The 68,196-nt window shown below is 57.8% G+C and overlaps 3 protein-coding genes across 6 annotated transcripts in view; 1 reads left to right on the forward strand and 2 right to left on the reverse strand.

Annotated features, from left to right (window-relative positions):
* The first annotated feature begins 6,084 nt into the window (after window positions 1-6,084).
* On the forward strand, window positions 6,085-39,078 carry LOC121169893 (dehydrogenase/reductase SDR family member 7B-like). The gene is made up of 7 exons (XM_041000708.1): window positions 6,085-6,126; window positions 26,252-26,430; window positions 30,299-30,408; window positions 35,335-35,551; window positions 35,889-35,981; window positions 37,739-37,891; window positions 38,561-39,078. Exons 1-7 carry the CDS (start codon window positions 6,107-6,109, stop codon window positions 38,764-38,766), a joined length of 978 nt encoding a protein of 325 aa, XP_040856642.1. The 5' UTR covers window positions 6,085-6,106; the 3' UTR covers window positions 38,767-39,078.
* Window positions 39,079-40,639: 1,561 nt separating this feature from the next.
* LOC121169726 (transmembrane protein 11, mitochondrial) lies at window positions 40,640-50,438 on the reverse strand. Of its 3 annotated transcripts, none has more exons than XM_041000380.1 (2): window positions 50,312-50,438; window positions 40,640-41,285 (listed from the first exon to the last, which is right to left on the reverse strand). In XM_041000380.1, the coding sequence occupies exons 1-2, from the start codon at window positions 50,374-50,376 to the stop codon at window positions 40,769-40,771; spliced, it is 582 nt and encodes a 193-aa protein (XP_040856314.1). In that variant the 5' UTR covers window positions 50,377-50,438; the 3' UTR covers window positions 40,640-40,768. The 3 variants fall into 3 exon arrangements, with proteins under 3 accessions (XP_040856314.1, XP_040856315.1, XP_040856316.1); XM_041000381.1 differs by lacking the exon at window positions 50,312-50,438 and adding an exon at window positions 46,852-46,900; XM_041000382.1 differs by lacking the exon at window positions 50,312-50,438 and adding an exon at window positions 45,076-45,119.
* A 13,272-nt stretch (window positions 50,439-63,710) lies between these two features.
* The window catches only part of LOC121169727 (protein NATD1), a 5,247-nt gene continuing 761 nt past the window's right edge, over window positions 63,711-68,196 (reverse strand). Inside the window, exons 2-3 of one of the 2 annotated variants that reach the window (XM_041000383.1) lie at window positions 64,766-64,884; window positions 63,711-64,120 (exon numbers count right to left, since the gene is read on the reverse strand). In XM_041000383.1, coding sequence (XP_040856317.1) covers window positions 64,004-64,120; window positions 64,766-64,884 — 236 coding nt within the window. In that variant the 3' untranslated portion in view covers window positions 63,711-64,003. Of the gene's footprint in view, window positions 64,159-64,765; window positions 64,885-68,196 lie in introns of both variants that reach the window. The other variant, XM_041000384.1, reaches the window with a different exon arrangement.

Below are 68,196 nucleotides of genomic sequence, written 5' to 3' on the forward strand. Positions count from 1 at the left end.
ACCAGGAGAAAAAACACTGCAACATATGTCTCACCCACCTGCTCTGGTCCCTGACCTTTCCCACCCTAATCAGAGGACCACATGGGCATGCATCCCTCTCAGCTAAACAATATTAAAAATAAAATTAATAAATGTTTGAAAATACATGGAAAGAATTCCAGATGAAAGAAAGAAAAGGCTGCATCGCATGCTTGTGCACATGTGTTGTCAGTGTCCTGGGGGAGGAGACTAGGAATGGGGCACGGGAAGAACAGCACCCCAAAATCAGCCACTTTTCACACGGCACGGGGAACTCAGCAGAACACATGTAAATGGAGAGAAAAAGTGAGATAGTGACCCTGCAGGTGGACGTTGTAGCTGAGGACCTGCTAGAGCCAGACTCTGCGGCCTTTCCACACACTGAGTCTGGGCACAGGTTAGACTGCAGGCACTGCTTTGAGCGTTTTTTTTTTTTTAATTTTGTTTGAAAAATATATCTTACAGAGAAAGGAGAGACTGAAATGAAGAGAGAGGGTCTTCCATCCTCTGGTTCAATTTCAAATTAGCGGCATTGAACAATGCTGAGCTGATTCGTGCTGGTGTCACCAGGAACTGCTTCTGGGTCTCCATGTTCTCCTATAAAAACATGCAGAGAAAGAACTAGGGAACAGACAGGGTTGGGGATTAGCCCAGTGCTTCAGGCATTGGGTGAGGGACCATGTCCCATAGCAGAGGCATAGGGTGGGGGTTAGCCAAGTGCTTCGGGGATTGGACTGTGTCCCTTAGCAGAGGTGTAGATCCAATTCCCGGTGGTGACTTTTCAGTTCTGCTTCCTGCTGTTGCACACTCTGGCTGACAGCCTGACGGCTTGAGTGGCTGGGGTTCTGCCATCCACATGGAAGACCTGGGTTGAGTTCCAGGCTCCTGGCCTTGTTGGGTCACAGCCAGCTGTTAGAGTAAAATAACAGCCATGCACCCAGCCCAAATGAGGCATTGCCTAATCCCTTACTAGCCCAGGATCCCACATGCCACCAGCGCTGCAGGTGATGGCTCAAGATCCAGGCTTTCTAGCTTTCTCCTAGCTCTGTCCCAACAGATATCGCCATTTGGGGGGAAAAAAAACAGCAGATGGGAGATACCTCGCTCTGAGTCTCTCCACGGATGTTGCACATCCTGAAAGTGGGAGGCCTTGTTCTCATGTGGGTGGGGGATGGAAGCATAGACCAGAACGCTCCTCCTTGAGCACTCAGAACTCAGTCACCTCTCCAAGGCTGCACCTGCTAAGGATGCTGCCCAGGGGATCACCTTGCAACAGGAGCCGCAGCACCTCTACCCCCAGCATGCCCTCGGGGAACAATGAAAACTGCCTAGGTAGGGGGGGAAGGAAGCCTTTCTACGGGAAAGTGAAAGCACCCCCTGAGTTCACAACACAGCTGTCAAAAGCTGGGAAATCCATGAAAGCAAGATTGAGGCGAAGGAATCATATTAAATGGGACAGAACTGAAGGGTATGTGGTCTGGCATTGGGGCACCGTGAGTTAAGCCACCGCTTGGGATTCTGGAATCGCCTATGCTTGCTGGTTTGAGTCCTGGCCTTGGGCCCCTGCACCCACGTGGGGGACCCAGATGGAATTCTGGGCTCCTAATTTTGGCTTTGCCCAGTTCCAACTGTTGTACCCATCTGGGGAATAAAGCAGTAGATGGAAGATCTTTGTCTCTCTTTGCAACTCTCTCACAAACATATAAACAGATGGTTAAAAGAAAAAGAGAGCTGAATGCTTCTCATTGTCTGCTGGGGGCTCCTCTTTCAGACTGAAGGGATAAATCTTTAAAGTATGGAGATACTAAGATGTCAGTTACCAGGCTAGTCCCAGGGCTACAAAACATCAACCAAGATAATTAGGCACAATGTCCTCTCCCTTCCTCCCTCCCTTCCTGCCTTGATCTCTTTTTTCGGACGGCAGTGGAGGGTGGCAGGGCAGGACACAACCACGCTGTCTGACTTTCTCTGTGCTCGCACAGCCACAGCTGGTGGCCATGACAGGCCACATGGAGGAGAGGATTCCTAGGACCGCTTCTGTTTTATTACTTACCCCCATCAACTTCCTTCCTTCCTAAATAAAGCATTTATTTATTTATTTGAGACTCAGAGAAATAAAACAGACACCAATCTGCTGCTTTACTCCCCCAGGAACCCCCTAGAACACACAATGTCAAGCCAGGCTGAAGCTGGGAACTCAACCCAGGTCTCCCACAGGACTGGAGCCTTCCTTCACTGCTTCCCATCGGCAACAGGAGGAAGCTACAGCAGAAAGCTGGTGTAGCCAGGACCCTAGCCAGGGATGCTCCCAGGCAGCAGCTTGCCTGTCAGTTCACAGGAGCCATCTGCCCCAAGCTGCATCATTTTACGGAGTTGAGGCTTCAGCGCAGGGCCCCTTGTAGGGCAGGGGTAAAGAAGAGGACGGGTTCAGATTTGACTTTAAAGAGTTGTGGGCTTAAGTAAGCGCAAGAAGCATGGAAGGAAATAGCCCAGAAGAGGTCATGGAAAGTTTCCCACTGGCATACATTTGGCATGGGTCAGGGGCGGACCAGGCTGAATCAGTTCACATCATCCACTGGCAAATCCGAATGCCAGAGCAGAGTGTGGGTCGAGGCAGGTTCGGTCGCAACAAAAGCATTACACAACACGGAATGCCAAGGTGAGGTTGCCTGTGCCAGATGTGACTGCAGCACCCAACCAGCACACGTGAGACTCAGGAAGTGGGGGCAGAGCCGCCAGGGGAATAAGGGGTGGTTCCTTTGCTGGACAGATACCCCACTGGAGGGCATGTGCCAGGATGGGGACAGACCAGACTAGGCAGGGCTACAACACCTGTTCGCCTCATGTGGACCAGATCAGGGAAAGCCAGGATGGGCTGATTATTCCTACTGGTGCAAACAAAATTAAAGTGGGTGAGGGTTATTGGGGCTTAGCCACAGCAGAAGCTGGCACTGGGGGCTGATACTGTCAAGTCTAACCATAGAACCACAAGGAGAGTGCATAATCTGGGAATGAGAGAGACCTGGGAGAGAAATAGTGGGCTCCTCCCTCTTGGGTTACCACTCCCATGGGAGGGGAAAAAACCTAGGACAGGGGCTGGGGTGGCTAGACAAAGAGGCACCCAGCAACATCTGTGAGGGCTGGGTAGTTGAGCTGGTTAGATGGAACTAGGCTTCAATACCCATTGACATGTATGAGAGCTGAATGGGACATGGGACAGACTGGCCTAGTCTGCTACACATACCAGCAAACCAGGGTAGGGGGCAGACCTGGTGAGGGTTATTGTGGGTCGCTCCAACTAGGCTGCAGCTCTCACTTGTTTATGTGAGAGCCAATTGTGTGCTGGGCAGAACCAGGCTGGACTGCAACACCTATTGGTTCCAGTGGAAGTCGGGGCTGAAAACAGAACCAACCCAGCAATTGCAACCACCAGCTGATCAGGGTGATGGACTGTGATGGGCCCTGTACTTGCTAGTACATACAAGAATCTGGACTGGGAACACCTCAGAGTTTCTTTTGGGGATCTCCCCAATCGAAATGGCGGACTCAGAACCCTAACCAAGAAAAGACAGAAGATAGAACAGGTCAATCCACCACCTCAGCTATGTGTTGGCAGCGAAACACAGGGCAAATGCAGACTCTATGATGGACTATGTCAATCAGTGGATTCTTCAACGACCTCATCGTGCCTGGAGTGGCGAGATTGGCAGTGATTCATGACCGGTGAACTATCAAAACCACTTGAGCAAGGATCTCAGAGCATGCCCCACACCTGGGACCGGGGGTGGGTGGGAGACTGGGTAGGGCTTCTCCCTCAATATTCCCTTTACCTCAGATATATGAACAAAATTAAAAAAAAAAAAGAGTGTGGGCTTGAACCATGGGGCACCTGGAGGCCTGCTCTGTCTTTGGCTGTCTTCAGGAAAGCCTTCCAGCTTGCACTACTTGAGAGAGCCCCTCCCCCTTGGTCATTGCTGCCTCTCCTCTACAGCCAGGGAGGAACTATCAACTTTTTCTTTAAAGATGTATTTATTTTTATTGGGAAGGCAAATATACAGAGAAAAGGACACGGAGAGAAAGATCTTCCATCCACTGGTTCACTCCCCAAGCAGCTGAAAAGGCTGGAGCTGGGCTGATCTGAAGCCAGGAGCCAGGAGATTTTCCGGGTCTCCCATGCAGGTGCAGGGTCCCAAGGCTTTAGACTGTCCTTGCTGCTTTCCCAGGCCACAAGCAGGGAGCTGGATGGGGAGCAGAGCCGTCGGGATTAGAACCTGTGCCATTATGGGATCCTGGCTCACGCAAGGCAAGGACTTCAGGTGCTACATATCATTGCGCTGGGCCCCTTTTCTTTCTTGAGCCCCCAAACCTGCTCTCTTAACTGTACTTTCTGACACGACCAAGGCCCTTGCGTGTCAGCCTGAAGTTAACAGAAAAGGATTTATTAGTAGGTGAAGCTTGCTGGGGCCAGGTTGTGGTGTTACCTTTCCCATAGGAGCATGGGTTCAAGGCCCGACAGCTCCCCTTCCAATCCAGCTCCCTGCTGATGCACCTGGAAAAGCAGCCGAGGACGATCCAAGTGCTTGCACCCCTGCACCCACGTGGGAGACCTGGAGGAGATTCCCGGCCTTTGGCCCCAACTGCTGTAGTCATTCAGGGAGTGAACTAGTAGACGGAAGCTCTCTCCCTTCCCCTGCCTTACAGAAAAAAAAAAAAAATTTTTTTTCAAAATAAATACGTATTAAAAATATATATACAGTATTTTTGTACCAAAGCCTCCGGCCTGGTTTTTTATCCTGTGGGGGGAAAATACGGGCTCAAGAATGGATACAACAACTCCCATTCTTCGTGGTCTCAAGCCCACACACGCATCCAGTAAATAGAACACAGCCATTTAGGTGCACAGATCTGTGTGTTTTATCTGAGTGTGCACGCACGGAATCATCACGCTATGAAGACGAAGATGCAGGCCCAGCATCCCGGCCTCCCCTCGGCCACGCACAGCTCGGAGATCCTGCACTGTCCAGCCCGGCACGCCAAACCGAGGACAGCGCCGCGTCAGGATTGCCTAACACGCGGGAGGGATCATCCTGCCAGCCAGTCTCAGCATCTGGACGCCAAACGGTTGCCATGGCTCCGCCGCCAGAACTTCCGGCCCTTGCTGTCTGCATGGGACGCTGGGAAATGTAGTCTTTTCTTAGGAGGCAGCGGGACCAAGGGATTTTCTAGCAAGGAAAGATGAAGGGCAAGTACACAAGAAGGAATCTTTCCACGACTTACATAAATACTCCACTTCCTTTTTGCTTCTGTGGGCCTCACGCCCCTTTCGCACACACCCTAGAGACAAAGTCTGATTGGCCCAGCCGCGATAAGTGCTCACCCATTGGTGGAGACTTCATGATTGACGACCCTGCCGACTTCCGGTCCCATGGCCGTGTGCACACTTGACAGAAGAGCCATGGAGAGAGCGTGCCTCCTGCCAGGGCCTGGCCCGGGGCGTGTGGAAGGAGCGGACCGTGGAAGGAGGCGGCTTTCCTTCCTCATTGCTAGAGAGCGAGGAGAGAAGCGAGAAACTGGACGCCGTCTGGGCCTCCAGCAGTACATGGAGGCTTCGGTGCAGGCTTAGACTGAAGTGGGGCTTAGGTTTAGGCTAAGGCTTAGGCCTTGGCATAGGTTTAGGTTTTGGGTTAGGGTTACGGTCAGAAACATGGTGAAAGGGGAGATGTCATGAATGGTGGAGTTCACGCAGCAGTGCGCACGGCTCCATCCCCCTCCACCTCCTCTCACCACACCCACCGAAGTGCTGCACGGGAAGTGGAGCTGCCGGGATTAGAACCGGCGACCGTGGCGCTTGCAAGGGGAGGCGATAGCCACTGAGCCATGCGCCGGGCCCTGCGCCCTGGTGTTCCAGCAGCGTGGGTCCCCGCAGCGCGTTGTCCATCTCCTGGAAGCCGGCGGGTCGTCAGGGACACCTCGGCGTCCTGCGCCTCTCCCCCAGGCCGCCAGGGGGCGCACGCTGCACGGCGGCGCACGCTGCACGGCGGCCTGGCCGACGTCACTTCCGAGGCGGAAGTCGCCGAGCGGACGGAGGATGGTCTCCCCGGCCGGCAGGTAGGAGGCCGAGGCGGCGGGGCTGGCGTCCGGCCCGGACACCCTGCGGACTCGGCCGAGGGAGCGGGAGGCCGCGGGGAAGGCTGAGCGAGCGCCGTGGGCCCCGAGCGGGCTGGCGGGCGGGCGCTGCTCGGGGTCCCGGCCGGGCTCCGGGGTCGCGGGCGTCCGGCGTGCGCGGTGTCCGGGTCGTGTCCACGCGGGGTCCGGGTCGTGTCCACGCGGGGCCCGGGTCATGTCCACGCGGGGCCTGCGCACTCAGGTCGTGTCCACGCGGGTCCGGGTCATGTCCACGCGGGGTCCGGGTCGTGTCCACGCCGGGCCTGCGCACTCAGGTCCTGTCCATGTCTGTCCAACGAGCCCAGGTCCATGCCTGTCCCACACACCTGGGTCGTGTCCACGCCGGGCCTGCGCACTCAGGTCCTGTCCTCGCGGGGTCTGGGTCGTGTCCACGCCGGGCCTGCGCACTCAGCTCCTGTTCACGCGGGGTCCGGGTCCTGTCCACGCGGGGTCCGGGTCGTGTCCACGCCGGGCCTGCGCACTCAGGTCCTGTCCGTCCACACGGGGCCCGCACTCCCCTGTCATGTCCATGCCTGGCCCGCCAGCTGGGTCATGTCCATTCCTTTCTCGCGCGCTTGGGTTGTGTCCACGTCTGTCCCACAGGCCTGGGTCGTGTCCACGCAGAGCCTGCAGCCCCTGTCATGTCCAGGCAGGGTCTTGAGGTGTGTGCCAGGGTATGGACATGGCCGCAGCCTCTCAGCCAGGGGATGGCCAGGAGCAAGTGGCCACTCCCCCAGGCACTCAGCACGGGTCAGGCACAGGAGGCATCTTGGGTCAGCAGCTGCCTGCCACCCCAGTGTACCCTGCACCAGCAAGGGAGACCTGGAGGAAGCTCCTGGCTCCTGGCTTGGGAGAGAACCAGTGGATAGAGGGGCGATCCCTAATTTGTTCATGATCCTTAGGAATGTCTCTGAGATTCTACATCATTTTTTCAGACTTGTTTATTTTTATTGAAAAGTCAGATTTACAGAGTGAAGGAGACAGAGAGGAAGATCTTCCATCTGCTGGTTCACTGCCCAAGTGGCCGCAACAGCCGGAACTGAGCCGTTCCAAATCCAGGAGCCAGGAGCCTCTTCCAGGTCTCCCATGCGGGTGCAGGGTCCCAAGGCTTTGGGCTGTTCTCGCTGCTTTCCCAGGACACAGGCAGGGAGCTGGATGGGAACTGGAACAGCCGGGACACAAACTGGCGTGAGGGGTGCTGACTCTGAAGACCACCAGGGAAAGAATGCTTGCTCATCGGGCCGCGCCTGGAGTGTCCTCTCCTGGAGGGAGGCCAGTGTCCTCCGCTGCCTGCCCTGGCCTGGCAAGCCTGGCAGACAGAGGTCCTGTGGCCTTTGCTGTGGCTGGGCGTGACAGCATAGGCAAAGGGGTTCATGACTGGGGCCTTCACCCACACACAGGAGATAAAGCCCTTGGCCCCACATTAGCTGCAAGAGTAGCAAGAAAACCACTAAACCATTAAAAGCAGGTGATGGCTGGCATTATGGCATAGTGCGTTAAGCCACCACTTACAGTGCTGGCTGACATCCCATTGCAGAGGACTGGTGGGAATTCCTGCTACCCTGCTTCCCATCCAGCTCCCTGCTTATGGCCTGGGAAGGTAGCGTGTGATGGCCCCTGCAGCCACATGGGAGACCCAGAGGAAGCTCCTGACTCCTGGCTTTGGCCTGTCATAGGCTCAGACCAATTAGGGAGTTAGGCAGTGCATGGAAGCTGCCTCTTTCTCTGTCATTTCTGTCTTTCAAATAAATCAATCTTAAAATGTATGTTATGGTTGTGCTACCTGCTGTGCAGGACAGTAGAGGGCGCTGTGGGCCTATACAATGGGATCACTCGCAGAGGAAGCTAGTGGGGAAGGCTGGGGAAGGCTGTGGGGTCAGAGACCTTCGCAGGTCTGGGGCTCAAACTAAGAGCTCCTTGCTTCTCAGAGTGGCGTATTTCCCCTACAAACCAGCCGTTTTCCAGCTCTCTCCTTGGAGCCTGACCTCCATCTTGCGACGGGTTAAGGAGAGAGGAGCGTGTGAATGTGTGACAGAATCCGTGTTTGGCATGCATTGTGGCATGCTGTGTGGTCTCGCCTCTGGTTGGCAGGTGGATTCCAGAGCCTGTGACCCCAGCCCCGTGGTGGTGCTCGGGTTACAGGGCATTTTCTCCTGCCACCAGCCGCCCCATGAGGATTCGAGGTGCTGAGGCCACGATGGTCCTCAGGGCACAGCTGGATCTGGCTTGGCATTTGGTTGGGTGTCCCCTGGCAGTCACCTGGTCTTCCCCTGGACCGGTGGTGCAGAACAAGCCTGCTACCCCTTTCCCCTTTGCCTTCAACAGCCAGGGTTGGGCCGGACCAAAGCCAGGGACCTGGGTCTCCCGCTGGCTCTCCCATGTGGCTGGGCAGGGAGTCTTGAGCATTCATCTGCTGCCTTGTCGGGTGCAGTGGGAGACTGGGTTGGAAGGCGAGTGGCCTTCTGTGAGGACTAGGGCCATCGCCTGCTGCGCCTGTCATATGCGTTTTTGACTCGAGGTCTTTGCAGTTTCTGATGAGTCTGTCGGGATGTGGCCGCAGTCATAAGGAGCATCCCGTGCTGGAGACCCGGCGATGGCTGAGTAGGAGTGGGTTCCGGCGTCAGGTGGCTCCTGCTGCTGGTTGGGGTTGGAGGACAGAGGGAGGGAGGGTGGTGAGGTTGGAGGCGGGCCAAGCACTGACCGCCCGCACCTCCCAGGCCGTGCCAAGGGCTAGGGGTCATCGGGAACCCTGAGGACTGTGGGCAGGCCGAGTGGTACGGCCAGGGCTGTGCAGGTCAGGAGCAGTGTGGCCCTTGGGTGCTGGAGAAGGAGGCTGGCTCGGGCTGAGCAGGGAGGCAGCCCTGCAGGGAGCCCAGGATCCTGTTTGGAGTGTGACTTCTCTGAGGTGAGCCACGCAGAGGTGCCCCAGAAGCAGCTGTGGGCAGAGGTCCCGCAAAAGCGGCTGTGGGCAGAGGTGCCCCAGAGGCGGCCGTGGGCAGAGATACCCCAGAGGCGGCCGTGGGCAGGGCTTGGAGCCCAGGTAACCCAGGTGACAACAAGGGACCTCATTCCTGCCAAGGTGCCCTCTCCCGGGGTCCACGTTTTTCCCATGCAAGTAGGGAAACAAGTAGCAGCATGGACTGTTCCCTCACATCCATGTCGGGGAAGCACAGTGAAGGCTGCTTCCTGCCAGCCTAGAAAACGCTGCTGCCAAATGTGGAGAAGAAAGAGAGTGGCTGGGCTGCAGCTCAGACAGCCGCCCCTGTCCCTGTGGATGGCCAGCAGGTGCAGCCCATCACTTCCACAGTCTCTAGATGGCGCTGCTGTCTTGAGGTAGCGGGCTTCCTTGTGGGTCAGTGCCAAGGCAAAGTAGGCTAAGCCTCTGATTGCAGCATTGGTTTCCAACATGGATACTAGCTCAAGTCCCAGCTGCTCCCCTTCCCATCCAGCTCCCTGCCTGTGGCCTGGGAAAGCAGCAGAGGACGGTTCAAAGCCTTGGGACCCTGCACCCCCATGGGAGACCTGGAGGAAGCTCCTAGGTTTGGCTTGAAGCAAGCTCAGATCCAGCTGCTGCAGCCATCTGGGGAGTGAACCATCAGGTGGAAGATATCTCTCTCCCTCTCTCTCTGTAACTCTGCCTTTCAAATGAAAGTAAATCTTTTTTTTTCTTTTTTTAAGAAAAGGTTTCATTTTTGGTAACAGGAAAAATTAAACTTTTAAATTTTTGTACACTTCTGGTGCTGTTGGAGCAACATCCAAAGTTGGACAGTATGAGAATTATTTTAGAAATAGTTTTTTATTATTATTATTATGTTTTAAAAAAATTACATGTGTGCTTATTTGAAAGCGCTTCCATCGTCTGGTTTACTTTCCAGATGCCTCCGACAGCTGGGGCTGGGTCAGGTCAAAGCCATCCAGGCCCCCCTGGGTGCAGGGACCATGCACTTGAGTCAGCCTCTGCCTCCCTGTGGCATTAGCAAGAAGCTTGGTTAGGAGCGCGGGGTGGCTGGGGCTCGAACCAGGCACTCTGTTGTGGAGTGTGGATGTCCCAAGCTGCAGTTTAACCCGCTGTGCCGCAGTCCCTGTCCCTAGTGAGAGACTGGCTGGTTATGGTGAGGATTGAGGATGCCCCGAGCGGTCGGGTCTAGCCCATCGTTTGTTGTCTGTCGTTTTTGTTTGTTTTGTTTTGTTTTTTCCTTAAAGATTATTTATCGAAAGGCAGAGTGCAAAGAGAGAGTTCGCTCCCCAGATGGTCGCCAACAGCCGAGGCTGGGCCGGCCTGGAGCTGGGAGCCCAGACATCCATTCAGGTCTCCCACGGGGTGCTGCTTTTCCGGGTGCAGTTGCAGGAGGCCGGATCCAGAGGGCCAGCGCCAGGACTCAAACTGGCATTGTGAAATGAGGCGCTGGCGTCTCCAGCAGCAGCGTAAAGTGCTGTGCCACATTGCCTGCTCCAGTAATTTCTTTAAAAAAAATTTCCAGGGCCCGGCGCGGTGGCGCAAGTGGTTAAGTCCTCGCCTTGCAACCCCGGGATCCCATATGGGCGCCGGTTCTAATCCCGGCAGCCCTGCTTCCCTTCCAGCTCCCTGCTTGTGGCCTGGGAAAGCAGTGGAGGACGGCCCAAAGCTTTGGGACCCTGCACCCGCGTGGGAGACCCGGAAGAGGCTCCTGGCTTCGGATCGGCATAGTATCGGCCCGTTGCGCTCACTTGGGGAGTGAATCATCGGACGGAAGATCTTCCTCTCTCTCTCTCCTCTCTCTGTACATCCGCCTTTCCAATGAAAAAAAAAAAAAAAAAAAAAAAAAATTTCCAAGAGAAATGTTAGCAGTAGCTTAAGTATTTTGGGTTCCCATGCAAACTTCTGCTCCCGGGTGGTTAACCCGGCGGGGCCCACCGCATGGCAGTAAGTCATTCATGCCATCTCTCACTGCCCGCCCCCTCAGTCCTCCCCCTGGGTCCTGGTTTCTGTAGATGATCCTAGCACTGCGAGTTCGTGAGGCAGTGGAGCACCATGTACACTGAGGTAGGGGCTCCTTGGCACCCCTGCGGCGGGGCAGGGCCTGTGGTCCTTCCTGTTGTCCCTGCGCAGCCTGAGCGGTCAGTGGAAGGTCTGAGGGCAGGGCACTGGGTGTTGGCCGGGGAGTCTTTGAGCTCTCCGGCGGCCCAGCTGCTGGCAGTAGGGTCATGCTTGCTCTGGGAGCCCGCAGCTTGAAAAGGGAGGAGTCTTGGGGTGGTCCAGCGAGATGCCATCTTAGGACCCTGTGGCGCAGTTCTCACAGCGTGCGTGCTGTGTGGTTCTCCATGAGTGTGGTGCGGGAGTCAGGTGGGCAGGGTGTTTGTGAAACTGCAACCGCGGGGGCTCTTTCTCCCCCAGGGCCCTGGTACAGCCCTTCCTGTGTGAGGCTGCAGCTGGGGGGTTGTGGTTGTCGTCGTTCCAGTTGGTTCTCTTTTCATCTGGTCCCTGCTCGGCCTGTGGCTTCAGCCTGAGTCCGGGCTGGGAGCTCGCCGAGGCCCAGCTCTGTGAGTCCAGGCCCTCTTCCTCCTTGCTGAGCAGATGCAAACAGCTCGCGCTCCTGCCTCGCAGGGTTGCTCTGAGCATGGGGTGACATCACGGGGCAGAGGGCCTGGCCCGGTGTCGGGGACTTAGCAAGTACTAAAAAAAGGTAGCGATTGTCAGGAATATTTTCCTTCCTTCCATAACCATACATGGTAACGACTACAGCTTAGCTTCTGAAGGATGGTTTGGACATTGTGTCAGGTTCTGTTTTGCTCAATTAAAGTTGTCCTGCATATGAGAACGAATTCACGGAAGAGGCAAAAAGACCAATTAAGTTAGAAATAAAGCAAAGCCCTTGTGCTCTGGAGAGTTGACATACAGTGGGTCGGGCAAAAAGGCTCGTCACCTGGGGCTGCACGGTGCCCTGTAAATTAAAGCAGACCTCCCAAGGAGCATACGCCCTGCCTGCTGTCAGGTGCCAGGCTGCACGCTGCACGCACCTCGGGGGCCACCCCGCAGCTCTCGCCAGATGGGGTGCTGCGGTCCAGCTGGCCGCTGGCTCTGGCTCCTTCCCAACATGGTTTCTGTTCCTTCAGCAGCCACCCAGCAAACGCTCGTTAGCACCCACCAGGGGCCCTGAGCAGGAGAGGGGGTCCAGCAGCCCTTCTGGCCGCCAGGCAGCTTGTAATCTCATGTTCCAGGGACGCTGCAGGCACACACACTCCAGGGCTTCCTGTGAGGCCGGAGACTGGGAGGGTGCCAGCAGACCCCTTCAGCGTGAGCCGCGCGAGGTGCCTGGGACTGCCTTGCTGACACAGTGAAGGGCGTTTGGCCAGCGGTGCTGGGCAGCTGGGAGGTCCAGGTACACCGACACACTGGGCTTCCATGTACGTATCTGCAGCAGCAGAGGGTTTGCTAACAAACACCGGGCCGTGTTAGCACTTGGGGTGCACACACGTGCTGCTGGGGTTTATGGAGCGCCTGAAGTTTCCCCAATTCCCGTTCTTACTGCACTATTTCACATGGTGACCTTCTGTAAAATTTGTTTAAAAAGAAAAGCAAAGTAAATCTTCAGAAGCTTTTTATTTGAAAGATACAATTGCAGGGGCCTAGAGAGGTAGCTTAGTGGCTGAAGTCCTCACTTTGCATGTGCCCGGATCCCATATGGGCACCAGTTTGTATCCCAGCGGCCCCACTTCCCATCCAGCTCCCTGCCTGTGGCCTGGGAAAGCAGTCAAGGACGGCCCAAAGCCTTGGGACCCTGCACCTGCAAGGAGACCCGGGAAAAGCTCCTGGCTTCTGGCTTCAGATTGACTCAGCTCTGGCTGTTGCAGCAAATTGGAGACTCCTTTCTCTAAATCTGACTTCCCAATAAAAAATAGATTAATTTTTAAAAAGAGAGAGAGAAAGAAAGAGTTATGGAGAGGAGAGACAGAAAAATCTTCTGTCCCCTGGTTCACTCCCTGGATGCCTGCAGTATCTGGAATGGAGCCAATCTGATGCCAGGAGCCTGGAGCCTCCTCCAGGTCTCCCCACGTGGGTGCAGGGTCCCAAGGCTTTGAGCCATTTTCTACTGCTTTCCCGGGATATAAGCTGGGAGCCCAATGGGAAGTGGAGCAGCCGGGCCACAAGCTGGCACCCATGTGTGGGGTGCTTGGATTAGCCACAGCACTGACGCCATTAAAAAGAAAAAAAAAGATACAAATGCGGTTTTCTCATTAAACATTAGTCAGGTTTCTTAGTTCCTTGCCTGTGGCAGGGTGCTGCAGTGTACAGCATCCCGGTGTATTGCCCACAGGGAACGAAGAGAGGTAAGCTCGTTTTAGCTGGCTCGTTGCTCACCTGTGACTTCCGGACACAATGAGCAAGATAGCTCACTGGTCCCCTCAGCCCTCCCGTCCCCTGCCACCCTCTGCCTGCGGCCTGCACCCATGGTGACGGCGGCCGTTCCGGACCTGGGCCGGCAGGCGGGGCATCTCCCCTGGTATGTCACCTGGCCAGGGACACTCGCCCAGCTGGCTGCCGGGTGTGGCTTCGGAACCAGGGTCTGCCCGGTTCTGAGGCTGCTTGCTGGTCCAGTCAGTGTTGGGGCTGAGCATTTATGTCCCTCCTTTTTTTTTTTTTTCTCTCAATAGAAAAATGACAACTCGCAGCTCCATCTTAGGCCAGTAAAGATGTGGCCTGAAGGGGACGTGTCTAGTGGCAGGAGCACTGGCTGCTAAGCAGTGGAAGTCGGATTCCTGCTGAGTGGGACGCCTGGCCGGGCGCTGGAAGGGGGATCTCCCAGAAGAGGTTGTATGCGGGGGATGTGCTTTTTTCCCCCCTCTCGTTACCTTGAACATGAAGTTATTGCCGAGAGTCCCCTCCCTACAGTTTTTATTGAGCTTGCAGGTATTCCGGAAGCTGTGACTTGCAGGTATTCCGGAAGCTGTGACTTGCAGCATTGGTGAAGAGGACATGCAGATAGGAGCTGGGAGAGGCACGGTTTCTTTCTAAAGATTCGCTTTTGCAAAAGGCAGAGCAATGGCTGGGGTGGTGTGGAGGGAAGGAGGGGAGCGAGGAGCGGTCTCCCACCCTCTAGGTCGCACCTTTAACCAGCACCTCCCTCATGGTCTCCAACATGGGTGGCAGGGTCCCAAGTGCTTGAGCCATTACCTGCTGCCTCCCAGGCACATTACCAAGAAACTGGGTTGGGAGCAGAGCAGCCAGGACGGGAACTGGTGCTCCAGGATGGTCTGCCGGCATCACAAACAGCGGCCTAACGTGCTCTGCCACAGCGGGCCCTGAGAGAGGGGTCATTTCTGTGCAGTTAGGGTTTTGTGTCTGTCATTGCCTTCCCGCAGTCACTAGTCACATGCAGTCCTTGGGACTTGCATCCGGGCACTGAGAGGCGGCGGCTGGACCTCCTCAGAGCCAAGTTAGAGCAGCTGAACCGACCAAGGGCTTCCACGAAGTGCTGTTCACGGATGCCATCGCACTTTGGATGAGAAGGGTGGGACCAGCAGTCCACCTGTGAGAGGAGGAGAGAAAAGAAAATCTAACGCAACCTGAACTGTGGCCAGTGGCTTTCTCAGGAAGCAGGCTTGGCAGCCAGCAAGTGCGAAGGGTGGCTCTGCTGTGCCCTGTGGCCCTCGCTGGGCAGGCAGCAGACCGTCCAGCAGGACGTCGGATGGGATTTATCCTGTGGGAGACCAGAGAGTGACCTGCGCAGTCCCCACCGGTCCCAGGTGACTGGAAGGCAGGGGGCAGGAGCAGAGACCTTGGAGCACAGGGCCGTCCCCACACCCCTGACTGGCCTGACGGCTGTGTGCACCTGCAGTGTTGCGAGTTGACCAGGTAGAAGAGGGGAGTGCCCCCCATCAGCCGTGTTCAGGGCTTCTTAGGCAGTGGTCAGCCAGTCAGCTCAGAGTACTGGCACATGCTGCGAGTCATTCAGTCCACCAAGCTTACATCAGTGCACAATATCAATTATCTAGTCCATCTAGTGGTGTGAAACACAGACACCCAGTTTAAGCATCGTGCAGTCAGAGCTGCAGCCTGTCTAGTGGTGAACAGCTGAAGCAGGCAAGCAGGGCCGCGGACAGAACCAGTCTGCGGCGGTCAGCTTACTGCACAAGCTGTGAAAGTCCGATCTCATCCTGGAATGGGATCGGTCCTCGCGATAAGCACTCTCTCACTTAATATTCCTGGGACCTTCCAAGACATCAGGGTCTTTCCGAGAATCCAAGGTTATAGGCACGTCCCCGAAATGTTGTCCCATTTTCTATGGTCTGGGCTGTCCCACAGAGGAGCTGTGAGAGGCCCCCGGAGACCCCTGTATGTTGAGCACGCCTCCTGCACAGGGAGGACATGCGCAGTGGAGATGGAAGCGCCAAGCAGCGAGTGGTTGGCCACTAAGCTACAGAGATTAGAACGCCGCATGTAACAAAACAAGAACAATCAGCAAGAAGTGCTGTCAGAGGCACCCCCGCAGGCAGCAGTGAGGCGGCCCTTAGGCCATGGACAGGCGGGTCACTCAACATTAAAACAGTGACCGTACCAGTCTTCCGCTAGTCATGCGCGGTTTCCAGCTGCGAATTCTCCAGTGTCGAGTTAGCAGCGACAGATGGTGGAACGTGAGGAATGAGAGCAGTCTGCTTCAGACCCCGATAGGACTGGCAGTCCCCAGAGACTGCCCCGGGTGGGCCCTCAGAACAGCTGTTCCAGACCCCTGAGGAGCCGGACGAGAGTGTCCACATGGGGCCCAAGGAGCTGTGACAACAGTGACCCTGCACACACACGCCAAGAGGACAGCCCGAAGGGACTCGGACACCGTACAGGGCTGCTTCCGAAAGCTCACGGACAGGGCAGTGAAAGAGTAAGGGTATTTTGTTATTGAAAATAAAAGAACTGGGGCCCGGCACCTTGGCCTAGTGGCTAAAGTCCTCACCTTGAATGCGCCAGGATCCCATACGGATGCTGGTTCTAATCCCAGCAGCTCCACTTCCCATCCAGCTCCCTGTTTGTGGCCTGGGAAAGTAGTTGAGGACGGCCCAAAGCCTTTGGGACCCTGCACCGGTGTGGGAGACCCGGAAGAGGTTCCTGGATCCTGGCTTCGGGTCGGCGCAGAACCAGCTGTTGGCAGTCACCTGGGAGTGAATCATTGGACAGATCTTCCTCTCTGTCTCTTCCCCAGCAGGCAAGGACGCAAAGTCGAGCATTGGGGATGACTTGGGAGGTTGCAGCTTGGGCCTGGGTCTGCCGGGAAGCAGAGGCTGCAGTGCAGCTCGCCAGGTGGTCTATAGTTCGCAACAGGAGTCAAGGTGGCCGGCACTGCAGCCGCCACCCTTACTGGGCGTGACAACGACTGGGATTTATTACCTGATTTTGCCACTCCGGGCATGCTTCTGTCACTTCTGGTTATGTTTGTTCCAGCCTCATTTGCATAAAGGTGAATACGAAAGAGAAACCACGGTGCCCAAAAGTGGAATGGTGGGGCCGATGCTGTGGCTCAAGTGGCCGATCCTCCCCTACATGCGCCGGGATCCCATATAGACGCCAGTTTGTGTCCCAGCTGCTCCACTTCCCGTCCAGCTCCCTACTGTGGCCTGGGAAAGCAGTGGCCCAAAGCCTCAGAACCCTGCACCTGTGTGGGAGACCCAGAAGAAGCTCCTGGCTCCTGGCTTCGGATCAGCTCAGCCCCAGCTGTTACAGTCATTTGGAAGTGAACTAGCAGATGGAAGCTGTTTCTCTCGGTCTCTCCTTCTCTCAGTATATCTGATCTGCCTTTCCAATAAAAATAAATACATTTTAAAAGAAAAAAAAAAGTGGAGCATACAGCAAGCAGCATGAGAGTGGTCGCCGCACTGGGAGCAAAGGAACCGCAGCCTTGATCTGGAAGGTGTTTCCCTCGCCTGGGTCAGCAGCCGTGCGGGCTGACTTTGCGGCTTAGTGGCAGCTTTGAAAAAATGGTCCTTAATGCCATTAGTACAGCGACGAGGACGGTAATGCGTGCTAAAGATTTTCTTCAAATTTGGAATTTTTTTCCCCCCTTTTCATGTCTACCCTGGAGTTGGCAAAATAGGATTTTCTTTTTTAAGCCTGAGAAAGCCCTTTGAGAGAAACAATGGGAGGAAGTTTCCAAGGGACAGTGGGAAGGTGCTAGCAGCGGATGAAATAAATAGATGACTTGCCGTGGCCTGTCCCGAGGCGACATGGCCGTGAACAGCAGTGATAGGTTGTTGGCCAGGCTATTTTTAGGTGAAAGGACAGCTGTTGGCCCTGGTACAGTCTCTCAGGTTACCGCGCTCTGCCCGTCAGTCAGTCTTGCCACCCTGTGGCTTGCCTGGGCTCTTGGCTTGCAGGGTGGGGCCCTGGCAAGCTTTGAGTAGACTGCTTGTTTAAAAAAAAAACTCTCAGAAGTCACTTCAGGGTATAAGGCATTTCCTAGTTACAGCTTTCTTTTCTTTTTTGAAGACTTATTTATATTTATTAGAAAGGCAGATCTACAGAGAGAAGGAGAGACAAAGATCTTCCATCCACTGGTTTACTCCTCAAATGGTCACAAGAGCCGGAGCTGAGCTGATCCAGAGCCAGGAGTTTCTCCAGGTCTCCCACGCGGGCGCAGGGTCCCAAGGCTTTGGGCCATCCTCAGCTGCTTTCCCAAGCCACAAGCAGGGAGTTGGGTGGGAAAGTGGAGCAGCCAGGACACGAACCAGCACCTACAGGAGATCTTGGCACTGGAAAGCAGAGGATTAGCTGGTTGAGCTATCGCACAAATCCTCCCCATCCTCCCCATCCCCGGCCCTGCCCCAGGTTAAATTTCGTAATAACGTTTTTCAGTTCTAAAAATGACTCCGAACCCTGGGTGGGCAAGAGCTGGTTTGTCAGAGAGAGCCAGGCTGGATGCCAGGCTGGGTGGGATTCTGCATCTGACTGCACCCCTTGGCTGCCTGCCACGGAACACGTCACATCGAACCCTCTGTGGGTGACGTGCGTTCTTCGTGTTTATGTCTCTGCGAGTCGGAGGTTCCCGGCTGGAGTGGGCCCAGGGGCTGCCTGCAAACTGCTTCCACCCCGTCCGCACGGGAAGAATGCTCTCTGAAACGGAGGCTTTGAAAGGAGTTAGTGTTTCATCCTTCTTGAGCACCTTGGGTGCTCCAAATACAGGTCTAAATGAAATTCGCGGAAGGAGTGGCCTTGGGACAGTCAGGACCCGTGGCCGTCGATCCCCAGGCGTGAGTCAGTTCTGAGCTTTGGCCTTAGATCTTTGACCACTCTACTGTATTTTAGTGAGCCAAGTTCACTTACAAAAATAATAGTACATCATCTGGAGCTGCTGCTGTGGCATAGCCAGCTAAAGTTTCGCCATCCCCTCTGGGTGCCAGTTCGAGCCCGCAGCTGCTCCACTCCGATCCAGCTCCCTGCTGATGTGCTGGGAGCAGCAGCAGAGGCTCCAAGTGCTTGGACCCTTCCACTTGAGAGACAGGTGCAGGTGGAGTTCCCGGCTCTGGCCATTGTGGCCGTTTGGGAGGTAAACCAGTGAATGGAAGATCTCCATCTCTGCCTGCCTGTCTGTAGGTCCCAGCTCTGCTGGCTGTGAGATGTTCCTGAGGAGGTCCCTGCTATGAGGAAATTCCCAGGGGACCCTACAGGCTGTGTTAGTGGAGGGGAAGCTCATCTTTGCAGCCCTGCACGGCTGCTGTGTACCTGGGCACCTGTTTTCTGGAGGTTCGCAGCCCTGACATGGCAGGAGGCGTGGCCGCTGCTGACAGCCCAGTCCCCGAATGTCTGCCCTGCATGTGCCCACTCGGATCTTGCCTCCTGCCCATTACTGCATGGTCTCTGGGAAGTCAGAGCTTGGGCCAGGTGGCATGCCACAGTGCTCAGGGATGCCCTTGCTTGGTGCGAGCCTGTGAGTGCTGCCCTCAGCCCCGGGTACCTGGGAGCTGTGAGGTGCTGGGAGTGACGCCTGCACGCTGGCTCCTGGCAGTTGCACTGAGTCCCTTTTGTTGACAGTGCCGCGTGTTGGTGGCTGCTGCTGCTGTGTGTTGTATCTCAAGGCCTTCGCCTGAGATGTGGAGACACAAGCTCCAGCAGTCCTGGGGCAGGTGTGTACTGCTGGCTGATCAGTCCCTTGAGTGGCTGTGCCTCTGAGCATCATCTCTGGACCAGGCCCTTCCTTCAGACAGCTCACTACTCTGTCTCACAGTGCTGGCTTCTTTCCTGTCACCATCATCCCCTGTCTGTGCTTGTTGGCAGTGCCCTCCTGGTGCCCCCACTGCAAACTCCGTGGGGTCAGACCTAACTCCCAGGACCCGAGGTGACCCACAGCTGTGGGTGCCCAGTTAGAAGTGTGGTCCTTCACTCTGCTGCACGTACTGTCACACGCAGGAGCCGAGGCTGGGGGAAGGGCTGGTGAGGATTATTGGGAGTCTCTTACTAGGCTACAGCTCCTGCTGTGAGCGTGAGGGCCAGGTGTGGTGGGCAGGGTTAGCCGGGGCCACAGCATCTGTTGTTTGTGCATATGAGATGGGGCTGGGGATAGAACTGGGACCAGGCGACTGTAACCACCAGTGTGTGTGGGGGGGCTGATGTGGGTGACAGACTCAGCTGGGCCCCACGCTGGCTGGCACACACAGGAGTCAGGCTGAGGTCACCTGTGGTGAGGCTTCTCACTGAACTCAGAGCTCCAGTATGGAGAAAACCACAGGATCTGAGGTCTGATCGTGGAGTACAAGTGTCAGAACTGGGTCTCCATGGTTGCTGAGGCCTGTGCCCAGATGCTCACAGTGGGCATGGCAACCAGTTCACTGAGGCCTGCAGAGGATGTCTAGCACCATGGCGGGCAGAACAGATTGGACAGCTCTCCTGGCCAAGCTTTCACAGTGAATAGCTGGTGAGTCGAGGCTCTAAGGTGAACTGCGTCAGCCAATGGACCTTGGATGGATTTCCTCAACCTTGGAGCAACAAAATCAACAACATCTCAAAACTGTCAACACCGCTTAAACAGTATCCTCAGAACACGCTCCACACTGGGGACCCTGGGATGACTTCCAGTGGCCTTCCCCCACCCCTGGTCCTGATGCTGTTGGGCTGCTGCAAGCGGCCCTCTCCCCTTCTCTTCCCACTTTGCCCAGATGCAAGAAGAAAAAGGAGGTTGGAGGCAGTTGTCTCATCCACTTTCCCCCATTCCTCGACCCTCCCCACCCAAATTGGTGGTCCACATGGGCATGCATCCCTCTCAACTATGTAAATATCATCAAACAAAATAAATGTATTCTTTTAAAAAAAGTGTGGCCCTTGTACAGTACACACTCAGCTTTTATTTATTTGTGTTTTTTAATAAGATTTATTTTCATTACGAAGTCAGATATACAGAGAGGAGGAGATATGGAAGACAGGAAGATCTTCCATCCGATGTTTCACTCCCCAAGTGAGCTCAACGGCCAGTGCTGCGCTGATCCAGAGCCAGGAGCCAGGAACTTCTTCCAGGTCTCCCACACGGGTGCAGGGTCCCAAGGCTTTGGTCCATCTTCGACTGCTTTCCCAGGCCACAGCAGGGAGCTGGATGTAGAGCTGCCAGGATTAGAACAAGCGCCCCATATGGGATCCCGGCGCATTCAAAGTGAGGACTTTAAGAGCTGCTAGACCACGGCGCCGGGCCCAGGTTTTATTTATTTGAAAGGCAGAAAGAAAAGAGGAGGAAGCAATGTTCATGCATTGATTTGTTTCCCTTCAGTGTTCACAGTAGCTTGGGCTGGGCCGGGTAGAAGCCAGGAGCACTGAACCTAATCCAGCTGTCCCGCATGGCCAGCAGGGACCCGAGTCCTTGAGTCACTCCCAGCTGGCAGCCAGGGTGGCCCTGCGTGGTGTGGCCTGTTCCTTGTGAAGAGTCCTCTGTGCTGTGGGCATGGCTGCAGCACTTACGACTTGAGCACACATGGCCACGCCTGCCCAGCGTTGGCATTTCCTCACGGGGTGGGCGTGACACCATCTTGAAGTTAATTACTGATCCACGGGGCGGGGGGTCTTGAAGTCGGCTCTCCCCTGGTGCCACTTTGGGGTTGCTTCTGCTCCACCCCCACAAGGACTTGTCAACTTTGCACCTGGGAACTGGACCTCATGAGTGTTTATAGCATCGTGCAGACACTAGGTTCACTTTTAAAAAAAAAAAAGGCAACAGGGGCCTACACAGTGGCATAATGGGTAAAGCCACTGCCTGGGGCACCAGCTTCCCATACAGGCACCAAATCAAGTCCCAGGTACTCCGCTTCCATCCAGCTCTCCTATTACGGCTTGGGAAAGCAGCGGATAATGGTCCAAGTGCTTGGGTTCTGTACCTGTGTGGGAGACCTGAAAGGAGTTCCCAACTTTGGACTGGCCCTGCTCCAGTTATTGCAAGCATTTGGGGAATTAACCAGTGGGTGAAAGATTCTCTCTCTCTCTCTTTCTCTCTCTCTCTCTCTCTCTCTAACTGCAGCACACTAGAGCCAACACTGTTTCTCTGTCCCAGGGTCTTAGGAGCCATGTGGTTGCAGTGTGGGGCATAACAGTGGCCAGCCTATGCAATTTGAGTTCTGTCTCGTGGCCACCCCCGTCCTGGGAGACAGCACAGGGTCTGGGTTGGCCTCTGGCAGCGCCCCTGTCCACCCTGGCCTGCTTGCCGAGCAGCTGTGCTCAGCGACTTGGGGCAGGCAGAGCTGCCTGCAGCACGCTCCTCTTGCCAGCAGGGAACACCCCGGAGCCCAGCTCCAGCACTCCCAGCCAGCCTTCAGCTTCTACCAGCGCCAGCCTGCACTCCTTTATACTCAGGGCCCCAGGGCTCACATCCCAGAATACACCCCACGGCCTGCCTGCCGACAGCTTATTCTGGCCTTGCAGGCACGCAGGGCCTGCTGACCCGACGGTGTCCTCCGCTTTCTGGCCTCGGTCGCTGTGCCATGGGCACCCTGGCTGCTGCCTGAGGTAGGGTGTCGCTCTTTCTTTTCTGGCCAAAGGCAGTTGTAGTTGTCACTTCTGAGATGCTTGAAATTTAAAAAATAAATAAATAAAAGCTAGGTTTTACCCTGATTTCACTTTCTGAAACTAGAAATTTCCAAGTGTGTTTTCAGACGTGGGCCAGTGGCATGGCCCATGGCCGTGTCCCCTTCTGTAAAGCAGCCGGTCAGCGCTGACGGTCAGTGAGGAAATGCAGGACTCAGGGGACATCCGTGGGAACCAGTCCCTCCCTGCCAGCGAGTTTAGGCCCAGCTCTCCAGCTGGCTCCCCTCTCTGCCCTTCAGCCTGTTGTCCTGTAACGTGGCCCCGGTCCTCCCAGGCCTGAGCCCTTCTGTCGAGCTCCAGACAGCCTGCAGGTTCCCCTGTGACTGGCGGATGCAGGCAGGCGTTCCCTGTCCCTGCGTGCTTTCTCAGTAGATTCCAGCAACCTGGGCTCAGGGGCGAGGCTTTTTTTTTTATATGCTTGGCTGAAGAAGGGAATCTTGGGAACAGATTTTGTTTGTGAAATGCAGTGCCATGCCCAAGTGCCCAAGCCCGAGGGGTGGGTCGAGGGCAGAAAGGCAGGCATTGCTGGCACAAGAACTGGCTTGCAGTGAGAAGCTGCCCAGGCCCGTAGGACACTCACGCTGCAGGGCCTCTCCTCCCTGAGCGCTCCTAGCCCAGGTCATGGCACTGTGCTCTGGAGAAACCTGCAGCTGGATGTGGCTCACTGGCACACGGGGCGCACGGCTGGTAGGCGCCATGTCCCGTTCACAGGGGCACTGAACAGACCATCCTTGCCTTCTGCAAGTTGGTCTGCAGGTGCTGGAAGTCAGGAACGGGTCCCTCGCTTGGCCATTTGGTGGAAAGTGCTTGGTTTGGGAACACATGCCATTTCTCTTGCACCTGGCCTTATGAGGCACTGTTTCCTGATCGGACGTGTGGCAGCTGGGACACAGTCCTCCTCTGCTCAGGACTCATCCTTTCTGTGAGAAGGCCCCAGCCACCACGGGGAGGCAGCGGGAACTGAGGGGTCCTGGCTGCCGACCAACACAGGCCCGTGTTGGCCCAGCTGCTGCTGGGAATCTGGCTGCCCCAGGGCTCATCGCTGTGACCTGGGGCCCCAGCAGCGAGGAATGCAAGTTGTAAAAGTCTGGAAAGAGTCAGGGTTGCCAGTCTGAGCAACTTGACCTGGTCAGGGAGGTTACGCTGATGTTGAACCTGATTCTCAACCAGCTCTACAGCATCTTGCACCACCGTGTTGGAATTGGCACCCGCTCGCAGCCTGCTCTGCCTCCCGGTGCTCCCACAGCTTGCAGACGGAACGCAGAAGTGTGCTCTCCTGGAAAGTGGCCCTGGGCCAGGGATGGAGCCCATCAACCCAGCGCCACGTTGGCCTCGGGCACAGCGCCCCCCATGGCCAGGAGACCCGGGCTGGCCTGCACTGCTGTGTCAGGCACTCGCAGAATCCCACGAGGGTACCAGACGGTGTGTAGCTCTCCTCTTTCCCAACTGACTGGCTGGCTGGCTTCAGTTCTAATTCAGGTGCATGAAAATGCCATGTGTGGCGGGGAGCTTTGCTGGTCCTCACACTGGGGCCCTTCCATGGGAAGCGGGCTGGATGGGGGACTTGCCCGGGCAGCCTGTACTCATATTGCTCCCTCCCTGGGTGTGCGCTCTCCCTGGAGCCCCCGTCTTCGCATGCAGCTAGCAAGATCGTGACTGGCTCGGTTTGTTAGGTTAGATGAAAGGGCTCGTGAAGACAGGAATCTGCAGTGAACTTCGTGTTCGCCGAGTGTCCCTGCGTTTGGGGAGAATCAGCGTCTACCAACCAGGGGACAGCTTTGGCCGTGCAGTGGCTGTGAGCCCGCTGCGGGGGGGCAGGTGCTGCTGTGTGCACACACGTACCACACCTGGACGGGGCCGCTCCCACCTGCCCTGACGGATGACGAATTCCACACTCTGTCCCAGGCTGCTGGTGGCTCAGCAGGCTGTCTCTGGAACCTCTGTGTGCTTGGTGCTTGGGTCCCATGGCCTTGCAGGGAGTTCTGGCTCCTGGCCCCAGGAGCTGAACAGCACCCCCAACTCCCCTCCCACCCTCCCTCCCCCAGCTCCTTCCGAGCAGCAGCTGGGCCCTGGGCTGTTGTGGGCATAACAGGGTGGTCCCACTCTGAGACCTGCCTGGCACAAGGGTCTAGAATTGCAGTAAGGAAGAAAAAAAAATAAGTTTCCCTAAAAAACTTTGCCCAGCCGAGCTGAATTCTGAGCTCCCAGTCCTAGTTCATCACGGGAAATTTTTCAGCTGTGCTGACCCCAAGGCCTGCGCGTGCTATGATTCCTGCTGGTTGCTGTACTCACCCCCAGCTGTTAGGTCTCCCGCCTCAGGAGGACCCCAGGGTGGCGCAGCACAATGCCCTCTCAGAGCCTTTTCTGAGGCCCTCCCTGGAGCCAGAGAGAGGCCCCACAGGCCCCAGCAGCTCCGTGTCGCCTGGGCACGCCTGGCCCGAGCATCCTGACGTGGGCAGGGATCGTGCCAGAAGCAACTGGGTAAAGGGCATGCCACTTGCAGTCCCACTTGGCATTCCTGGTTTGTCTAGTGTGGGCACAGCACGGTGTAGGAAAGCGAATGGCAGTTCATGGAAGACTGTCACCTTTACAGGCCCAAGAGCAATGCTGATTTTTTTATGGCGATGAAGAATTTAGTATTTGGGAAGGCAGGTGGAAGAACTGAATCCTGAACTCATTGTGCAGACAGTTCAGCCACACCCGACAGCATTACACACAGGGCAGGATGGCATGGGGAGCTAAAGCTTAGGCCAGCACATGACCCCAAGTGTCTGAGGGTCCGTGAGCTGGATGCCCACCTGCTGCAATCCCCAGAGCTCCCGGCCACCCAGCACGCAGAGTGGTGGTCATCTTGACAAAGCAAGAAACCTGAGTTGAAGTGTGCAGAGTTGAGGAGACGGGCGTTTAGAAGGTAGGCGAGGGCTTTGCATGCCCTCCTGCTCCCCAGCTGTGAAGAGTTCAAAGCTTCAGTCCAGGGGTGGGCACTTGATGCTGGGGGGGACCCCATTTTGAAGTGAAGCACCTGGTTCAAGTCCCCATGGCTCCCTGCTGGCACAGAGCCCAGGAAAGCAGCAGGGATTCCTTCTGCCCACGTGGGGGACCTGGATTGAGCTCTGTGCTCCCGGCTTCAGCTTGAGGCAGCTCTGCCTGTGTGAGGGTATTCGTGGAGTGAACAAACAGGTGTGTGTGTGTGTGTGTGTGTGTGTGTGTGTGTGTGTGTGTGTGTGTGTGTGTTCCCCTCTCTGTTTCTCTCCATCTGCCTTCCAGATAAAATGGACATAAATGAATGAGAACGGAGGCTCCAGGCACTGTTGCAGGGCGCCTGCACCCTCCCTCCTGGAGTGGAGTGCTGCGGTCCTGGGGTGGGGCAGGGAAACCTTCGGCCCCGTAGACTCTGACCCGCTTGTCAAGCCACCCGAGGCAGGGAGGGTGCTGCCCTAGCTCAGCTGCTCCTCAGGCACCAGAGCACGGGTGAGTGACCAGGGTGAGGGGGCTCGGGGCACACAAGGAAAGAGTGAGCATTTGTGGCAGAGGGATGCATTTCCGCCATTGCACACACACTCACTTGGCCGACCGAGTCCCCTGAGAATGCCCAGTGAGAGCGCCGTGTTGGGGGGAGAGGAGAGTGTGTGCATGCACATACATGTTGGCAGGCATGTGGCTTCAAGCAGCTGGCTCCTGTGGTGTCACAGCTGCGGCCCGGGGCTGCCCTGGCCAGAAGCCGTCCCCCCTCTGGTGTGGGCTTGCAGGCACGGAATTACTGCAGTTTCCTTTTTCCTTTGGCTTACTTTTTTTTTTTTTTCTAAGTTTCAAAAATTGTTTGCGTAAGTTCCCCTAAGTTCAGGAGAATCAGGCGAGTCCTGAGCTGAGTGACAACCTCAGTGTGTCCTCTAGGGGGCCCTGTGGAGTGGCACCCAGCTGGCCAGGCCTCAGCGCCCTATGTGGTAGGACAGAGAGCCACGCTGCCCGTCTGCCCGTCCCAGGAGGCACCAGACCCCCAGGCCGTACCGCCTTGCCACCGCTTCATGTTGGTTTTGTTTCTTGCAGGAAGGGCCAGCTGAGGGCGAGGGCCATGGACTTCATCACCTCCACGGCCATCCTGCCGCTGCTGTTTGGCTGCGTCGGCATCTTCGGCCTCCTCCGCCTGCTGCAGTGGCTGCGAGCCAGGGCTTACCTGCGAGGTGCTGTGGTGGTGATTACGGGTGCCACCTCGGGGCTGGGGAGAGGTAGGTGCTGTGGTGGGGCACGGCCTGGCACGGCTGGCTGCGCAGGATGGGCTCAGGGAGGGTAGATGTGGCTCAGGGAAGCAGGTGGCTTGTGCCTGTCCATGTGTGGTCTGTGGGCGGAGGTGTGCTAGGATGCGGCCCTGACTCGGCCTCGGTGCGGGGGCAGAAGCAAGCTGTGACGGTGGCCAGTGGAGGCCGCGTGCCTGTCCAAGGGCAGTCTCAGCTCCTACTGCTTCTGCTTTTGTTTTTGTTTTTCGAAAGGATTTATTTATTTATTTGAGGGAGAGGGAAAGGCAAGAGAGATCTTCCACATAAACTTCCCAAATGGCAGTTACCAGTCAGTGCTGGACCAGGCTGGGGCCCGGAACTAGAACTCTGTCTGGGTCTCCCAGGTGGGGAGGCTGGGGCCCGAGTGCTTGGGGTCCTCAGCCCTCTGCCTTCCCAGGGGCGTTAGCAGGAAGCTGGATCAGAAGTGGAGCAGCGAGGACTCGAGCCAGCACTCTGCCACGGGGTCCTGGCACCACAAGGAGTGATTTGACACGCACCAACTCCTCTGGATACCTACCGCACTGGGGGTTGTTTGCTCAGATCATGAACAGTGGCTTTGGAAACTGTGTTACCTCCATGGATGCCAAGGGGAGCCTGTCCTTGCCTGGAAGCAGCCAGTGCCCCCTGCCTTGGCCTTCCGTGTGCCTTGTCCTCACCATGCTCTCCCTGGGGCCAGACCAGGGCGGCAGGGAGATCCGGGGCAAGGGACGCCTCAACGTGGTTCTCCATTCAGGTCCATCCTAACTCGTGAATGCCCTGCCCCCCAAGTCTCAGGGACTGTGGGCTGGGACCCAGGCCTGGAGTTGATCCGAGCCCCCGCCCACATCCTCTGCAGTGCAGAGGAGCGTAGGGGCGGGCAGACATGCCAGGCAGATGTGCTGCACAGGCCTGCTGTCCTGTCGCTGAGAATCCAGCCCACACCCCAGGACCCCAGAACTCACACTCCTGAAACCTCATCTAGCGGGACAGGTGGGGATGGCCAGGGGGTCGTCCTGGATGGAGCTAGAGATGGGAGCAGTGTGCAGCCAGTGGCTTCCAGGGCCCCAGGTTCCTGGCTTTGCACAGACCACGGGCATGAGTGCCACCTGTACTGCTAGCTGTGCAGACCCGATAGCCAGCTGCCCCCAGGCCTGCCACTCAGTCTTGTCCCTGACTGCACTCCACTCCTGTGTAGGACAGGCAGCAGCTGCTGCTTTGGGTCCCAGAGAGAAGCGTGCTGGCGACTGGTGGGGTGGGTGGAGCTCTCCTCACCTCCCCACTCCCAGGCCACCAGGAATGTGGAGGGAGGAGAAGCCCCTGTGTATTCACTCAGTCCTTGGGAAGCCCGTGGAAACACATGCTCTGCGCCCTTCCCCCGCCGCATGGCACCATGTCCAGCATCTGAGGTGCCATCTCAGAGAAGGTGACAGCAGCCTCTGAACTGCCAGCCACCTTAGGACAGGCACCAAGGTCATTGCCAGCCCCTGCCCTGTCAGCTCCACGGCAGCTGGGCCTGAGTGACAAGGGCCCTGACGGCTTCCTGTCCCCTCCCACTGTCTCCTGGGTGGTGGGCAAAAGCTCCAGGAGCCTGTCCTTGCCAACAATGGGACCATTGAGCGAAGGAACGGCCTGTTCCCCGCGCCTCCTTGGGCCTGCGTGGCCCTACATGGCCCTGCATGGCGCTGCATAGCCCCATTGATTTCTGAGCCCATGTTGGCGATCCAGCCTGAATAGATGGAGCTGCCTTCCTCCTCCCGGGACCTTCCTGCTTCCCCAAACCAGCATTTTCTAGAAGGGTAGATGGACGACTTCTAGTCGGCTGTCCCCACCTTTGCTGCTCCCTGAATGGCTTTGATTTCCTGCCACTTTGGCTTTGCCCAAAGTAGAGAGGGAGGCGACGTCCTCTAACACACTGCCCTAACTGTATGGTGCATCTGTACCCCGCGGGGTTGCTCACCGCAGTGAAAATGGGCCAAAGTTCTCAGGCTCTGACCGAACCAACCACACGAGAGTCAGGAATGCCGGCAGCTGGCTTGGATGGCGGCCTCTGCCCTCCACCACACCCCGAGACCCCCCTGCCACTCTGCTGAGGCAGCTCACTGATGGAGGCTGCCGCTCTGGCCACGCCACACCTCCCAGGGATGGGCAGCCACAGGCTGCAGCTCGCTCTGGGCCCTGGCCTTTGTCCTGTGTGCCAGAGAGCCGAGCAGCCAAACCTTCTGCAGAGAAGGTTCAGAGAGGGCGCCCCACTGCACCCCTCCAGCTCTGGGGAGGTGGGCAGGTCTGTGAGGGAAGGGCTGAGGCCAACACACACAGTGGGCCCCTCTGCGAGGGCTGTGACCACCCTCATTCTCCAACTGCTTACCCTGAGATGAAACGGCCCCGCAGGGCGGGCCTGTACCCCTCTAAGCCATAGCGCACACCACTGAGGTTCCATCTGGGCTCGTGTGGCTGCCCCAGTGGCTGTGCCATGGTCACTGGGGCCCGGGAGTGTTTGAAGGAGACAAGGCCTTAGGTGAGCATGGGCAGTGCCTCTCAGACCCCAGACAGGCGAGCTGTGGGTCACATCAGGCAGCTTTCAGAGGCTTATGAGAAGGCCGCAGAGTACCGGCCCCACACGGTCAGCCGAGGGAGCTGTGTTGTTCATCTGTTTCTTATATAAGAGGACAATGAAGGGCACAGAGCCGACCACGGTGGGAGCCCACTTGCCTGTGTGCGTCCCACTCTGTCCCTGTCCCTCACCTCTGGGCTCTAGCTCTTCAAACACTGCAGTGTAGTGGATAATGCTGCACCTGCAGTGCTGGGATCTCGGATGGGCGCAGGTTAGAGTCCCGGCTGCTCCACCTCCCATCCAGCTCCCTGCTAAGGGCCTGGGAAAGCAGTGGAAGATGGCCCTTGTGCTTGGGGCCCTTGCCACCCACGTGGGAGCCCAAAGTTCCCGGCTTGGGCTTGACCCAGCCTTAGCTACTGTGGCCACTGGATAGAAGATCTGTTTCTCACTCGCTCTCTGTAACTGGCTTTCCAATAAATAAATTTTTTAAAAAGAACTGAGTTCCCAGGTTACTGACCAAAGGCCTTCCCTGGGATTCGGGAAGCAGGCTGCCCGCCTGCCCGTGTCCTGGAGAAGGTGGCTCAAGGAAGCCCGGCCAGAGGCCACCAAGCCACCAGCTCTCTCTTCATTCTGGAGTTGAGTTCTCTTTTTGCTATGCCCCAGTGTGAGTTCAGTTATATCGCTTGAAGCCCGAATTGAGTGAGAACGAGCCCTGTCTGTCACATTGGGCTTGGCTTCTTGGAGCCTGGCCTGGCCCGGTCCCCATCGTCCTGGCGGCAGGAGGAGTCCTTTGCTGTGGCCGGCATTCACCTGTGAGCTCAGCCCCCAGCCCAACCAGGCTGTGAGACCCCCACTACTACCCGGTGTCATCACCCCTGGCCCTGGTGACTTCACACGCTTGACTGCAGGACTCTGGCCCCTGTCCCCCAGTCTGTGTGAGTGCCCCGAGCGCATCTGTGTTGCTGGGAGTTGAGCTGGCCAGGGCTGCAGCATGGGGTCCAGAGACCACAACATCCGGGTGGCTTTGCCGCATGACCTGGGGGAACATTGCTGATGCTTCGTGGGCAAATGGGACGCTGGCCACAGGGCTGCTTGTGGAATGTTCTGAGCACGGAGCTTACTTAGCCATTCTCCACGAGCTGCCTCTGTGCCTGGCTCCAGTGTGGATGTGGGCTCTACCGTGGGCTGACGGGCCGGAGCAGAGATGCTATGCTGTGCCACGTTGGGGAGGGCTGGCGGGTGGGCAGCTCAGGCCTGCCTTGGCCTCAGGATGCTTACCTCCTTCCTCAGAGTGTGCCAAAGTGTTCCACGCCTCGGGGGCTAAGCTCGTGCTCTGTGGCCGGAACGTGGAGGCCCTGGAGGAACTCGCCAGAGAGCTCATTGCCACTCCTGCCACCAAGGTGAGCCCCGGGGCCGCTGTGCTTGGGGGAGAAGGGTGGATTGGTCCCAGGGGGATCCCCACAACATGGCACATTGCACCCTCAGTGTTTGGGGTTAGCAGTGACCTTCCAAAACAGTCACAGATCTGAAGCCATTAAGTCAACTGTATAGCATGCGGTGTGTCAGCCATTTATTAACGCATAGCTCAGCGGTGTGAACCACTCTCCACATCCAACACTCCCCCAACATCCCCACCAAAGTGCTGCGCCCGTCAAACAGCCCCTGGAAGCCCTCTCGATGTCTCTCTGTTCCTGTGAGTGGAACCACTCCAGATCCCCACCATGGGGGGAAATCACCCCATGTCCGTGCATGACGGCTGCCTTTGGTGCCTCACATGCCATTGGCAAGCTGTCCTCCTGCTGCAGCCTGTGCCAGGGTCAGCATCCTGTTGAAGGCTGAGCGATACTCCGCTGCGTGTGTGTGTGTGTGTGTGTGTGTGTGTGTGTGTGTGTGACAGGCTTACCTGTCCCTCTGCTGGTTTCCCACCCTTTGACTCTAGTGAGCGTTGGTACTCAGGGTCCTGCATCGCAGTGTTTGCTGTTCTGAGCCACCTTGCCAGGCAGTCTGGCCATCTCAGCCTTGGGAGGGAAGGTGGCTCTGCTGAGATGCTTGCCACAGTAGCAGCAGCAGCACCCCACCAGCAGGGCCCCTGGCTGGGGGGGCCTCACCTTCGTGATTCTCTTCATCCCGGTAGGAAGTGACGCTCCCCGTGGTCTCATGTCTGTTTCCCTGTCCCGAAGGGGCTGAGTGTGTGTGCTCATGCTTTCCCGGCATTTGTACGCCTTTACAGGAGCACCTCTGTTCTCTGCCCTAGCAGAAGCAGGCGGCTGGGAATTCTTGTTGGGTTTTGCTCATCAGGTCCGCCAGCCTCGGGTACCTTCTCCTAATCAGTAGACTGTCTTCTATATAAAAAGCTTTGTTTTTAATGAAATGCAGTTCATCTGCTTTTGTTGTGGTGGCAGTTCTTTAGGTTTGTTTGGTTTGTTCATGTTTTGGATGTCACATCTGTCAAGTTGTTACAGAGTCCATTGTCATGAAGATTTTTCTCCAGTGCTTTCTTCTATAACTTTTCTTAATATTTACTTATTTTTATTTGAAGGGCAGCTTTACAGAGAGAAGCTGCCCTGCATTCCCTAAATGACTACATTGCCCAAAGCTGAACCGATCCAAAGCCAGGGGCCAGAAGCTTCTTCCAGGCCTCCCACTGAAGTGCAAGAACCCAAGGGCTTGAGCCAGCCATCTTTGCTTTCCCAGGCCACAAGCAGGGAGCTTGTGGAAGTGGAGCAGCTGGGACTCCAACCAGCACCCATGTGGATGTAAGCAGGCGCTGCAGGTGAAGGATTAGCCTGTTGAGCGACCACACCCGTTGAGTTTTTATGAGGTCTATGAGGGGTTTTTTACTTGCAACTCTTAGATATGGTATTAGATAGAGCTTCAGCCTCATTGTTCAGAGTGTGAATCTTCTACTGTATTTATCTATTTTGAAGATTTTATTTTACTTATCTAAAAGAATTAGAGGCAGATGTTCCATCCACTGGTTCAATCCCCACGTGCCTTCAACGGCTAGAGCTAGGCCGGTGTGAAGCCGGGAGCTGCAGCCGGGTCTCCCGCGTGGGCGCCGGGGCCTGAGCACTTGGGCCATCCTCTGCTGCTTTCCCAGGGAGCATGACTTCAGGAGGAACAAACAGGTGCCCATACGCGTGCTGGGACTGCAGGCAGTGACTTGACTGGTGCCCGCCCTTGGGTGTCCACTTTGACCAACCCTGCTTGTTGAGGGCTCCCTACTGGACAGTTCTTGGCACCTTGCAGTGGCCCACACACTTGAGGCTCTTTGTTCTGTTACATTGATGTATTTGTCCGTGTCGGTGCTTTTCCGCTTTCATCACTGCGGGTTTCTAGTACTGGGGTCGAAGAGCGCTTTCAGGATTGTTTTAGCTATTCATGATCCACTGCTGTCCCATAGGAATTGGTTTTCACTATTTCTGAGAAAAAGAAAATATCATCAGGTGGTTTTGTTGTTGTTTTGTAGGAATTGCATTGAATGAGGGAGAAAAAGGCAGAGTGACAGTGAAATCTTCCAACCACTGGTTCAGTCCCCAACTGGCCACAGTGGGGACTTTGGCCGGAGCTAAACCGATCCAAAGCCAGGAGCCAGGAGCTCTTTCTGGGTCTCCCATGTTCCCAAGGCTTTGGGGCATCCTCCACTTGCAGAGAATTGCCTGTTGAGACACCACAGTAGCCCCCCATCCTTTCACTTTCAACCCACTTGTAATTTCGGGCCTAAAGTGAACTTCTTATACATAGATAGTGTGTGAGTGGATCCCTTTCTACAAGATCCATTCTGGAGCCCACACCATGGCGTAGTGAGGTTAAGCCTCCATCTGTGGTGCCGGCATCCCCCACGGACACTGGTTCAAGTCCCGTCCCAGCTGCTTAACTTCCGATCCAGCTCCCTGCTATTGTGCCTGGAAAGCAGTGGATGGCGGCTCAGGTCCTCGGGTCCCTGGCACCCATGTGGGAGCCCCAGCGGAAGCTCCATGCTGCAGATTCTGAACCACACCGGCTCAACTCCAGCCACTGCAGCCATTTCAGGAGTGAGCCAGCAGACAGACCCTCTGTAACTCTGCCTTTCAAATAAAGAAGATCCATTCTGCCCATTTCTGTCTTTTTTGATTGGAGACGTTAATCTGTTCGTGTCTAAAGTAATCCCTGAGGAAGTGTGGCCGACTTCTGCCCACTTCCCTGGCACCTGACTTTTTCCCTCTCATTCTTCCCATCCTGTTCGTTTGTGTTTAGCTGAGTTTTTGGTAGTGAAATGTTTTCTCTTTTTGTGTCCTTCCCCTGCACCCCCATGTATGTTTTCTTGGTGGCTGCCTGGGGGTTCCATCCCTGTACTGAAGTTCCAACACCAACACACCATTCCGTTTCAGTAGCAGATAGGAACACTGTCTCCCTTCCTGTTCGTGTGACGGGTCACAGCTCCGTCCCCTGTTTGCTCTGTAACATGGCTCTTCAGGTGGTGTAGAAAAGCAGAGCCCTAAGCCAGCATCGCAGCTGGAGGGGAGGGGTGCGACTCCTGGAGGTGGCTGTCTCCTCCGCTGCCTGCCAGGTCGCTCACCGGCCCCTTCCTTTCCTGCCCAGCCAGGTCCCCGTGAGCGCTCCCTGCGGGGCAGGGCTGCCGGCCGGAACTCCTTCGGCTCTGGTTATTTGGAGAATAGTCACACCAGGCAGAGTTTGGGGCTGGTTGGTTTGCTTGGTTTTGTTCATTAGCACTTGAATCTATCAGCCCGCTGGCTTTGGCATTCCAAGATTTCTGCAGATAAGTCCTCTGGCCATCACGCTGAAGATGAGGCAGGAGAGGAACTGCCTCTCTGGCTGTGGGCATCTGATTGCCCTGCCTCACCTGGAGCCCTACCCCATCTGGGACCCTGCCTCTGCCTGGAACCCTACCCCGCCCGGGGCCCTACCCCATCTGGGACCCTGCCTCTGCCTGGAACCCTACCCCGCCCGGGGCCCTACCCCATCTGGGACCCTGCCTCTGCCTGGAACCCTACCCCGCCTGGGGCCCTGCCTCACCTGGGACCCTACACTGCCTAGGGCCCTACTCTGCCTGGGACCCTACCCCACCTGGGGCCCTGCCTCTGCCTGGGACCCTACCCCGCCTGGGGCCCTGCCTCACCTGGGACCCTACACTGCCTAGGGCCCTACTCTGCCTGGGACCCTACCCCACCTGGGGCCCTGCCTCTGCCTGGGACCCTACCCCGCCTGGGGCCCTGCCTCACCTGGGATCCCGCCCAAGCTCTGTCTCACCTAGGGTCCTACCTCAGCGTTGGAAGGCTTCCAGCTCCAGGAGAGCTCCTTGCTCTCTCCCCACCCCGATGTCCACAGCTCCTGTGCTGGGCTGCCTGGCTGTGTGGTGAGAGCCCGCGGGTCCCTCTGCTCACCAGTCGCCATCCTCTTCTCGGTTCTCTTCAGACACAGTGCCACCTCTTGGTGTCAGCTCTCTGCCTGTTCAGATCTGCTCTTCCATCCTGACCCCTCTTCCTCAAAGGGACATCCTGAGCAGGATGCTGGCGCTTCCAGCTCTGGGGACTGTGCAAGCAGTGTCCCCCTGTGCTCCCTGGCATGGAGAGTCACCTGTCTTCCCTGGTCAGGACTCCTGGCTACTAGTCTCTGGGGAATAGCACAGGCCCTGGAAGAAGCTGCAGGCAGGTCCCAGAGGGGAAACCTGAGAGGGTGCCAGCGCAGCTAAGAGGGCACAGGGCTGGGCTGCTGTGCTCTGCCACCTGCTCTGCCCTCATACCCCCTCACTTTCATGGAAAAGCCCTCTGAGTCAGGCTGCTCGATCCCTCGTTTCTCTGGAGCCTTATAAGCATTCCCTAAAGTTCCAGGACCCAGCTGCACCTTGTGCCATGTCCCCAGTGCCTGGCACCCAGGGGGCCTGCAAAGAGTGGCCATGTCCCCAGTGCCTGGCACCCACGGGGCCTGCAAAGAGTGGCCATGTCCCCAGTGCCTGGCACCCAGGGGGCCTGCCAAAAGTGATTCTCATGCAGGTGAATGCATGGCACTTAACCCAAGCCAGACAGCACAGTGATGGTCAGAGAACAGCGAGAGCTGTGGGGCATCTCACACCACTCCAGGGACACGTACAGCATCAGACTTGGGCCTGTGCAGCTGGCGCCCTGCCAGGCAGGGGACGAGCAGCCCCAGATTGGAGTTGGTGGAGTGCAGAGGCGGCTATGCACCTGCAGAAAGGTAGCCCCGGGCCCTGACTCTTGGGCAGAGGGTTGTGGCAGTCGTGTCGTTTCGTGTTGTAGCCTCCCGCAGAGCCCTGCAGTCCACAGGGCCGGTGGCTCAGCTGTCTCCTGTCTGTGGCGTTTGAGCAGGTGCAGACACACAAGCCTCACACGGTGACCTTCGACCTCGCAGACCCTGGGGCCATAGCGGTGGCGGCAGCACAGATCGTGCAGTGCTTCGGCCACGTGGACATCCTCATCAACAATGCCGGCATCAGCTACCGTGGCGCCATCCAGGACACGGCCGTGGACGTGGACAGGAAGGTCATGGAGACAAACTACTTCGGCCCGGTGGCTCTAACGAAAGGTGACAGCCTGGCATGGGGCTGTCTTTGCTTCTGCTGGTCTTTCTCGGCCCAGCCTCGGCTGTCCTGTCCTCCCACCCCAGGGCAGGGCTGGAGGGGATTCACTGTGGCTAGGGGACGGGTGCTGTGTCTCTGCCTGATTTCCAGCCTCCACTTGAGGTGCTGTCCTCGGCAGTGGTCCTATTGGCACAGCATCACTCCTTTCCTCGCCTCGCTTCACTGTGTGCAAAGTGGACTGCTGCCAGCACTGGAACAGGGAACCCTGGCCGCCCCTGGCGGGCTGGCACTAGAGGGAGCGCCCCTGAGGCCCCCACCCATGCCTGCACCGTCTCTCCTCAGCACTCCTTCCTGGCATGATCCAGAGGCAGCAGGGCCACGTGGTTGCCATCAGCAGCGTCCAGGGCAGAATCAGCATCCCTTTTCGCTCGGCATGTGAGTATCCAGGTCCTCCTTGCAGCCACCTCTTCAGTTGAGTCATCAGGGCAGCACACAGATAGGTGCCCTCAGCGAGTGTGCCCTGGAGCCCCAGCCCAGGCTGCTGCTGAGAGAAGGTACTTCGGGCAGCCTAGGTGGGCGTGCCAGCAATTCTTAAACCCCCCGGGATGATGTAAAGGTTGGTGGCTGAGGGGCCATGACATTGAGAGATACACTGGGAATGTGCGCTGGCTTACCTGGGTGAGAGCAAAGGTGGGGGCTTCCAGCTGTGCCCACACAGATGGAGGAAACAGCACTGAGAGCCAGCAATGGCACCAGCTGTGCCCAGGGAATGCCTGAGCCCACGGACACCCCAGAGTACAGGGTTCACAGCTTAGCCAGGAATTGGATACATCTAGGGGGTTGGCACCCTGGGCCCCCCATACCCTGCCAGGGGGGCTGTCAGGGGACAGAAGTGAGTTTGAGGGCCCCTAGCAGTACTGCTGGCCTGCAGCATCCACTGCTGCGAAGATGGTGCTGCGTGTCCCCACCTCCAGGCTCTGCTGTGCATGAGACACCCAAAGCCATCCACAGGCTGCAGTCTGCTTCTCATTGCGTCGTCGGAGCCCTGGACAGCCAGGGCGTGACCAGAAGCATGAGGTCCCACACACCGTGTACAGGGACACCTTCACCCCTGGGTCCTGGGAGGCTCCACAATGAAGAGAGGTGGAGTCAGAAACCACACTTGCCACACGGACTCCCTGTGTGAATACAGCTGTGTCATTCACGTCACAGCAGCAGATGCCTACCCAGAAAGCAGTTGTCTTTCCATTTTTATTGGTAAGGCAGATCAGATTTACAGAAAGGAAACAGAGAAAGATCTATCCACTGGTTCACTCCCCAAGTAATCGACAATGGCCAAAGCTGAGTTGATAGAAGTCAAGACCAGGAGCCTCTTCTGGGTCTCCACGCAGAGACCAAGGCTTTGGGCCATCCTCAACTGCTTTCCCAGGCCACAAGCAGGGAGCTGGAGGGTGTTACCCATATAAGGTGTCTGCACTTACAGGAGGCTTAGCCAATCAAGCCATTGCACAGGCCCTTTTCTCACTCATTTGAAAGGCAGGAAGAGACCAAGAAACAGAGCTCTGCTGAGGCCCAAGGCCGTGTCCTGCACACAGGAGTGGAGGTTAGAGTAGGAAGCTGTTACTTAAGCCATTGCTGCTGCCTGCCAGGGCCTGACGCACACACAGGCCTTGTACACAGGAGCAGCAGTGTGGCGCAAGGCCATGGCACCTGCAGTTTTTCTTGGACCATCTGAAAGGAAGCTGGAGACTCAGTGTCTCGACTCGTAACTCTCCAGGTGTCACAGGCAGGAACTGCACTCACTCGGCACCGTTTCTGAAGGCAGATTTGAGCAGTTATGGGCAGGCCCATGGCCACATCCCAGGCTGGAGGGCTTGTTCAGGTGCCTTCCCTGCTTCCCATCCGGCTTCCTGCTAAGCATACGTTCTGTGAGGCAGCAGGTGTCGCTTCAAGTGCTTGGGTCCCTGCCACCCACATGGGAGACCCAGACAGGTGCCAAGCTTCAGCCTGGCCCAGCCTTGGCCATGGCAGGATCTGGGGAGAATCCACCAGCAGATGCAAGATGTGTGTCTGCCTTCCAAATACTTAATCATTGTTTAAAGCTATGTGTGTGAAGAGGGGGGATGGGATGCAGCTGGTCCTCACTGCCACCCAGCCAGGGCACTCACCAGCCCCTCCACCCGCCCCACCAGACGCAGCCTCCAAGCATGCCACCCAGGCATTCTTTGACTGTCTGCGCGCCGAGCTGGAACAGGACCAGATTGCGGTGACTGTCGTCAGCCCCGGCTACATCCACACCAACCTCTCTCTCAACGCCGTCACTGCCAACGGTTCTAGATACGGAGGTGAGGCCAGGCCCTCCTGCATCTGCAGAGGGACACAGTGCTTGGACAGGGAGGGTGGGTTGTCTCCACTTACCCTGCTGGAGGCCCCCCGACTCCAGCTGTTCCAGGGTTCCAGGAGAGCTGGCCCCAGCCCCATGGCAGGTGTGGGTGGTGGTACCGCAGAGCCCCTCCTCAAGTCGGGCTGGTGGTGCCTTCCTGCCCACCCTGCCACTGTGACCCTCCCAAGCCATGCCTGACCATTGGCATGGATGCTCTGTGTGGCAGCAAGCACTCAGGGGCCTGGGCTTCACATTTCCTGTCCACAAACTCCCATCTGTGTTCTCAGTGCACAGGGCAGATGCTGGTGGGTGAGGGAGCCTAGGGGGTAGCGGGCGCTAAGGTTGCAAAACCAAGGTGATGTGGAGGAGGGGACCTTCCCTGGCTACCTCTGGCCTGGCCAGCGTAAGCTTGCAGTGCACCCCAGGTCCTGCAGCTCCTGATCACATGGAGTTCAGAGGTCATGTTGCTTCTCTGGTGGGGGCCTGCTTGGAGAACCCCCCACACACACACCCAGGTGGCCTCTGTCTCTGCTCCCATCTGCCCCAGCATCCCCCAGGCCCTTGACGGGTGCAGGGTGCTGGGCCTGCATTCCAGCACTCAGGTTGTGTGTGCTCTGTTTGTTCACCTCAGCCATGGATAAGAACACAGCCCAGGGCCGGAGCCCCACCCAGGTGGCCCAGGCCGTGCTGGTGGCCGTGGGCAGGAAGCAGAAGGACGTGGTGCTGGCCGACCTGCAGCCCTCCCTGGCCATCTACCTGCGCACGCTGGCCCCCGGACTCTTCTTCAGACTCATGGCCTCTAGGGCCAGGAAGGAGCACAAGGCCAAGGGTTCCTAGCAGCACACAGGAGCGCAGGAGGTCCCGGGTCAGGCCCTCTGCCTGCCAGCTCTTGAGGCTGCCTGCCTGCTGTGGCACAGCCTCCCAACCCTCACCCAAGGACATCCCTCACAGCCAAGAGTGTGGGCCTGAGGACGGTTTGCAGTGTCCCATGTAGTGCCCACGGCAGCACCTGAGAGGAGCCCTGTTCCCCTACTGGCCTTCATCCAGCCGGTGCTGGGACAGCAGGTGCCACTCCAAGAGGAGTTTACTAAGCAACAGCAGCCAGCAGGGAGAGGACCTGCCCAGGCCAGGCTGTCCCAGTTGGCCGTAGCCAGGCGTCCCTCTCCCACCTGTCCAGTTTATGGACAATAAAGAGCTGAGGTTTGTGGTGAAGGTCAGCTTCATTTCTTCAAAGTTAAGAAAAACTGATACACTAGCTCAGATGCCTGGTCTATCGAAGGCTGCTTCCTTAGGTCAGATACTGCAGCTGGGGGACTGCCTCCCCCTCCATCCCATGGCCACCAGGAGCACAGCAGCATGCACTCCTGCACATGCAATGTCTTCCCCAGGTCCCCAGGGACTGGCACACCCCCCTTCATCACAAGCGTGGCTATCCTCAAGGCAGGTGTGCCACTCCACAAGACCTGCCTTACACAAATCCCAGGTGGGCACGCTCTGGGGGGGAGGGGACCCTGTGTCTGAGGGTGACCTGCCTTACAAATCCCAGCCGGGCATGCACATTGGAGGAGTGTGTGAGCTGCCTTTGAAGTCTTAGCCAGTCACGCACATAGGAAATAATGCAGGGCAAAGCCAACAGCTGCCCAGGTCCAGCTCCCTACAGCTGCCTCCGCGCAAGGCCAGCTAACGCCTGCTCTGCCCAGCACAGAGCTCCTGGAATTCAGTGTTCTGACGCCGATTCAGGTGCCCGGGGTGAGCTGGTGCACTGCGGGCAGCTCTTGGCTTTGTGCACAGCCAGGGGCAGTCCCCACTCTGTGCAGAGGGCGTCTCGGCCCTGGGCCTGCGGGGACGGCTGCAGAACACAGCACTGTGCTGGTTCTGCCTTCAGGCATGCCACGGTTCAGGCACTTGGTTCCCCAGGACTCACAGCCAGAACCAGGGAATGGGAGAGAAAGCCACATGGGTGCTCCCAGACACAGCCAACAGGACACCAAGGAGGCACCCCAGAGCATGCCAGGGCTATTCAGGCACAAGCTGGGAGAGGCACACTGCAGGGTGCCCAGCCCTGGCTCCTGGCAGAGCAGATCCTGGCCTGTGGGGGAGGGCAGCGCTGGGTTTGCCCCTGGTTTCGCCCCAGCCCAGTCCCCACTGCCTAGTGGATGGCAGCTAAGAAGGGGACTGGCTCCTAGCCCACTGCAGACAGCAGACGCACTTACTGCGGAACAGAATCTCACTCCCCACACTAGCACTGAGCCAGAGTGGGGCAGCTGTGATGGGACCCAACTGGGCAGGGGCCTGGGGCACGCTGAGCCGTCTCCCCAGACTGGAGAGCGCAAGAGCCCTTCAAGACCTGGGCTCTGCCCATGAGGGCCATCCCACTGTGCGTCTGGTCTCTGCTGACACGGGGCTGTGACAGTGGCTCCTGATGGCCCAAGGTGCTGGGTGAACAACCATGTGCCAGCAAGACAGCACCTAGAGCCCATCCCCCAGGCCAAGTTCTTGTGCACATCTGGGGGGCCCTGCCCGCTCCGCAGCAGTGAGCAGGCAGTCCAAGTGAGCCCCCCACTCAGGGAAGGAGACGGGTGGGCGCTGCAGTCATCATAATTTTAATGGTCAGCAGCTCCCGGTTGGCTCTGGATGGTGCAGCGACACAGCTTACGGCAAGCCCCCCCCAGCACGCGCCCCTCGGCCCGCCAGGTGCCCCTGGCCCCGGCCCCCCTGGGCTGCAGGAAGCCACAGCTCAGTGCAGCGAGCTGGAAACCCCTTGGCACACCCATGATCTGTGTTACTTTAAAAAGAATGAAGATCCGACTAGCCCCGTGCCGGGCTGGGCGGCCCGCAGTCATACGGCGTAGAGCTCGTACACCTTCTTTACACAGTACACCAGGGCGGCCAGCGCTATCGTGTTGTGCAGTCTCTTTCTGTGCAGGTCGTCCTTGCGGACCAGCACCACGGGCGTGGACGAGGTGAGCGTGTGCAGCGGCAGGCGCGACAGTTTGTAGGCGTCGTACTCCACCTGGTACTTGCAGCAAGGGTCGAACTGCCAGGAGATGCCGTAGAGGGTGCAGCAGGCCAGGCTGAGCGCGCCGGCGGGCAGGGAGATGTAGTGGGAGTAATCCAGGGGCAAGGCCCAGGGCGTGCAGAGGCAGGCGGTGCCCGCCAGCACGGCCGTCTTGTGCAGGCAGTTGCCCACGGTGATCCAGCGCGCCGTCTCGTCGCCGATGCGCGTGGGCTCGATCACGATGTACTTGTACTGCGCCTCCAGGGCCTGCTCCAGCTCGTACTCAAACTGGTCCTGGGCGTTCTCGCCATTGTAGATCTCGTGCACGATGTAGCAGTCGCTGGCCGACAGGCTCACCCTGGGAGGGGGGGAAGGAGACAGCGTGAGGCCAAGGGTCAGCACGACCCCAGGCTCTGTGGGGCGCCTGGGTCTCCATGCCCTGCAGACCCAGTGAACAGCAGCAAAGAAGGTGCAGGAAGAGGCATGCCGGGTGTCCATGCCAAACACAGACTGGGCAGGGCGAGGGAGCGCGGCACAGGCTGGCTGGACCCAGGAGCACACCGGCCACCAGCAGGGCAAGGACACCTGTGCAGGAGAGCTGAGTGGCCCGGCTGCATCCCAGCGCCCTGGCCCTCCAGGAAGGCCTCCACATGCACTCGGAGCCGGGCCTGCCGCGGCCTGTGTGTGCCCAGAGCCCCTCTCCCAGCCACTGCGAGGCCTCACCACACTCAAGGGGCACCCACACACCACATTGCCACCGATTCCTACTTCTTGGGCTTGTTCAGCCTATCCAGGCCATTCTCAAGCACACACCACAAAGCACTCCACAGAACTGCGGGGCAGGCTGCCACTCAGAACATGCCTGCCCGTGCAGGGTTGCTCTGCTTCCCATCCAGCTCCCCAGTGGTGTTCAGCTGCTCTGAGAGGAGCCCCTGGCCCTGCCCAGGCTCAGTCACTGTGGAAACAGATGCAGGACCAGCTTCTCCCGCCAAACAGACCTAAAGAGGAGATCCCGGTGCAGGAGGCTGCACACGCCCATCACCTCCTTGTCTCAGGTCATCTGCTCACACTGCTTTTTTTAAGCATTATTTATTCTTGCTTGAAAGAGTTAGAGAGGGAAACAGAGGTCTTCATCTGCTGGTCTACTCCCGGAGTGGCCACAACAGCCAGGAGCTTCTTCCGGTCGCCCACATGGTGCAGCGGCCTAAGCACCTGCACCATCCTGTCTGACTTTCCCAGGCCGTTAGCAGGGAGCTAGAGCAGAAGTGGGGCGTGCTGGCTCACCTGGCTAATCCTCCTGCAAATCCTATTTGGGTACCTGTTTGTGTCCCAGCTGCTCCACTTCCTATCCAGCTCCCTGCTTGTATGCAGGGACGGCCCAAAGCCTTGGGACCCTGCGCCTGCGGGGCATCCCCCCAAGAAGACCCACATGACCCTGCCACTCCAAGCAGGGCGCCCACCTGAAAAGTGACTTTAGCAAAGAGCAAACCTTTAACTGGATAAACACCCAGTGATCACGGTAGACCCAGAAGTGGGAAGAGGGGCACAGGGGGCAGGCTCTGCTTTCAGGCAGGGCTGCTTTAACCAGGATGGACTCACACTAGGGCTCTCCGAGGCACCTCACAGCCTTGGGCTCTGGGGAGACATGGTTCCCTTAGCGAGAGGGTGCAGCATCCTGCTGGTCAAGGCACAGGACTGCAGAGCGGGAAGAGCAGGCATAACCCAGCAGATACAGGAGCATGTCCACCTGTCCCAACATGCCGGTGCCACAGTCACTCCTGGGGCCGGTGTGGACATAGGTGTGCTCGTCCCTGGAGACAGCCCCACAGCTCCGCTCCCCACTGCCCGTAAGGCCGCAGGGCAGCTCATCCCATGGCTGCCTGCTGCCAGGAGGGGGGTCTACAGGGGAGGTTTCTGCAGTCAGGCCAGGGCCCCCTGATGGTACGCAAGATGGGAAGACAGCATGCTTCAAACCAGGACAGCGCGAAGTAGGCGGATGCCTGTCAGAGTCCATGGCATCTGCTCACAGCAGACAGACCAGCCTGGAGCTGCCACCACAGCGGCACAGGCACTACATACACCACATGCACACCACGCACTACAAACCACACACCTCATACCATGCATACTACACGCCACACACACCACACACCACACATGAACCACACGCCACACATGCACTGCTGTGACTTTTGCATAGGACACTGCAGACCGAGGGTTCTGAGAGGGAGCCTGGTCCAGCCACCGCTCAGCTGCCCAGCACCCATGCACCCGAGCTCACTTCTGTTTCTGGCTCAAAGATAGGCTAAAGAACATGAGGGCCTGGTGAGGCAGCCCAGGAACGCCACCCCTGCCGGTCCTGCAGGCTGCACAGGCGGCCCCACCCGCTCCCGGGCACACAGAAGCACTGTTCTCCACCAGCCTTTGGCTCCAGGCCTCCTGAGAGGCCACATTTTTGCAGGTGTGAGGCACCCAGTGGGACAGCCTAGCGAGGGCAAGCATCTGGCCCAGAGAGAGGGCAGCCGCAGGCGGCTCTGCTCCAGATGCAGGTAGCTACCTTCCTGCCGCCCGGGGGAGGCCCAGCTGCAGCCCCTTGCTTCTGTAGGCACCGGGGGGATGAAGCAGAGGATGGGAGCCACTGCTTTCCGGCCCTCTATGCCTCTCAACAAAGTAAATAACTGGAAAGAGAATAAAGTGTGTGTTATTATAGCAGTGGACTACCATGGGCAATGGGGTAAGCCACTGCCCACAATGTGACATCCTCATTGAAACACTGGTTCAAATTCAGCTGCTACTCTATGCTGCCTATCTAGTCCCCACGAGTGCTTGGTCCTGCACACATGGGAAACCCAGATGGCACGGGGATCCTAGCTCTGACCTGGCCCAGCTGCAGCTGTTGCAACTACATGGGAAGTAAACCAGTGGATGAAAGACCTCTATCAAACAAGTGAAGGGTAAATCATAGTACTGATAACGACAAAGTGACCAAGATTAGGCCAGCTGCAGCACCATCCAAACACATGACTCGGGTCGGGCACCGAGGCAGCCAGGTGGTCGGTCGGGCAACGAAGAGTGGCCCTGCTTGGGCTCTTTTCAGCTGGGCCGCTCTGGCTCGTAAGGAACGGGGACAGGAAGCACACACTCACCACGCTGCCACTGGGGCTGCTGCAGAGCAGGACAGGTCCTGTGTCGCCGGGAGGGTGGCCTACCCCAACCCAGGCCTGTCATCCATCCTGGCAGGCCAGCCTGCAGAGACCCCTCTGTACATTAAGAGCTGGCAGGAGGGAACCACGAGTGGGCTCCAGCACAGCCAGCCCCCACGGAGCCAGGTGGCTAAGGCAACCCTGGTTTTCTACTTAAACTTACCACCTGGGCATGGCACTGTGGTACAGCGGGGTAAGCCACTGCCTGTCTGTCACAGGCTTCTGTTAAGCCTCCCATATCTGAGGACCAATTCAAGTCCTGGCTGCTCCACTTCCACACCAGCTTCCTGCTGACGCACAAGAGAAAGCAGCTCAGGACGGGCCAAGTGCTTGGGTCCCTGCACCTGTGCGGGAGTCCTGGATGGAGTTCAAGGTGCTTGGTTTGAGCCTGCCCAGGAACTGGCTGGGTGGCCATTTAGGCAGCAAACCAGTGGAGAATAACATCAACTCGGTCACTCTGTTCCAAATTTGAAGATTTATTTTTCTTGGAAAGGCAGGTTTACAGAGAAAAGGATACGCAGAAACAAAGATCCATCTGCTGGTTCACTCCCCAAGTGGCCGCAACAGCCAGAGCTGAGCAGATCCAAAACCAGAAGCCTCCAGGTCTCCCACGCGGGTGCAGGGTCCCAAGGCTTTGGGCCGTCCTCAACTGCTTTCCCAGGCCACAGGCAGAGAGCTGCATGGGAAGGGGGCTGCCAGGATTAGAACCAATGCCCATATGGGATCGCAGCGAGTTCAAGGCAAGGACTTTAGCTACTGAGCCATCACACCGGACCCGCATTTCAAATTTAAGAACGACATCTTACACTCCTGTGACTGAGGGACACACTCCTGCATGATCCACCTGCACAACACCCCAGTGGCATGAGCCCCACAAACCCCAGACCGGGGCCAGGGGCCAGCTCCCAGACTTGAACCCGGGCACTCGATGTGATGCCACTTCACATCCCAGCCAACATCACTCTGGTGGCCATTTCCTGACAGCAATGACCTTAGCAAAGTGGCCTCCTTGGACCCCAAAAACCACCCCATTTACAGCAGGCCCACAGCTTCACAGCTGCGGACAGCGCCACACTGATCCCAGCCCTGGTGACCACCAGACTAAAGATGTGCCAAGCCACAAATTTCCTATACATGCCATCCTGCCTCTTGCCTTGTAGCATGCCAGTTTATCACACGTTAACCTAGCTTTCTTAAAAGTTTATTCTGAGGGCCCGGCGCAGTAGCCCAGTGGCTAAAGTCCTCAGCCTTGCAGGAGCCGGAATCCCACATGGGCACTGGTTCATATCTCAGTTGCTCCAGTTCCCATCCAGCTCCCTGCTTGTGACCTGGGAAAGCAGTGGAGGACGGCCCAAAGCCTTGGGACCCTGCACCCGCGTGGGAGACCCGGAAGAAATGCCAAGCCCCCTGCCTTGGATCAGTGGAGCTCTGGTCGTCGTGGCCATTTGGGGAGTGAATCAGCGGATGGAAGATTATTCCTCTCTGTCTCTCCTCCTCTCTGTATATCTCACTTTCCAAATAAATCATTTTTTTAAAAAAGGTTTATTCTGAAAATCAATTTCTCTGTGCAGAGCTTCACAGCACTTCATCCTCACAGGCCATCTGGGTCTCAACGCGCAGTGGCCCGTGTCCGAGCACTGACGTCAGCGCGGCCTCCCAGGCACACGCTGGCAGGGAGCTGTGTCGGGAGTGGGGGCGGAGGGACTCGTATGGGACACAGGTCTCCCACACTACGGCTTACACCGCCTGCCCCATTGACCTAACTTCTGGTGTGTTTAAATAGTCCTAGAAGTCTACGACCAGATAAACAGCGAAGTAGCTATATGCCAACGGTGACCCACACTGGGTTTCTCCAGCAAGGCCTAACTGGTAAATTCTGTTTTCTGTTTCTTTAGGCTTTCCTGTATTTCCCCAAAAAACAAATATGTACTCCTTTTACAACAAGAAAAATCCCCAGCAAACAGCAGTCCGACCCCCGAGCAGGGAAAGCAGGTGACTGCCCCACGTCTGCCAGGGAAGGGGACCCCCTGCCCTGCCTTACTCCAGCAAGCACAGGCCGCCTGCCCTGCCAGTGTGCCCTCGCCATACCAAGGACTCAGCCCTCAGCCCGTGCCCCGCGCAGGGATGCTGCAGGTGCTCATGGGGGGAGATGGAGGGTCACGGGGGGCCGCTCAAGCTCCCAGAAGGCAGGACCCTTTGCACAGTGCCCAATACACGTTCCCCAGACACGCGGGTGAGGAACATCTGCCTGAGGGTGCATGGGGCAGAGCGCAGGGCAAGAGGCTGGGCTGCTTCGTGCGTGATGTGGGCACCCTGAGCAGGTGCCACCGGACACTGTGGGACCCAGCACTGCTCCCTAAGGATGCAGAGCAAGGGTGCAGCAGACAGCTGGGCTGCAGTCAGAGCCCCCAGGACTAGGGAGCCACATCCAGAACCCCAGCAGCAGGGGGCAGCAGAAGAGAGCGGGGCTCCGGCCCTCTCCCACGCACTCACTGCCTTCATTACCAGGGCAAAGCACCTCTAGTGCTCCCAGGCACCCAAATCGGCTACCATCAGAGGAAACCCCCAGGCAACAGTGCAGATGCCCAACTGGCCAGACCACGAGTGGTCCCGCAGCTGGCCTGGCACCCAGCAGACCCCAGTGGGTTCCGCCTGGCTGAGGCACCTCCCACCTCCTACCCAAGACAGCAGCTCAGCCTGTCTTTAGGTAGGCAGACTTACTGAGAGGTTGGCGCCATGGCAGGGCACACTAAACTTCTGTTTGTAGTCGCCTGGTTCAAGTCCCAGCTGCTCCACTTCCCAGCAACTCTGCAATGGTCCAATGCCTTGGTACCCTGCATCTACATGGGAGACCTGGAAGAAGCTCCGGGCTTCAGACAGACCCAGCTCTGGCTGCTGTAATCAAGGGGAGCGAACTACAGGATGGAAACTCCCTCTTTCTGCCTTTCTCTCCATAACCCTGCCTTTCAAAGAAAATATTTTTAAATCCTTAAAAAAAGGGGGAGGAGCAGGCCCTCCAAAAATGCAGTCTAAAGGACTGAGCCTGGAGGTCCACTCCGCACAGCTGAATCCAGGCCTCACCTGTGGCACAGAGAAGGTGCAGGGGGCAGTGCCCAACCTGTTGCCAGAACCAGGAGCCCCTGCCCCCATCGGCCCCACGGTGGCTCACACCACCAGCCCCACATGCAAGTCCTGTACCAGCTCGTGTGCCCACCCGCCTGTCACCCCAAACTCCAGGACCCTTGGCTCACACGGGCAAGACGAGGTCAGGAAGGGGTCTTGCAGCCCTGGAACATGACTTGGCCTCCTCCGAGGCTGGGGGCTCTCCACTCAACAGAACTGGGCACTGGCACCCCTCTGCATATGACCATCTGGGACCTCCTTGTCCACTGGAGCCCAAGAGGATGACAAGGTTCCAGGCACAAAATGTGCTCCACAGTCACCACAGGAGCTGCTGCCTTCAAAATGTCAAGGCCAGGCTGGGTGCAATATAGCCTATTGGCTAAATCCTGGCCTTGCATCCACTGGGATCCCATATGGGCACCGGTTCATATCCCAGTTGCTCCAGTTCCCATCCAGTTCCCTGCTTGTGGTCTGGATAAGCAGTGGAGAATGGCTGAAAGTGGGACCCTGCACCAACAAGGGAGACCTGGAAGAAGCTCCTGGTTCCTGGCTTCAGATCAGATCAGCTCCAGCTGTTGCAGCCACTTGGGGAGTGAAACAGCATGGAAGATCTTTCTATCTCCTCCTCTTTGTATCTGCCTTCCCGATAGCAAAATAAAATAAATCTTAAAACAAAACAAAAAAAAAGTTAAGGCAGAGGCTGCACAGGACAGGAGAGAAGGCACAGAAAACCACCAAACCCGAAGACCTGGGCACCCCACAGCCCGCATCACCATGTGACCACACGGCAGCGCGGCCCTCATGGAACCCCAGGCCCAGTCCTGCGTGGGACCCACTGCACACAGGTGGCACAACACATTTACCTGCCCCCACACTTTCCCAGACGTGCAAACGTGTCTCAAAGACGCTGCCAGGACAAGCGGTGGTGTGTGTGGCGTGCGCGCTGCCAGCGGGCTGAATTTTGGACAAGAATTCAGGTTAGAGCTCAGAGAATGAGGCTCTTCATTACAGACCCTGCTGGCTCCCTACACTGAACGGTGTGGAAAGAAAAACTAAGATGGAGCTACCAGCATGCTGTTCCCCGGGGCAGGCCTCTCCCGACAGCAACAGTGGGGACACTCTGGCACCAGCCGGGTCTCTACCCATGGAGGACACTGCCGAGTCCGGGGGACGGGCCAATCTGGCGTGTGTGCCCGAAGTGCTCTCTGCCCAGAGCCCCACCCAGGCCCAGCACACAGCAGACGCCAGCCAGGTGTGCGGCTGAGTGGCGCCGAGTGGAGCAGCTGGTAGGGGAGGAGTGTTGCGGGGGACACCGGCAGTGGGACACCCCCAGCCCTGCTCAGCGCTCGCGGGGAGAACCTCAGGGAAGCCTGGCGCATGCGCACACGTGCACGGATCCTCAGAGACAACTCGGCTGGAGCTTCCAGCCCTCCACACAGATGGCAAGACGCAAGTCACCAGAGCAGCGCCCCACTCTCGCGTGTGGGAACACAGCCTTCCCTTCCAGGCCAAAGGTCGCCCGGTGAGTCAGGTGAGGCAAGCACCTGCCTGACCCACAGCCAGCCAGCCACACCCCGCTCACCTGGAGCGCTTCAGGCAGACCAGGCCTGTGGCTCCCTCCATCTCCCTTCTGCTCCGTGCCCAGGTGAGCGCCCAGGTGAGCAGCCGAGAGGCCTGCAGTTCACACCTCAGCCAAGTCAGAACAAAAACAATACTGGCATCCCAAATAAACAACGGCTTAATGCGCCCCTGCCAGCAGGGTGCAGGAAGTCAGCAGCGGATGGTGGATGAGCGTCAGGGGTTGTTAAGGGCTCCTGGAAACCCGGGGGCTCACTTCTGTCCACGTGCTAGAAACTTCTAGGTTCCTTCCAAAAGGCCACAGATCAACGGGCTGAAGGCAGCCCTGTTGGCCTCCCGGCAAGAAAGTTTAAGTCTGCCTAGCCCAGGGATCGGGAATATTCCAAAAGCTCCCGGAAGACGCAGTTATTGTGGAAGAAGAAAAAAGAAGTAGGCGGAGACTTTAAAGAAAAAAAGAAAAGGACTTGCACCAAAACGCAGGCGTCTTTCCGTCCCGTTCGGAAGCGGCAGAGGAGCCTCAGGACAGGCCCCGCGTGGAGGGCTGGGGGCGCGGCAGGGAGGCTGGGGGCGCGGCAGGGTGGCTGGGGGCCTCAGCAAGGAGGCTGGGGGCTGGGGGCCTCGGCAGGGAGGCTGGGGGCGCGGCAGGGAGGCTGGGGGCGCGGCAGGGAGGCAGGGAGGCTGGGGGCTCGGCAGGGAGGCCGGGGGCGCGGGGGAACCGGCCAGGTGAAGGCTGGCGTCCAGCAGAAGCGCACGACGGCCAGGCCCTTCCAGTTCGGCAACTGGGGGTCGGGTCGCCCCCTCCCCACAGAGAGGCATCTCACACAGCAGCCAGGAAAAACAAACCATGTTTTTTTTTTTTTTTTTCTCCTCCGAGGCAGGAGCGGCGCAGTATACAAAGGCCAAGTTCGAAACTTTTGCTAGCCCACCCGGCGAGCGCCAGCGGCCCCCGCTCCCCCCAAGCGCCATGCCCGTCCACCCGCCCCTCCCTCCCGGCACATCATTCATTACCAACGCAAAGGTCACTCCAAAGGACTTCCGCGGCGCCGGCGCTCGCCGGGACGCCCGGAAAAAGTCGCAGGGAGGCGAGCGAGCGAGCGAGCGTGGCCCGGGACGGCAGCTCGCGTCCCGGCGGGCCAAGGACCCACGCCCCGAGGGGAACGCGCGGCCGCCGCTGCCCTCGCCATCCCACCCCCAACCTCGCCGCCACGCACCCCGAACGGGCCCGCCGCGGCCACGTGCGCGGACACACGAGGCGCGCGCTGCAGGCCGCCCTGTCGGCGGGGACAGGCGGACGGGCCCCGGGGAGCTGCGCGGGGGACGCCCGGTGTCCGATCCTCCCCGGGGCCGAGGCCGAGGCCGCGGCCAAGCCCGGCTCCCCCAGGCCCGCTGCGCCCCACGCGCGCCCGAGCGGCGCCACGGCGACGGCCCCCCGCGTCCACCCCGGCCTCCGCGCCGACCGCGCCGGGCCCCTCCGCCTCACCTCTCCCGGGCGCTGCCGCCGCCGCTGCTGCCCGGGCCGAGACGCCTCCTTCCCCAGGCGGCCATCTTGGAGACACTTGGCTCGCCGGCGCCGGCGCGGCGGCCTGGGCGGACGGCGGCGGGAAATGTAGTCCCCGCGCTGGCGCCCCCAGCAGGGCAGGACGGGAAATGTAGTCCCCGCGCTGGCGCCCCAGCAGGGCAGGACGGGAAATGTAGTCCCCGCGCTGGCGCCCCCAGCAGGGCAGGACGGGAAATGTAGTCCCCGCGCTGGCGCCCCAGCAGGGCAGGACGGGAAATGTAGTCCCCCGCGCTGACGCCCCGGCAGGGCAGGACGGGAAATGTAGTCCGGCGTCCACGGGCGGGACGCGGGGAGAAGCCAGGACGCCCCGGCCGCCAGCCGGCCTCCCCACCCCGTGTCCCGGAGGCTTCCGTCGGCTCGCGCGGGCGCCCACCGCGCCGACGTCTGTGGAACTTGGAGAGCCGGGCGTCTACGACTCCCGGGGCGCCGCGCGGCCTCCGCCTTGGACCCGCAGCCCCGGAGCCCTAGGCGGGGCCTGCGGTGCGCCTCCGGGCCCTTCTGGTCGGCCGCAGCAAGCCTCCCAACCATCTCGGGGTCCCCGATGTGGGGCACGCTCCAAGGGTCCTGCTCAGGTGGGTTCGGTTGTTCAACAGTTCTGAACTGCTGCCAGCCTTGCCACTCCAAGCACGATTAAATCTCTCCAGAATCCACTGGCTGACATAGTCCACCTTAGAGTCTCCGTTTGCCCAGATATTCACTGCCAACACTTGGCTGGGGTAGTTGATCTATTTGTTCTGTCCTCCGTTCTCTATTATGGTACCAGGTGTCCTCTGCAGGCTCCAATGGGCTGCCATATCCTCCATGTGCATCTGGCTATGCTGTCCACTGCTCAGTCTAAGCCATTGAGGAGGCCCAGCTCTGACACGTTAAACTCCATAGTCAGACCATGTCATTCTCGCCATGGTTGGAGTTCTGAGTCCAGCAATTCAATTGGAGCGATTCCCAGAGAAACCTCGTCTAAGGTGATCCAGACCTGATTCTTGTGTGTGTTTGCCAATACAGGATCCAGCACAGTCTGTACCCCAATCAGACCACACACACACTGGTAGCTGCAATTGCTGGGTCAGTTCTGTCTCCAGCCCTGTCTTCTACACAGACCAATGAGTGTTGGACTCCAACCTGATCTTGCCCACCACACGCACGGCCTTCACACAAACCAGTGGGAGTTGCAGACTAGTTGGAGCGACCCGCAATAACTCCCACCAGTCCCACGCCCTGCTGTGGTTTCTGTGTTAGCATGAACAGCAGATTGGTCCAATCTGTCCCACAGCTCATTCCGCTCTCGTACATGTCAATGGGCATTGAAGCCTGGTTCAACCCAACCAGCCCCACTATCCAGTTCACACACATGCCAGCAGGTGCCACTCTGTCTAGCCATGCCTGCCCCTAATCCTGGTTTCCATGCTCACCACTGGCAGTTGCAGCCAATCAGAGAGGTGCCCATAACTTCCCTAAGGAGCCCACTCCCAGATCTTGTACTCTCCAGGTGGTTCTGCAGTTTTGACAAAATTTGCCCCCCATGCCAACATCTGCTAGCTGGTGGCTGTGGCAAAGCCCAGTCAACCCACACCCACTCTGGCTTATGCGTGCCCAGTAGGAACAGTCAACCCAGGCTGGCTTTTCCTGATCCAGCTCACATGAGGCTAACAGGTGTTGTAGCCCTGCCCACCCTGGTCTGCCCCACAAACCAGTGGGAGTAATGGCCCAGCAGGGCAGCCCCCCACACCACCCTACTAGGTTGACGCCCTCTCCCCTGGATCTCATGTGCGCTAATTGGGCACTGCAGCCTAGTCTGGCATGGCCTGCCTTACCTCAGCATTTACCAGTGGGTGCTATAGCCTGGCCCAGCCCGGTCCACGCCCAGTTCCAGCTGACACTGGTGGGGGCTACAGCCTGGCCAGCCCAACCAGCCCCAGTCCCAGCCCTAACGTGACCTGACTAGTGTTGCCTGACCTGACATGACCCACATACCATTCTGGTTCTCGGATTCACCAGCAGGTGATATGAACTGGCCTAGCCTGGCTTACCCCCGACCTGAGCCAAAAGAATACCAGTGGCCTGCTCACCTGCAGCGACCGTGTCCCAACAGAGGAGTTCCCCAAGCTCCTCCATTAGAACCTCTTCCAATGCTGGATTTTGCACACAACAGTGGGTCCATGGGTCATAGCTCTACTCAGTCCACCTCCTGTCCCAGGAGGAACAGTGGCCCTTCCTGACTGGCCTTCAAGCCATTCCGGTTTTTACTGTTGGGTGTTACAGCCCAGCCAAGGCTGGTCCACACTCAGACACAGTTCACACATGACTCAGCAGGGGCAGAGACCTAGCTTAGCCTGTCCTACACCTACCCTGGTTCTCATGAGCACCAGTGGGTGCCAGAATCTAGCCCAGTCTGGCACACTCCAGATCCAGTCTACACTTGTGCCAAGGGACACTGCAGCCATGTCCACATCAGACAGCAGCCCCCACTCTGGCCCTCACACTCACCAGTGGGAACCATAACCCAGCCAGGGCATCTGCTTAGCTCCCCAACCAGGCCTGTTTCCAGCCACAGACCTCTTGCATGCCAGAGGTTGCTATGATCCGGCTTGGCAAAGCCCCTCACCCATTTTGGCCTTTGGCTTCAGATGCTGCAGCCTCGCCTGGTCCAACCCCCAGTCTCTAACTCCAGCTTGCAGATACTACAACCTGGCCCTACTCAGTCTGCTCCCATCCATGGCTCATGCAAACCAGTGGGTGTGACAGCCTAGCCCAGAATGACCCGCACTTCATCCTGGTATCTGCACTTGCCAGTGGACTAAGATTTGTTTGGCCCTGCCTGGCCCACACCTTTCCAAAACCAACTCACACACTTGCCAACGGATAGAGCTACTTTGCCCAGCCTGCCCAACACTCAGATCTGGACCATGTGCTCTTCAACGGGAGCTATGACCCACTAGGGGAGTTTCCTAAGTTCCCCCTTCTCGGTTCACTCCCTTACCCAGATCTCACACATGCCAACGGTTGCTAGGCCCTTACCCTGCACAGCCTGCCCCATTTGTATCCTGGTCTTTGTATGAACTGGTAGATGTTGTGGCTCAGACTGCCCCACACCCTGTTTTAGGGTGCTCATGTGGGTACTGCAGCCTGTACCTTCCCTGCCTGTTCCCAGCCTCAGGACCTGTGAGTGTTAGTGGGTTCCATGGTCATACCTAGTGCAGCCCATCACCACCCCAACTCTTAAGCTAATCAGCGGGACTTGTAATTCCATAGGATTGGGCCCAAATACCCCCACAGAATCCACCCCCAGACCTGGTTCTCTTGCATGCTGCTTAGTGTCATGGCCCAACTTATTGTGACCCATCCCCTGATCACTGTCAGGTACTGGGATCCAGCCCTGCCACACAAGGCCACAGTCCTAGCTTTTGTGCGGGCTGGTGCATGGTGGTCAGCGATGTTCAATGCTAACAAGCCCATCTCAGAACTGCCATTTGGGCTGGGGCATCGGTCTGACCCATAAAGATCTCCCGAGCTCTCCCCTCCAAACTACCAGGTCTCAATCCCCTCACTTACCTGCAAGTACAGAGGCCTTGTCGTTGGGAGTCCCTTAGGAGTCATTCCTCACCTGCAAGATACTCCCAGGATGGTGCTCCATACCTCAGATACTCCCAGGATGGTGCTGCATACCTCAGATACTCACAGGATGGTGCTCCATACCTCAGATACTCACAGGATGGTCTTCCATACCTTATATCCCCTTGCTCCTTTCCTAATCAGTCCACAGTCCTTGTGCCCAGGCGTGCATGGGTTCTCCATCCCAGCCTCTAGAAGCCCAGTGGGTGGTGTGTCGGTCCAGTGCTCTGCCGCCCACCAGGGTCCCAAGCTCCTGGCACATGTGCTGGCCTGGAGCCTTTCTGCTCCACACACCTAAAATCCAGACCCACTGAAGTCTCTAGGCCTGGCCCAGCAGCACACCAGGACAGCATGCTGACCTGGGACTCTCCCCTCCACTCTCCTCACCTCACCCAGTACCAAGCACATAGGCTCCACCTGTCTAGAGGTGGGCTCCCAGGTCCCCACATGCCCACCAGCATGCCCACCATGCTGTTTCCCATGGCCTTCTCCACCCCCCCCCACCTGCATCCTCAGACCCCCCTGGGTGCCCGCACCCTTCCCCTGGGCCAGTGCACCCTGTTGTGGAGCATGGCAGCAGGTCATTGCCTCCCATTCTTTTTTTATATATATAGTTTTTATTTTATTTTTATTGGAAAGTCAGATATACAGAGAGGAGGAGAGACAGAGAAAAAGATCTTCCATCCATTGATTCACTCCCCAAGTGGTCGCAACAGCCGGAGCTGAGCTGATCCCAAGCCAGGAGCCTGGAGACTCCTCTGGGTCTCCCACGCGGGTGCAGGGTCCCAAGGCTTTGGGCCGTCCCCCACTGCTTTCCCAGGCCACAAGCAGGAAGCTGGATGGAAAGCGGGGCCTCAGGGATACAAACCGGATCTCATGTGGGATCCTGGCACATGCAAGGCTGAGGATTTTAGCCACTAGGCTACAGTGCTCTGGGCCCAAGAACACATTCATCTTAAGCGAACCTCTGTGTACCAGCACACTGTCATTTGTAGCGCCGGGAGCTGCCTTAATGGATTTGCCACTGTGAGGAGAACAGGTGAGCCGCTAGGGTCACACTGCCAGCATATACAGGGAGTGCATATAGGCAGCCGCATGCAAACCACACACAGGCAACATGGACCAAAGCCCAGGTTCCCAGCCCTGGTGCCACTGCCTTAACTTCCGGACTGCCCACCTGCACTGAGATCCCCACCCTCCCACATTCCCCAACCCAACTTAGAAGTCCTGGGCGGGAGGGATCCTGGCCAACCCGGCTTCTTAATTGCTCCGCTCAGGTGGCAGAGGTTGACAGTTTCCGGCATGCTCAGGCATGAGCAGTGAAGACTCCGGAACCTGCATAGCAGCTGCAGTGCCTGCCACGGTCCCCTCTGTGGGAGGACATTGTGACCCTAGAAGGTCAGGGAACACAGGATTACAACTGATTGGATAGTATCTGTATGATAACAACCCAGTGGATACCTTTAGTATAACTGATTGGATGTCATTTGTATGAGAACAGTTGAGTAGACAGCATGTGAATGGGAACACTTGGAATATACAAGACAAAAGGAGTTCCACTTCCTCCCTTATCCCATATGTCAATCGTGTATACAGTCTGATGCCACTAATACACTTAGGCTATTGACCATCAGTCAGAGTCCATGAGTGTTGCTATCGGCTCCATGCGCCAAGTCCATTGCTGCGGGACAGTCTGCCACCTCTGCGCTTCTTCCAGCAGTTCTAGGGCCACCCTCTGGTCTACGATGCAGCATAAGTTAGCAAAGTGTGGGGAAAGCAACTAATAAATTCATATTTTCGCACAACAGTAAGTGCTAGGAAGAAAAGACCCAGGAAGGAGGGGGCTTTTGATGCATTCCATTAAGCAGCCACTTGTAGCCTGGCCATCCCATAGGAGTGCGAGTTCAAGTACTGGCTGCTCCACTTAAGATCTAGCTCCCTGCTAATGCGCCAGGGAAAACAGAGGACAAAAGTGCTTAGGCCTTCCGGAATACATGTAGGAAACCAAGATGAAAGTTCCTGGCTCCTGGCATCCACCAGGGGTGCTTGTTCAAATCCCAGCAGCCTTGCTTCCCATCCAGCTCCCTGCTTGTGGCTTGGGAAAACAGTGGAGGATGGCCTAAAGCCTTGGGATCCAGCACCTGCATGGCAGACCCAGAAGAAATTCCTGGCTCCTGGCTCAGCACTGTAGCCTAGAAGCTAAAGTCCTCACCTTGCACATGCTGGGATCCCATATGGGCACCGATTCTTATCCCAGCAGCTCCACTTCCCATCCAGCTCCCTGCTTGTGAAAGCTACAAATGATATCCAATCAGTTATACTAAAGGTATCCATTGGGTTTTTATCATACAGATACTATCCAATTAATTGTAATCCTGTGTTCGCTGACCTTCATGGATCACAATGTCCTCCTACAGAGGGGGTTGAGTGCGGCGATGTCTCAGTGGCTAAATCCTCGCCTTGCAGGCAGTGAGATCTCATATGGTCATTGGTTCTAATCCCGGCAGCTCCACTTCCCATCCAGCTCCCTGCTTGTGGCCTGGGAAAGCAGTCGAGGACAGCCCAAAACCTTGGGACCCTGCACCCACGTGTGGGAGACCCGGAAGAGATTCCTGGTTCCTGGCTTCAGATCAGCATAGCATCGGCCGTTGTGGTCACTTGGGGAGTGACTCATCAGAGGGAAGATTTTCCTCTCTGTCTCTCCTCCTCTCTGTATATCTGACTTTCCAATAAACAAATAAATCTTTAAAAAAATAATAAGCAAACAAGGATGAGGAGGAGGTGCTGGAGGAGACGATTTGCCCCAAAGGTCCTTGCCAGAGGCAGAACTCCCCAGAGGGGCTGGTACTGTTAAGTAGCAGCAGAGGGCAGGGCCACAGGACCCGGTGGGGGAGGGAAGGAGACAGGACCGGAGCCCGGGAACAGCCATGCCCAGCCAAATGTGCTGCCCTGAACCTGCAGCGCTATTCACAGCCTCTATTCCCACCCGATGTCCCCTCCAACTCCTAGGTCACAGCCCAGACCACCCAGCGCCTCTGGAAGTGACCCGAGAGGAGCCTTTTCAAGGGGAAATGAGTACCAGTGAGATCCTGATGGTGAGCCCTAACCTGCCAGGTTCGAATCCTTATAGAGAGATGTCAGGAGGACCAGGAGCTGGCATTACACCTGCAGCATCCAGGAGGTATCAGAGCGCCTGTTCCAGTCCTGGCTGCTCCACTTCTGCTCCAGCTCCCTGCTGACGCAGCTGGAAAAGCAGCAGCAGATGGTTCCAGCCCTTGGGCCCCTGCCACGCACAAGGAAGACCCAGCTGGAGTTCCAGGCTCCTGACTTCAGCCTGGGCATTTGGAAGGTGAACCGCTGCACGGAAGACCTCTCCCTTGCCTCTCTACCTTTCAAATGAAATAAATAAAAATGTGTCGGCTCGGTAGGCTCCGTCCTATCAAATGGAAAGCATCTAAGCATCTCTCAGGATATGATAGTGTTGTTGGCAGTAGCCATTTTTTCATAGTTGAAAGACATTTGCTGGTTTTATAATCTCCCAAATGCTGTCCTAAGAGGCATCTAGGAGGGACTAGGTTTTTTTTTTTAATATTCATTTATGTATTTGAAAGGCAGAGTTATAGAGATTAAAGGAGAGAGAAAGACACACACAGAGGGAGAGAGAGAGAGAGAGCTAGCTTCCATCCCTGGTTCACTGCCCAAATGGCCGCAGTGGTCAGGGCTGAGGCAAGCTGAGGCCAAGGAGCCAGGAATTCCGTCTGGGTCTCCCATATGAGTAAAGGGGCCCAAGCACTCAGCCCAGCTTCCGCTGCCTTCCCCAGGCGTGTTCTTAAGGAGCCGGATTGGAAGTGGAGCATCCAAAACTCAAATGAGCATCCATATGGACTACTGCAGGCAGTGACTTTGGGCACCCACACCACAAGCACTGTGCCCTTAGAACTACTAATACAAGCAGTGGAATAGAGCTGCGTGTACAGGACTGCTTTCAAATGTCGGGGTAGGGAGGGTGGCACATGGCATAGCAGACTAAGCTTCTGCCTGCAACATTGGACTCCCATATGGGTGCCACCTCACATCCCAGCTGCTTCACTTCCTCTCCAGCTCCCTGGGCTAGCAGAGGACAGCCCGAAGCCTTGGGCACCTACACCCACGTGAGAGACCTGCATGAGGTCCCTGGCTCCTGGCTTCAGTGCAGGAAGATCTTGCCCCCACTGCTCAGTCTCTCCTCTCTGTAAGAGCGCCTTTTAAATACCAATAAAATCAACGAGCACTTTCATGGACAGTGGCATTAAATGATGTGTGTTTCCGCAGAGTTGAGAAGCCACCTTGCATTCATGTGGGAGGAACGCTCATGGCATGGCATGATCGCAAAGGGGAGGATGAGCCGCTATGCATACGGGTGCACTTTGCGCTAAACAACACCATTTTTCCCCCACGTGTGTCGCAGTAAGGCGCAAGAGGCGAGGACGGGCACCAAACTGCCGATGTGGTGGGGGCCGCAGCCGCGGGGATCAGGCTTGGGGGTGTCTGGTTTGTGCCCTAAACAGCTTGCCTTGCCCCTCGCATATGACCTGGGGGAAGGACAGGGCCCAGTGGCGGGGGGGGGGAGGGAAGGGGGACAGTGAAGCCGCACATCGGTGAAGACAGGAGGAGGAAAAGGCTGTCAGTGAGTTCAACGGACTGAGATACGCACTCCCCCTGCCCCCCAAAAATACATTCTTGGCTGGCATTGTGGTATAGCGGGCGAAGCTGCTGCTCGCAACACCAGCAACCCATGTCTGAGAGCTGGTTCGAGTCCCGGCTGCTCCACTTCCCATCAAGCTCCCTGCGAAGGCACCTGGGAAACCGGTGGAGGCTGGGCCAAGCGCTTCCACCCTACACCCGTGTGGGAGACCCAGAAGGAGCTCCTGGCTTTGGTCCAAGCCATGGTTGCTGCAGACATTTGGGGAGTGAACCAGCAGAATAAAACCCTCTCTCACCTCTGTCTATATTTCTTTTTCTGTAATTCTGCCTTTCCTAAATGAAGAAATCGATCTCTTAAAAAAAAAAAAAAAAGAGGGCCCGGTGTAATAGCGTAGTGGCTGAAGTCCTCACCCCTTGCATGTCTGGGATCCCATATGGGCTCCAGTTCTAATCCTGGCAGCTCCTTACCATCCAGCTTACTATCCACTTCCCATCCAGCTCCTGCTGTGGCCTGGGAAAACAGTCAAGGATGGCCCAAAGCCTTGGGACCCTGCACTCATGTGGGAGACCTGGAAGAGCTCCTGGTTTCTAGCTTTAGATTGGCTCAGGGTCAGACATTGTGGTCACTTGGGAAGTGAACCATCAGAAGCAAGATCCTCCTCTCTGTCTCTCTTCCTCTCTGTATAATCCGCCTTTCCAGTAAAAATAAATAAATCTTAAAAAAAAAATTAACCTGCCATGGATAAACTGCCGTTGGAGTCCTGCCTGCGATTGCCTTGGCAGGGTCGGACCACACAATTCTTGTGGGCCAAATGGTCCCCACCCCCACTCAGTTTAGTGTATCAGAATTCCGTGTGCCACAGCCCACAGACCATGGCATACAAAGCGGTGACCCCACCCAAGGATGTCTGAACCTCGAGGAACAAGCCACGCTAAGCAGGAGCTTGGGCTGGGCAAGTAGCCCTTCTTCCTGCTGGACTCACCCTGCCGAAGGCCTGGGCAAGCAGCATGCTCAGAGCAGAGAGCCTGGGGGCCACACTCAACCCACCTGTCAGGCAGGAGTCAGGCCTCCAGGCATGCGTGCTGCCAGGGCTGCAGGAAGGGCAGTGGTAAGGTGTGGCATGGCTGAGGACCCCACCACGCCCTCCATGCTCCAGCCCAGCCCTGTCCACTCCCACCTCCTCACAGCCTCACCTGCCTCCCTTCAGGCCCTCATATATGCCACAGCCATCTCACTTCCAGGTCTTCATTCATGTCTCAGGCAGCCAGAGCCTCCTTTCCCTTGCCCAACCAGCCTTCCACCCACCCCCCCCCTCACCTACCCACCCCTCCACCTACCTATCCATTCACCCGTGTACTTTTCCATCCGCCCACCCATCTGCCCTTCCATCAGCCACCCCACCACCCACTCACCCACATTCCATATCCATTCATCCACCCTTCCACCCACTCCAGGTGGACACGGTAGCACACGCAAAGGCCCTGGGGTGGGAGTGTGAGAGGTCAGAGAATGGTCTAGAGCCTGTAGTGCCTACAGGCTGTCCTGGGCAGAGGCCACCCATCTTTGAGGCATGGTCACATGTCTGGGCCGGGCACCCACCGTCCTGCCAAGGATGGTGGCGGGGTGTGGGGTAGGGGAGGCGTGTCTGATCTCACCACCTTTGATGCTGTGCCAGGATGGCCTCACCTCCTACCTGAGCACGCAGAGGGGCCTGGCCTGGGGCTGCTGCCCCTTCTGGGAGGAGTCGGGGGGGTGCCTGTCCTCAAGGGATGGCTGAGCAGCCTTCTGAACCCTGAACTTCAAGGATGGGGAGTGGCCCAGCACCTCCCACACTTGCTCTAGGGGGGGTCAGGCTAGTCCTGAAAGAGTCCTCCATACCCTCCTGGCCCTGGGACCTCCCAGGTTCCGCTCCCTCCTGAAGCTCAGCCAGTTGGATCGCCCTTGACTTCCAGCAGAGTTCCTCCGGACAGTGAGCGTCTCCTGCAGGTGCTGCAGCCGGGAGGGGCCCCGTGTTAGATCCACCAGGTTCTGCGACCTGTTGTGGCCTTCGGCACCCGTGGACAAACCTTGGACGACGTGCCCTCTGACAAGTGGCTGGGGTGTCATCACCAAGGGGCCAATACGCTGCACTTGCCAGGGAGGCCCTGGCAGTGAGGAAGCTGTGGAGTGCACACACACTGCTAGGTCCCGCTGGGTTCTGCCAGAGCATCTTCAGCCGTTGCTCATCCTGACGCCTGTGACTGCTGTTCCAACCTTGCACGAGCTCCACTTCCTGCATCCTGCACCCTCCAGGAGTGTCACCTGTTCGCCCTCCTTTCTGCCCAGCTGGCTCCCATAATCAACCCTCTGTCTGAGGTCTCCTCTGCCCCATCCCTGTGCCCCCTCTCCAGCCACAGCTGGCATCCCTGTTGGTAGCAGGGGTCATCTTCTAGCACACAGTTCCTTGAAACCGAGGCCCTGGTTGGCTGGCATGATGGGACATGGCAATGACCTCCCTGTGGGGCTGGGATCCTGAGAGTGGTTGCATCTAAATTTCCCCCCACCCCCACAACCAAGTTCATGTGTTGGAAACTTAAGCTAAGACAAGCATGCCGAGATGGGGGACCTTGCAAGTGGACAACTGCCAGGACTACAGGGTGGGACCTGTGTGCCATCACGGGGGCGAGGGACCCCAGGGCTTTCTTGTCCTTCTGTCTCTCACTGTGGGATGACCGAGAGGAGGGTCCCTGGCCCCCCCCAACCCCCAGCCTTCTGGACTGCAAGGGAGAATTCTTCAGTCCCCATTAAGCAACTGCACAGCAGCACAGGGCAGAACCTCACCCCAGTGGCTGACAGGCACCCCTGGGTAACACATGCTGAACATGAACCTTAAGGGTCCCGGGTCAGGGACACCTGGCAGGTTCTGACTCTCCCCCACCCCCCCGGGGAAAAACAGTGTCCAGGCACACACAGAGCACAAGACAGCACCCTTGACAACCAGAAAAGCATCCTGCTTTTATTTAACCTCTTGTAGACACGGAGAACAAAAATGGCCAAAAAAAAACCACAAACCCCCTCGATCTGATCCTGCCGGTTGCGGAGCTGCACCCCAGGCGGCACGCACAGCCCCGCTGGATTTCTGGTGTGGGGAGTGATCTGGAAGGAGTGAGACCCTGAGAACGGTAGAGACACACTGAGCTGGACAGGGACAGGCCTGGGGAGGGGGAGGGTGCCAGGAAAGCCTGGGAGTAGCCTGGCAGAGCCCCATGGCTACGCTGCAAGGGAGCTGGGGGGTGTGTGTGGGGGGGCGGGGGGGGGGCTTGCACCTGTTTATTGCTTTCCGTGGCCACCTGTCGCCTAGATACTGCTGAGATCCGGCAGCACGTGAGCTGGAAACTGGCTGTGTCCTGGGCTGCTCCAGCTGTGTGGGCTGCAGGTTTGTGAGCCAGACCCCTCGAATCCCTCCGCCCTCAGCCTCAGGTGCACCTCCTGTTGGCCCAGCAGGCCCAGGAAGGGACAGCTGGGAGAAAGAAACAGGGCTAAGAAAAAAAAAAATACATCCCATTGGGGCATTTAGGCAACGGGGGATGGGCAGGGCACAGGCAGCAAAGGTGCCCGGCCTTGGCGGGGTGGGGTGGGGAATCCTGATGTCAGCACAGCTGGGAGGCCCCAGCCACTCTGCCACGCTCATCACACCTGGGTCTACCCGCTGAGCCTTGGTCTGTCTCCTTGTCTGTTCAAAATCGGGGTGACTGGGTGACTGCCCTGGAGGCACGCTCAGGCCACGTGAGGGTCAACGGAGCCGGCCCAGGGAGCAGGTCCTGAGTAGAAAGGCACGGATTCCCTGCCTGCTCCCACCAGGGTCTTGTACAGGCTGTGGGCCCAGGCCCCAGCCACACGGGGCTCCTGGGGACAGGGGTGGGGTAGCACCAGAGGACAGGCCAGCCACGGGCCATCAGGATATGCTGGCTGAGGGGCGGTCTGTGTCACTTTAAGGCAGCCCCAAGAGGCCTGGGCCTCGCCTGTGGAAACCCCACGGTCAAGTACTCGGAGGGGGGGGGGGGTCAGTTACCTGCTGAGGAGCACAGTGTGCAGGGCCCTGCTGGGGCCAGGGGGGCATCACTGCCTCTCTGCTCCATGGCCAGCCCTGGTGATGCTCGGCCACTGAGCCACAAAGAAGTCAGGAGCTTGTGCTCTAGGTATGTACACGTGTGTGTGTGTGTGTGTGTGTGCGTGTGTGTGTGTGTGTGTGTGTAGGGGGGACCTCCTGGGGAGCCCCCCCAGCCACTCCCAGGCCCACAACCTGTTCTCTCCTCTCAAACTGTAACCCTAGCCACCTGGCACAGGCCAGCTGAGCCCCTTGCTCCCCGATCCCAGGTTGAAGGGCACCGAGGGGAGCCAGCCAGTGGCCATTGCTGACCCACACCTGGGAGCCCAGGCCAGTCTTGAGGTCCCTGCGCCTGCGCACAACACCACCCTTGGGAAGTTGGCTGGGGCATGTCCCTTCCCTTCCGCCGCACTCCCCACAGAGAGCAGGGTCTCAGTGCCAGCACTGGGCAGCGAAGGGGGGTCATGCAAAAGCACTCCTGTGGACACCCCAGCCCACAGAGGGAGCCGTGAACCCGAAAAGCAGGGCCTGGACTCATCCCAGCCCCCACAGGGGTCCTCCACGACCTGCTGCTACACTGGGCTTCTGGGCAGGACTGGGGGGGACGGGCCCTGATGGAGAGCGAAGACTCCCCCATCCCAAGGCATCCTGGGGTCCCCACTGCCTCCGAAACAGCTGAGCCCGGGCTGCCTGTGGGAGGCAGACAGTGGCGACCTCTGTTTGCTGCAGAGGTCGACGGCCAAGGACAACACGGCCACCGCTCAGCACGTGGTCATGTGTGTGCGTCGTGCGTGTGCAAGTGTGTGTGTGAATGAGTTTGAGCCTGGGTTGGTGCTCAGTCCTCACCTCTCACAGCCCCTGCTGGGGACACAGGGTCTAGGAGAGGCTGGGGGGACGGGGTGCTGCTGGTAGCTGGGGTGCAGTGTTCCTGCCCTTGGAAGTTGGCATGCAAGGGTTATTTATTGCTCCATGGGGCTGCCGGAGATGCTCTCCTGGCTCCCAGGACAGCCATTCCCAGGCGGTGGCCACAGGACAGCGCTGCTGTAGGGAGCCTGGGGTACCCCCCCCGCGAAGCTCGGCTGGTGTCTGCATGGCAGGAGCTGCCGAGAGCCGAGGCCGTGGGTGCTGGACCCATCCTTAGCCAGGAGTAGGAGCCGGGGTCCACAGGCGGGCAAGCGTCCTCGTGGAGTCTGCTCCCGGCAGGGGGGAAGACCGTGGGGCCAGCTGGGGGCCGTCACGGCTGCAGGCGCTCCAGGTACTGCGGCAGGGGGTTTTCCTTGACGTACTTCTGGATGTACCAGCAAGTGAGGTGAGCCTTCAGGTCCTCCTCCACCACGAAGTCCAGCGCAGCCTGGGGCCAGGGTAGAGGAGTGGGGAGGGGTCAGAGTCCTGCCACACACGTAGTAGCATAGGGCCTTTACTGGTGGCATCTCTGAGCCTCCTCCTCCCTGGTAACCTAGGATGACCCTGGTACAAGGTACAGGTGCAAGTCCCCAGGGGTCTGCCATTCTGTTGAGCTAGGCTGGGGAAGGAGCAGGGGTCAGGACAGGTGAGAGGAGGAGGGATAGCTGAGGGCCCCCAGGCCATTCTTCGCTTGTGTTTGCAATACCCCCTGGTCCAGCCCAAGCCTGGACATGGGCCAGTTGGTATGACCATCCCACCCCCATGCCAATGCCACCACCAGCTCTGCAAGGGTTTACTGAAGTACACTTGCTATATGCCAAGTGCTTGGGTCTTGGAACAGGAGCAGGCTAACCCAGCAGGCACGTGGTGACCCTGGCGGGTTCACTGTGCTAGAACCCTGCAGGACAAGAAGCACAGGGCTCGCAAGGACCACCGGCAACCACAGGAGATGCTCAGGAGGTGAGGTGCGCCAGGTGCCAGCTTCAGCCTACCAGCTGCAGCGTGGGACCGGGCTCACGCTGGCCCAGCAATAGGCTAGTAAAGATGGAGGCCCCTGTACCCATCTCCAGCCCCGCATCCCACCAGCCCATACCTTGGCAAGGTGCTTGGCGATACCTCGGCCACGGTAGGCATCGGGGACCTCGGTGTGCTGCAGGTCCACAATTCGCTTGCCCACGTACTCATAGAGCAGGACAGCCCGGTCATGGCACCCTGGGGGAGGGAACAGGTACATTCAGGGACACCAGAGACCAGGCCTGCTGAACATGGCAGCCCCCAAAGAACACTCAGGTGGGCATCGGTTGCTACCCTGGTCAGTTTCTGCTGCCCCCTCCATGGTTACACCTGAACCCCATCCCAAGTCACCCAGCTGCCTCCACTCACTATCCATCTTTCTACCCACTCCTCCATCCAGCCACTCATGTATCCCAGGCACCCACTGACCCATCCAGCCATTCTTCTATCCAACCTCCCATCAGCCTGGATAAGCATATCCTGTCACCCACTTATCCATTCACCACTCACCCCTCCATCGAGCCATCCAGCTAGCCACTCCTCCACGAACACATCCGCCCACCCGCTCCTCCACTCATCCACTTGACTATCACGCGTTTCCTTCTGTCCATTTCTCTACTTTCCCATCCATTCATCCAACAGTTCCTGAACTCAGCTATCACTTTAGGTACTAGGACAAAGTGACAGACAAGCCAGCTGAAGGACCGGATGTGGGCACAGACAGTAGAGGCCAGCAAGCCTGGCTACAGCAGGCCCGAGTACCAGCCTGCGTGGCTGGCAGGCAGAGACGGGGAGGAGGAAGGCGAATCAGTCATGCCCGAGTATGAGGAACAGTGTGCCAAGCAGAGGGATCAGCCGGTACAAAGACTCTCAGCCATTCGAACAAGGCCTCCACCTGCAAGCACTGGGATCCCATACAGGGGGCTGGTTCAAGCCCCAGCTGCTCCATTTCTCATCCAGCTCCCTGCTTGTGGCCTGGGAAAGAAGCAGCAAATAGCTCAAGTCCTTGGGCACCTGCGCCCACATGGGAGACCCAGAAGCAGCTCCTGGTTCCTGGCTTCGGATCGGCTTAAGCTCTGTCCATTGCAGACGTTTGAAGAACGAACCAAGAGATGGAAGATCTCTCTGTCTCTCCTCTCTGTAAATCTGCCTTTCCAATAAAAAGAAACATATACTTTAAAAGATTAAAAGTTCAGAGAATGTGTGTATCATAGCACAGATCGCACACACAGGGCTCTGCTCCTACGACGCCCCCAAGAGGCGCTCCAAAGTGAACAGTGGCTTCACTTTCACACTCCCAAATAACCGTGTATCTGTGAAGCCCAGCTTGCTACCAGTGTTTTGAAGTATTCATTTCCGGGAGTCACAAGGTGATCAGTAACCCAGGTGAGGGAGTGGGAAAGAGCCGCCAGGCCAGGGTGAGCTGACAGGTGGGTGACCCAAGGGCAGGTGTGAAGGCGTTGAGGCTGGGAGTCCCGGTTCTGGGGCCTGGGCAAGGACTCTGCAGCGCTGGGAGCCTCCCCCATCGCAACCCAGGAGCCGCAGCTTCTGCCCCCTCCCCCAAGGCTCCCAGACCCCCAGCTTGTGGAAGGCATTGCCAGGGGCTGGTTCAGGTTTGCGTGCCAGGTAGGCACCCCAGAATGACACCCACAGACCCCTCCCTGTGGAGTGCCTCTCAGCGGGGGAAGACGCAGGAAGAAGGATGGTCCTGCCGGTGACAGGTGGATGTTGCGCTCAGGAGAGTGGCGCAGAGAGGGACAGGCAGCCTGGGGAGGGGGCCCAGAGGGCACATGCAAAGGTCCCAGGGTCGGCTGTGGAAGTGGCAGTGAGACAGCCAGTTGTCTAGGTAGGGGTGAGTGAGCCTGGCAGGAATGAGGGGTCCCGGGGACACCCCACGCACAGCCCAGCAGGGACAAAGGAGGTACATACTGTCATCTTGGCTCACTGGCAGTGGCTTGGCTCAGGCCTCCAGGGGCCCTGATCTGGGCTCCGGAACCTGCCCCAAGGGCCCAAGGCCAGGCAGCACCCGTCACCTGGGAATCACGAAAAGGAACCCAAGGCCTGGGGGCCATCGTGTGCTGTGGCTGTCTAGAGAGAAAGCAGGTTGATGCTGCTCTCCTAAGGGGGAGGCCCTTCCCTGCGAGCCCCGCCCCCCAAATGGGGGACCAAAGACCCCTAAGAAATGGGGCTTCACCTATACACGTCGGAGGGTGATGGGTGAGTCAGGGTGCCCCAGGCCTCTGGCAGCGGAGGTGTGAGGGGAAGTTCACCAGTCCTCAGCTGGTCTGTGGGGAGGACGCGTGCAGGTGCACAGCCTGGCTGGGGGCTCATCCTCATGGGAACACCGGCTCCCAGCAGGTGCACGGATGCAGGGGCCTGGCACAGGGGCAGGGCCTCATCTCCAAGTGCTACTCAGCTCTGAGTGGGGCAGAGGAGGAGGCCAGAGCAGGGCAGCTCTGGGAGGGAGGTGGGCAGCTTAGCTACCTCCTGTGCCCGTTGTTTGCCCATCTGTCAAATGGACCCTTTAACAAAACCTGGAAAGGGTGGGAAGGCATCAAATGGCCTCCCGCCATCCCCACATCACTAAATCCCTTCAGTCCACATCTGTCCAGGATCTGGGCCTTCCTGCCTGGCCCTCGCATTGACTGCTGTAAGTGTGCAGTGGCCGCTGCCTGCGTCTGCTCCACCCTGCCCTCCGAGCCAGGTAGGACAGCCCAGCCGCTGCTGGGCGACTCCTGGGCGCCCCAACCTGCTGTTTTGCTACTCAAGGGACCCAGAGAGGGGTTTTCCATCCCCCCTACCTGGTGCAGGGCCTCCTGGTACACAGTAAGTGCTCACCAAACACAGGTGCTCCAGCGTCTCCCCTCCCCCACGCCTGAGCTGGCAGGAACACAGCTGGCCTCACTCTGCCCAGCCCTTCACACCTGCTGGCTTCCAGGTGAGGCCTGAGCCCAGATGCAAATACTCCCTGGGGCCCCAGTGCTGGCAGGGCGCAGGTTGCAGAGGAGAGCAGGAACCCAGGAGGAGCTGTGGCTAGGCCATCCTGACCACGCTCAGCTCCCAGCTCCGGAGGGCTGGCGCTGTCTGGGGGGCTGGCGCTGTGTCAGCCCATTTGGAAGAGAGAAGCCAAGCTGAGCTGAACACCCCTTCTTCCTTCTTTCCCTTGGGGGTGCCACAGGACTCTGCACCTCAGAAAGAGGGACTCAGAAAGTCCCGCGGCTTCTCCCTGTCCCTTAAGAGACGGGGAAGGGCTGCTGAGTGTCACAGCCAGACGGGGACGGACCTGGGATGACAAGAGGCAGGAGGTGGACCAAGGTGGCCAAGGTCCCGTTTTTGAGGTCCCACACTGGGCAAGGAAAGCCCTTTCTAGAAACCGCCCTGGCCTCAGTTTCGCCATCTGTGACGAAGGGTGGCAGTGCCAGTCCCAAGCGTAAGGCCGCAGAGGCCGTGGAGGCTGTGGCTGGATTAGATGGCCGGTACTGCCCAGCTGGTGTGTATGTGTTTGGGCGA

This window comes from Ochotona curzoniae, unplaced genomic scaffold (genome assembly GCF_017591425.1).
Source record: "Ochotona curzoniae isolate NIBS_2020 unplaced genomic scaffold, NIBS_Ocur_1.0 scaffold_2453, whole genome shotgun sequence".
Lineage (NCBI taxonomy): Eukaryota > Metazoa > Chordata > Mammalia > Lagomorpha > Ochotonidae > Ochotona > Ochotona curzoniae.

Bases quoted from the DNA above. Each gene is read 5' to 3' on its own strand.
- LOC121169726 (XM_041000380.1), bottom strand. From the start codon at position 50,376: ATGGCCGCCTGGGGAAGGAGGCGTCTCGGCCCGGGCAGCAGCGGCGGC. The intron at 41,286-50,311 runs GTGAGGCGGAGG...CCCCCCTCCCAG, and splicing joins GGCGGCAGCGCCCGGGAGAG to GGTGAGCCTGTCGGCCAGCG.
- LOC121169893 (XM_041000708.1), top strand. From the start codon at position 6,107: ATGGTCTCCCCGGCCGGCAG. The intron at 35,552-35,888 runs GTGACAGCCTGG...GTCTCTCCTCAG, and splicing joins CCCGGTGGCTCTAACGAAAG to CACTCCTTCCTGGCATGATC. The intron at 35,982-37,738 runs GTGAGTATCCAG...CCGCCCCACCAG, and splicing joins CATCCCTTTTCGCTCGGCAT to ACGCAGCCTCCAAGCATGCC.